Below are 71,797 nucleotides of genomic sequence, written 5' to 3' on the forward strand. Positions count from 1 at the left end.
CGCCCTGCCGCGGGCACAGCCGTTCCGCCTCCGCCGGCGGCGAGGAGCGGCCGCCCACGTCTCGCTGGCACCGGGGCAGCCCCGCGGCGCTCTCGGGGTGCTCCACGCTCCGCTCCGAGCTGCTGACGCCGGGCACGCTGACTCGTGCCGTGCCGTGCCGTGCCAAGCCGCTGCGACCGTGCCGCGCTGTGCCAACCCGAGCCGAGCCGAACCAAGCCAAGCCGTGCCGAGCCGAGCTGAGCCACACCGAGCCACACAGCCCCGCCTCTGTCCCCGCCCCAGCCGGTCCGGGCCCACCCCCGGCGGCGGGGCCGCTGCGCCGCCGAGCCGTGCGAGGCTTTAAGCGGCAGGTGCGGGGGAGCGGAGCACACGCGTGAGCGGCGGCTGCTGCGGCCCGGCGGTAGCGGCGGCGGGCGCCTTTCGGCTCGGCGGGAGCCGCGGCGGAGCGGAGCATGTCGGTGGCGACCGGGGGCAGCGAGGCGGCGGCAGCAGCGGGCGGAGGCGGCGGGAACCGCGTTTTCTTCCAGAGCCCCCGCGGTGGCGGCGGGAGCGGCGGCTCCTCCGGCAGCTCCTCCCGGGAGGACTCGGTGTCGGCAGCGGCGGCCGTGGTGCAGGTCCAGCAGCGGCGCCACCAGCAGGGGAAAGTGACGGTGAAATACGATCGGAAGGAGCTGCGGAAGCGGCTGGTGCTGGAGGAGTGGATCGTGGAGCAGCTGGGGCAGCTCTACGGCTGCGAGGTGCGGGGCCGGGGTCGCGGGGTCCCCGGCGCGGTTGCTGTCGCCTCAGTCCCCTCGCCCGCCGCTGCGTCCCTCGCCCCCGGCATCCTCCTTCTGCTCCGAGTCGCATTTCGGCGGTGGGCAGAGGAGCGCTGTCACCGCCACCTCCAAATGACATTCCCGGTCCACCGCCTCCACCCTGCCGCTGCCCCGCTCCTCAGTGGTGCCTCGGCTCGGGGAATGGTGAAAGGTGCCCCATGCCCTACAGAAAGGGTGTCCCCCGTGCCCTCCCGAGGTGAATAAGAGGGGACCGCCCTTTGGGGACGGGCGGTGGCTGCCGCTCGGCCGGGCACGGAAGGGTCCTTTTCCTCCGTGGGGGCTCCGGCGGCTGCGGCAGGTCCGGGAATGCCAGGAGGTTCGCCCGCGGCTGTGGGGGCCGGGAGCCGCTGTCCCCGCAGCCTTCCAGGGCAGGGCAGACCGGGGCTCCGAGGCGCCTTCCTCGGGCTGGGCGGGCGTCGGTCTCCGTTAGACGCGAGCTGGCCCAGCGCCGGAGCTCGGTGGGTCGGGGAGCAGAGCGGTGTGCTGGGCACAGGGAGAGCCGGACGGGGGAGCGGGACCTGCGCGGGGGATGTGCGGAGGCGGCTGGTGTAGAGGAGAGACTGCGGTGCGGGTACGGTCCCCTCTGGATCGTGGTTATCCCGACCTACAAGAGTGGGGTAGATACTGGCCAGGAAATTTCAGTGACCAATTCGGAGATCATTAGGACGAGAATCGAAAACGCTGAGGGCTTGTATGTACGTGATTTCTACGTATCAAATCTGTTTTTCTGTTATTCTGGGCAGAGAGCGAGTGTTGCCAGAATGAATTCTCTTCTGTAGAGGACAGATGAGCAGGGGAATGTTTCGAGATTGTTGAAAGAAATGGCAACTGTTGTCTTCCTTGTGGAGATAACGATGTTGTAAACCTAATCCCCAATGGATCGTATCTCCCTTCCACTTCGGGTGTTTACTCTTACCAAAACGTTAAGGCTAAACCGAAGTTCACACATACTTTTCCCATCAGTCGTCTAATTCACTTTTGTTAGAGACTTCTGAAGTGAGATTTGTTGAAACCAGATATAAATTTTGCAGCTAGCATGTCCAGGAGCCAACATCTCACTCCTGAGCATGCTGGAGCTAAGAAGACAAGAGCTTGACAGTCCTTGAGGTGTGGATGTCTTTGGTGGATGTGAAAATATAAATAACCTGGGTGGAATATCTTGCACACACATAATACAAATGCTTTAAAGAAACTCCTTTAATCTCAAAAGTGATTTATTGGCAAATTTGTTAGAACAACACATAAAAAATGTGCATGTGTCAAGTTAAACCTCTTTAACTGTTCACATCCATGAGCTGTGGGAAGGAAAGATACAAATGGAAACTCCAGTTAGAAATAATAAAAATAAGCAGTTCTTAGTCTTCATCTTGGTGTGACTTGCCTCTCCAGTCTCATGACTTGTTTGGCCACATAGCCTGTAGGCTGTGAGGGTTTTCTGAGGCCGGAAGTGTTTACAGTTGTTTGTGTGAACTGATGATTCTGTGCCTGTGCAGGCTGATAACGCAGTTAGTGTCTGGCCTGCTGGATCTGTCCTCTGGTTTGACTCTCACTGCTCAAAAACACCAGGCCTGTTTGGGCTGTGTGCTTTTGACAGACTGGTGAACTTGTTCTGTTCATAAGAAAGGATGTGGTATATAGGAGCAAAGCCCAATGGAATTGTTGCTGTTCTTCACAGTATTCAAATCACAGGCTTGTTGGACAAAAATCATTCATTCTTTTCCTTGTTATAGTTATTGCTTCCAACTAAAGTAGAAGGATGTATGCTTTAGAAGGTCTCTATTAAGGTGGAGACCATATATAGCTGAATAAAAATAACTTGTTAGATGGTTTGGTTTCTGAAGTGACTTTTAGGGGGAAAAGTGGTTTAGCATAACAGAATAAAATGCTTTTAGATTTGAAGGCCAAGGGCAAAATATTTAAGTCATTTTCTGCTCATCTTTGCTATTATGCATCAACTCTATCCAGAGTCAGCACAGATGATGGTAGTGAAAAGGTCAAGCTATTAATATACTATCAGAATAAAGTTGAAGATGTATGATGAGTGTAGTGATTAAAGACAATAGCAGTTTAATGCAAGATGCTTTGCTTGAATCTGCTTGAATTACTTCTAGGCTTAGAGATGTAGCTCTCAGGCTGAAATTTAATCACCTATGCAGACAGTTAATAACCCTGTCTGAGGGCAGGTTAGGAGGGGGTTGGGAATTGCTCACTTCAACTTCTATGGAAGATCCACAATAACTTCCCAATGCAATGACATTTACATTCTGTAATGATCTAAAATCTTCCAGATTGTCAGAAATAGTCATTGAATTTTTAATCCTGGAAGAGCTAACCAATGTCAGTGTTTCATTGTTATTCTGATTCAGAGCTCTATTTCTAAGGAGCAGTGCACTTCATTTCTGGGAAGAGCCAGAAATAAGTAGAGGGTGCTTGCAATGTGGTGCACTGAAAGTCTGTAAGAAGACTTGCATGTCTCTTTGTTAGACTGCATAAATGTAGTGCCTGCTCACTGTTTTCCATTTAAATAATGTTTGCTATTATGCTAAGATTCATCAGTAAGTGGATACTTACAGAAAGATTCCCTTTATTTAAAACAAAACATGTACTCAGTCTCTCAAGTACTTGCAAGTTAAGTCAGCTATAAGCCTGTCTTGGCATGGCGACAGTTTAGGAGATGAGGTTGGGAAATAACAAGACAGGTTTGTTTGTGTTCTTTTTCTAGTGGATCTTGTCTTTACTGGTACATTTTTAGTTTTAAAAATTGGATGCAAAGCAATATAATGGTGTTGGGAGTGTGATTTAGAAGGAGACTATTTTTAATGCAGACCTCAGTTATATGACACAGAGTTTGGCTTTAGAAAGGTTACTTTCACATGATGCAGACTCTAGGGATAAAAGACCCTTTACCTGAATGGTAAAGGTTATCAAGGTAGAAAACTTTAATAGGACCAGAGAGACTTAAGCAGGATTTGTTTGGCACCAGAACTTGCCAGGCTAATGTACTCAGGTCAGGTGCTGCAGGTGAAATTGGTCTGGCTGTCTGCTTCTGGGACTGCTTCATTAAAAAAAAAGAAATAAGTTTTATAACCTGTTTGTTCTGGTTCCTGTGAATGCTGAAACTGAGGTTATGGTTGCAGGTTAGTACATTGAAAATGCAATACTTTAGTTGCAGGACTTGAACTGGCTTCAGTGTTGACCTTTATTAGGTATCTTGGTACTAAAAATAGTTTCTTCACAGATGCTTTGTGTTTTGGGCTAAGTCCATTATTGGTTAAGAATTGCAAAATAATACTGCAAAGAGCGACTTACACCATCACTATTCAATCCCTGATGGCTTGCAACTTGTAGCTCAGCATGAAAGTGGTGACAGACCAGTTTTCCAAATGTATGATCTATGTTGTGTGCACCTGCCAAACTTGTATGACTTTGTATATGAAAAACAGAGACTACTGGACTTGTCCCCAGAAACCATTCAATTTTGCAGGTGAATTTCTGTGCTCTGGGGTCCTGTCTATCCAGAATTATAGCATTTGCTATAAATGGCACACTGATTTTTGCACAATAATGAAGAAAGGTTTTGCTTGTGCTATGGATTTGTTGCTGACTATTTTTTAATGTAGAAATTTACATGTGCAAATCAAATGAGCCCCTAGACTTTGCACTCTAAAAGCTAAATACAAGACTTGCCTTCTGAGATATTGCTGAGCTTAGCTGAGTAATCAACTATTTTATTAGAGTATGTCTAGTGATATATGGAAGTCAGTGCTTGGCTGGGCATATGATGTTGGTCTGGAAGTACCAGAGTGTTGTGTCCAAGCTTATTATTTTTCCATTCCAGGAATGGAAATATGCTGAGATTGTGTTTAAAAATTCACTGTACAATAAAATGCAGTTGGAAGAGCTGCCCATAAAGGCCCTTCAGGCATTTCCATTAAGAGTACAAATCCATGTCAGACTGAGAATTGTTTTGTGTTAGATTTTCTTCCATCTTCTGGTATAGATACTGCAATGACAAGAGTGGCATGAAGCACTGAAATGGGTAGGGATTTCATGTTGGCAATGGAGTATGGGAAGGAAAGGAGCAATTTAGCTCAGTCCTGTACAGATCAAGAGCTCCCTTTGCCTGGTTGCTCAGTGACTGCAGAGAGCACCCTCTTTGTCTTCCTGAAGCTGCTGGGATATGCTAACATTTCCCTCCACACACTCTGTCTTTTCCAAAACAGCCCGGTCAGCGTGCTGCTAAGGCTGCCATGTGGTGATGTGGACCTGATGGTATGATCAGGTACTACTTATGCCTCAGGCTCTAGTGAGGTAATGTTTGAAATTTATTATTCATTTCTCAGAAAGGCGTTTGGTAAGAAGATCCACTGAATAAAATGCTACAGAAGCAAACTTTTGCCTACAGTCTCACTCTTTGAATAAACTTCTAACTTGGACTAAGATCTCAGAAATGGTAATTGCATGTGGATTTCTTTCTCAATGGATTAGAAGTGGAGAGAAGCTGAGAAGAATCTGAGAACTAGAGAGAGTGTCGCTCCTTTAAAAAGATGCAAGTTAGTAGGAGGCATAATAAAGGATTTCTTTCTTTGGGAGATTGAGTGTTGCACTTCAGATGCATTGGAGTAAAGAACTTGTAGATCCACCAAGGTGCTTAGAAATTTATTTGAATTATTTATTTTGGACAGCTCTTACAGATCTCCATGTTGCACAGCACAAACTTTGGTGTACTCTCTTGAGAGCAAGAAATACTGGGCAACATACTTGTGTCAGTTGAAGAGTTTCTGTGATCAGAGATCTGTAAAGGACACAGGCAAGACAAGTGTAGCAAAGGCTTATTCTATCATGTAGCAACCACAGAAAGGTATTTGAATCCCAAGAGCAGAAAATGGGAAACCTAAGAAATGCACATTGTCTTAAAACAAACTTTGTAAAATGCATGCAGTTCTTTTTGGAGGAGTGGGCTTAAGGATCTGTGAGGGTAGCAAGCACCTGATTGTGATAAAGCCAGAGCCTTTTGTTTTTAAATGAACTTAAGATCTTGCCTTAAGTTCTAAATACCTACTCTAGCAGGAAGTGTACCACTGTTCAGCTACTGAACTTGCCTTCTTTTTGCATGCAACAGTGCAAAGGAATTCAAGGAGAGAAATTCATCACAGTCAGGTGCAAGGTTCTGCACATGGGTCAAAGCAGTCCTGACCACAAATGCAAGTGGGGTGGAGAACGGATTGAAAGCAACCCTCAGCAGAAAACTTGGGGGTGTTGGTTGACAAGAACCTCAACATGAGCTGGCAATGTGCACTTGCAGCCCTGAAAGCCAATTGCATCCCGGGCCACATTAAAAGCAGCATGGCCAGCAGGTCAAGGGAGACAGCTCTTCAGCATTTACTTCACTCTTGTGAAACCCCACCTGGAGTACTGCATCCAGCTCTGGGGCCTCCAGCATAAGAAGTACATGGACAGTTTGGAGTAAGTCCAGAGGAGGGCCACAAAGATGATCGGGGGCTGCAGCACCTCTCCTGTGAAGGCCAAGAGCTGGGAATGTTCAGCCTGGAGAAGAGAAGATTTCAGGGAAACTTAGAGAGGGCCTGAAAGATAGCTTGAGAGGGGCATGTAGTGAGAGGACAAGGAGGAATGGCCTTAAACTGACAGAGGACAGGCTTAGATGAGGTAATAAAGAATAAATTCTTCACTGTGATGGTGGTGAGGCACTAGAACAGGTTGCCTAGAGAAGTTGTGAACTTTGTATCCCTTGAAGTGTTGAGGTTGGATGTGGCTGGCCCAGTGGAAGATGTCCCTGCCGATGGTAGGGGGATTGGAACTAGATGAGCGTTAAGATCTCTTCCAACCCAAACCTTTCTATGATTGCAAGAAAATTATCTTTTCTACTGTTTGATCTTTGTTTAGTCTAGATGTCATTTCTGTGCTGGTCATGGTTCATTGTTGTATCTGAATCAGCAGCAATATTCTTGACTTCCAATTTAAAGCTTCACAACACAGATTATTGCTCAGCGGCTTTCCATAGCAATTTTTTGTCCTTTTCCTCTCTGTTCAAGATGGAACTGGTTTCTTTGTTGAAGCAGTAGGTGTGGTTGTTTTATAACAAGGTGAATAAATAATTGATTGCTTACATCACTTAAGATTTTATAATTGTACTTCTTATTAACAGTAGCTTCCAATCTTGTGGGTACAAAGACTCTTGTGCCTTTAGGCAAATTGTTTTACATAGAGCTGGTTCTTGATTATCCAGGGTAACAAAAGAGAGGAGGGGGTGGGTGAATATGGATCCAATGGAAAAACTGTGGATAAAAAAAGAAATGGTAAAGTCTGCTACAAATCATACAGTGAATGTACGGCTGAAGGGGAAGAGGGGGAACTGGTCCTTTTAACCATTCAGCAAATTTTGTTTATAACAAAAATTCATTATATTGCTTTTGGGCTTGAGTGTAGCTTGGATGTGTTTGTACTTGTAGCACAATTAAACTACAACATGGATGATCCATCCCCAGGTAGCTGAGAGCAGGTTATATTGTGCTTTGTTGAAGGTGCTGGGCTGACTTGAGCACTGTTGGTTCCTTGTGTTATGACAGTCTCTCCTTATTCTCCGTGCTTTGCATTAGCTGATCTAACCTGTGCTGTCAAAGCAAATGCCTGAAACAAAAATAACCCTGTTTAAATGAGGAAAATACCTATTTCATGGAATGTTTGACTCCTCTTATAAGGCATAGGGAATATTTCTAAATAGGTCTTGAATGTAAATAAAAAGATGTGAAGTTAAGTCTTACTTCAACCATAACAAGTAGTGTGATAGTTGACTCTCATGACCACCCTAAACTCATTCTCTTTTGATTCATACCTTGCAAAGACTGGCTGAGCATGTTGCATTCTCATATTTATCCCTTTACAACAGGTTATCAGCCACTTGAAAACACTGTAATGGGACTTAAAACCCAACCAAAAAAGCCTATGTGGTTTGTAGTGCATACTACTGAACATAATGTGTACATACTTTACATAATATTTTGACAGTGCAGGGGATACCAATGGGCGAAAAAAGCTATCCCATCTCTAGCCCGATTCAGTCTGAGTTATGGTTCCCTTGTCTCTTGTCACTACAGGTGATAAAGCAGCAGCAGCAATATCAATACATTCTTCCAGTCTTCTGTCTTGCCTGCAGTATTCAAAAGCCAAGCTCTCATTTTTCCCTGCCTTACATCTAACTCCAGAAACTTCTATTTGACAGCACAAATTGAGCAGGTTAGATGTGGCCATCTATCTTTGTCACCGCAACTTTTGGCTGCCTGTTGTAAAACATGAGCAGCTTCTTTTGCTGTTCTCCCATGTGACACATGGAATTATGGAAGTCAAGATTTCTAGAACTTATTAATGCTGGAGAAGGGGGTATAAAATCTTAATTGTATGCAGTCCCTACAGCAGCAGTACAGCTTTATTTCAAAGGATAGAATAAATTTAGCCTGTTAAAGATCTTCTTGGAACAAGGAATTGCTTGGGCAGAGGTACACACTGAAACAAATCAAATCTTCTTTGAAGTGATAAGTATTTAATTCTGAGGATCACATTTCATTAGCAGAACTGTTACCTCCCCTCCCCACCACTCCCTCCCACCCTGGAAGCATGATCTCTATTCTAGGAACCAGTTCAGCATGGCATCTTAAATTATTTTCAGGGAACACACAGATTGCAGCCCCAGAAGGCATCTTGTATATTTTCAATCCATGTGATTATTTATCAGTAGCATAGATCTAGTGGACCTAAATATAGAGAAAAATCATAACATGTTACTATAGGTCTTTAATTATTAGAACACTTGTAGATTTTTAATTCAGTGCAATACTGTTCAGCCTGTAAAGCAAAGGTAGTATAGAAGATAGCATTAATTAAGAGGCCTAATGGTAAGGAAGTGGATGGCTAGTGTGTGTAGTGATGCTAGTCTAGAGATGGCACTTCTAGTGGTGACTCAGAAGAGTTCACCATTCCAAATATGCTGCCAACAAGAGGATCAGACACACTTCAGTCCTCTGTGTTGGACTTCATGAAGTGCAAATGATGGCACAATCAATGCCTAATGAAAATCCTCTTACCAGACTGTCTTAATAGGATTACTTTCCAGAAGACAGAACTGGGAAGGATCTCCTAGGTCACATGGTCTGCCTTCTTATTTGCAGATAAGCTCTTTGCATTTGATGTAATTTTTTAATGGAGTAACTTGGCTATATGATGTTTCTTTCCACATTATTTTATGTATTTAAATATTACTTTTAAACCCTTTAGGTGCTAGGATCTTTCCCATCCTTTCCATAAAATATAGAAAGACATAAATGAAAGACCAATACTTGCTTGGAATGCGCTTGCTTGGACTTTCACTCTGGGGTGAAGTTTAAACAGATTGTAAATGTGCTTTACTGCCTGTTCTTACTCTGGGCATCATCAGACTCAAGTGATGACCACAGCTAAGGGGTAGAAGTATTAAGACAGTGATTCTCCTGTAGGTCACTTACTACCTTATAACAAAATCCATCTTTTGAGTACGTCTGCAGACTCTGGGAGAAATGTGCTTACTAATATTTCATGGAATTCATTTAGCACTCCTTAGGAAATATGTTAGTGGCTTAAGATCCTAACTTATTTTAGCACTTAAATGGTAAATTTTTTGAAGTAGATATCTAAATTAACTCTAGCATGATACAAGTGATTAGTTCTACTTTAGATGACTAGTATATAACATTTTGACATACTTTAAACAAAAAGAATAAGCCTCTACAGTTGGTTTACATTTTAAAAGATAGTACCTGAAGCATATAGTGCACTTTTTTTTTAGTCAGAAGAGAATTCCATATGTTCTGAAATAAACTATTGTCTTTTTATTTTTGTTATGCTATCATGCCATTTTAGGTTTATAGTAAAATTTTGTACTCCTGTTTTAGGTGTGTTGAGGTAAAACTGCATACATAGTCTTCTTTCTTAAAACATTAACAAAGCTTCCTAGAATTTGGATTATGTTGATATTGAAAACTGAATCTTTTCTGAGTGCAGAAACTGGTGAGGGGAAGGAGTGCTGGTGGTAATTAGCTAACTGGCAGCCAGAAACATTCCAGCTCTTACTTCAGCTCTTGCTGCAGTACTGCCTAGTCTGCTTAGCTAAAGATTTAATCAACTTGCTTATAGCTAGCCAACTACTTTTTGTTTATTAAACCCAAACTCTTAGGCAGAAAATTTGGTTTAGTGTCATGAAGTAATTGTGATAACCAGAGAATTCATTTATATGAGGAAGCAAATCTTTCACTGTATAATCTGGAGACTGTCTTGTTTCAGGCTGGGGGCAACAGAGGCTTCCAGGACTCGTTTCGTAAAAATCAACACCTAAACAACATCTCTGCCTTTTTTTTCCCAATATGTCTCTGAATGCTTTTTATCTTCTTTATTTTAGCTTCTTATCAGATTTCACCTTAAAATATGTAATGATTACATTGGAATTGTTAGCTCTTGCTCTTGGTTAGTAGTTTGAGGTGCATTTAATGTAGCAAGTGGAAAGAGGCAGCACTATGTGCCAAAATACTTTTCTGAGAATCTGACAGTAAGAAGAAGCACTGGAATCAAACAGGGGTCCTATATAGTCTTTAGCTTCCTTCTCTTTTTGTCATCCTTGGTGGGATAGTCACAGCAGGTTATGCCACCTCCTGGATCTGGAGTTGTTTGTGAATTCATTTTAAAGATCCCTCAGGCACTTTTCCATGTTTTGCAGTTCAGGGACTTGCCTGTGTAGCCAAGTGTTGTCTCTGGCCCCCAGGGAAGAGGAGTGTCTGCTTTAAAGCATGTTAGAACTCCTGCTGATATTTCTTGACACCAGTGGACCAGAGCCAAGATGCATTGACTGCCAGTCCCTGGCCTGCCTGCTGCTCCAAATGAGTATCTGGGGGGAGAGAGAGTCATCACTGTGTAGAGCACACTGCTATGCCCAGGCACCACTTGGAGGAGTGACTTTCTACAAAACATGAGAAACTCTCTGTATCTCTTGCATGCATACATTTCTTCAAAAAGATTACATTGCTTCTAGATTCTGCAGGATGTAAGCTCACTTGTTTTGATACCACTGAATAAAACATTCCTCCCCCTGCCCCCCCCCCCCTCCCCCCCGAAAACACAGAAAATAGACTTCTTGTCTCTTGTGTTAAATCTTAAAAGACCTAATACTTCTGGCTAAAGAAATAATAATGATTGAAAACTGTCTCCTGTTCCAATCAGTAACACTTTAATTGGCTGGTAAGACAAAAATGTGGTGAGAAGACTATGAGTGTGTCGGATGCTTGATGTACCCATAGTGTATGACTTTTATTGCAGAAGTCAATTTACACGCAGCTTCTCAGTGTAAAGAAAATCAATACCGGAGACTAACAGATTGTTTTTACAGGGCTGCTGAAACTGAGATGAGGAGAGCCATTTAGAAGGCCTCATTATATCACGTGCTCTTTCCTTGTGTTCTTTCAAACAATCTGATGGAGTAATTAATCCTTGAAGTGCCCCAAGAGGCAAACCTACTTGATTGCACTGCTGTTTAGCCTAAATTCCCAGACTGCAAAGGACCTGGTGTTGATCCCGTTTGATCAAAATTTTTACATGGAGCATATATTCCTTAGGTTTTTTTCCATCTTCTCTCTTAGAAGAAAGCAATCAATCTGTCGAATTTGACCTGGTGTGGCACGGTCCTAGTCGTTATTTCATTCTTGCTGTAGGCAGAATTATGTACAAATTGCAGGGAAGCAGTCAGCTGTGCCTGTTACTGCTTGGAGATGGAGAGTGACCTGCTCTTGTGAATCGCAGAAGGCAGGGATGTCCTGTGACTACTATGTGGAAAATCACTTCACTTGCATAGTCATCAAGGCAGCAACATTTAAGCCTGGTGGCTTAAGCTCTGTGCCTTTCAAGAGTGGCTAGGTAACAGTGATTTGGTGTACAACCTGTGTTTGCTAAACTATTTGCCAAACTATTTCTGCTTGATGTGAAAGTGGATGATGACAAAAAACCATGATGTGATGTTTTGTTTAACATAAGTAACATCCAGGCATAGACTTAGCATGTCCTATTTTTGTATTGAGAACACAAAGCATTTGTTCTGGAGACAGCGCTTGATTTTCAACAAATGTCTTGTTGAGATTGAATCTATGTTATGGGTATGGTTAGGAGGTGTTGAATGCTTCTCTTCCACTGCTCAGTATAGTCTGTGATCAATGCCTCTTCTTCATTTAGCAATTTCACACTCTAGTGATTCCTTTCGACTTCTGTAGAGATGCACAAATTAGACAACAATTCCTTAACCAGCATGTTCTGGCTGTATTTGGATAAGTTGTTTTGACAGTTCAGTTATAAAAACTGCAAAATAGTGGTGTCAGTACTGAAGAAGATTAAATGTAGTCTGTGACTGGGTATCAGTTTCTTCTCTATGCTTACTAGTGACACTGAAGCTGCAGAGTGCAAGGTTCTTTGAATAATGAGCACAGATTTAATTTTTTTTTAAAAAATTAACCAACAGAATTGGACAAATGGAATACCTGGTGTGCTCTACTATGACTAGCAGTTCCTTCTTGGAAAAACAGGCATTTTGGTATCATAAAGTCTTTTCCCTGTAATCACATCATCTCACCAATGATTTTTTTTCTGTACTATATAGATGATAGAGCTGCAGCCATTGTAGCAGGGGATTGACTTTAATTATTGAAGTTATGGGCACAATGAGGTGGAGAGTTCTCAAAATTCAGAATCCTGTGGCATTTGCCCTTGTATTTCGTGTGATACTTGGTCTTCATCATTTAGTAGCAATGGCATGAATCCCAGAGAACTGCTCTGCCTTGTGTCTTGCCCACACCCCCACCTGCTGGCTATAACCCCGTGTTCACTGCCCGTGGCTCTAGGGTAATTTATCCTCTTAGGATGCATACCACAAGGACACATCTCCTGCCTTGAGAACAGCTCTGAAATGTAAGTGCTTGAGAAGTTGGAGTAATTGGTAACTTTTTAAAAAATCCTTGTCCTAGCAAGTCATAGTTGTCCTAACTGTCATAAACACCATGCCTTTTACTAGTGGAGAACAAATACATCTCTCTCCTCTAGAGCTTGTTTCTGTGTCTCTGCAATAGGCAGCAGAAGGATTTCCACTGCCTCTGACTGGGAAGTGCTGGGTTATCAGGGCCAGGTGGGAAGAGATTAGGGAAGAAAGTGGAAAGTTGTTCCTGGAGAGGTAGAACTAAGGTAGAGATGGCAGTAAGCATGTATAAAGTGTATAATAGGCTGCCTGCCTCGTTTCCTCGTTTTTCCAGGTTATTTCTTTCACACTAGCATGTACTTTAGATCCAGGTGTGTAGGTGTTTGTCTCTTTGGCCAAATTCTGCTGGCTTGCTTGTGCTAGTTTGATAAATATAAGTAATGTTTCTTCTGGATTGCTTTCTTCCTGTGCCCTCAAGTCCCTGGTCAAACTTGTCCCCTGTGTCTTTCTCTACTAAAGACTCACAGAAATATTCACGGTAGTGAAAGAGAGAACTACAGAAGTCAGGGGTTGTAGGGACAAACAGGATTGACAGTAGCTTGCTCTAAGCTTGCTTCTCTTCCTCTAGATGTTGCTCTTTGGACAAATAGGAGCTGGAATTTAGGAAGACTTGTTTGAATATTGTTTGAAGCAGTGCCACTATTGGAGAGTCCATTGGAGGCAGGTTAGAGGGAGAAGTAATATGGTTGCTATCAATAACTGCTAATATTTTCTACAATTAGTGAGGATGTCGGTACATTTAACTCTGAAGACATAATGATGTACTGAAATGCTTCTAAAGCATTTGTCCAGTGGTTTTTGTAACTTGTACATCAGATCTGGGCAAATGTCTTCAGGTACACTTGTACAGTTATCCCATCACTCCAAGCCTATTGCCGACAGATGAAATGGTCTTTGTAGATGGCTCTTTCTCAGACAGTTCTGGGATGATAAGTGTTCAATAAGATAAGTTGTTCATGGCCATAAGGATTTTCTTATGGATCAGGTCTAAAGGTCTGAGGTGCTGGCTGCAGCAAAAATGAAATAATAGACAGGTTTGAATTTATGTTCTGCACTCTGTCCCTCTTAAAGGCATGTTATGAGGCAAATTTTTAAGAGAGGAGATTTTCCACTCATGAAAATCAGCTAAACACTTACTTAATTTTAGTATTCCACCTCTGATACAGATGGTTAGTGTTAGAAAATTGCAGCCTTCCACCATGATTGTTGAAGTGACCTGTTCACCCTGTCACATTATGGCATCTGCTTCTGTTACAGAATACCACTATTTTCTCATTCTTTTGACTCTTAATTTATTTTTTTTTATAAAAAGGCAAAACCTGAACAATATATGCAATTATTTCTGTAGCACTCAACAGGAGAATTAGGGATGTATTTTGGAAGCATTGTAACAGACTGGCTGGCTATGCCTTGAAAAAGCATATTTCTTCCTTTTTCATTTTCACAGCTGCAGTGTTAAGCATAAAAGCAGTGAAGTTAGGGTATGTCTGACTCTGTCCTCCCACACTGGCTCGTTTTTCATGTCATATGTTTGTTACTTTCAGGAGTCATCCATGTTTATGTGGGTTTTGGTTTTGGCTTTGATTTTCAAATGGTCAGTTAGCAAATCAACATTAAGAAAGTTGCATGAAAGCCTAGCCTGGGAGTTTCTTGCCCTGGAAGAGAAAATGCATTGACATATATATATAGACAAGGCAAAAGAAGGGAAGCCATCTGTGCGTTAGCAAAGACTGACTTGCAGGGTAGCTGTGTGCAGAGCAGTTGGCTCTCAGCTCTGCTGCTGTAGATGAGGAGTCTTTACTTGCTGTAGTCTAAGGAGAAGGGGAAGAATAATAGCAAGTGGAGGCTGTGTGTTACTGGAGAGGAACTAATATATGCAAATATATTCTTGTTTGGCATTACTCTGACATTGTGTTGGAGATATTGCAGGAAATGAGACATGGAGTGGAAGCTGGAAGAAAAGGAGTGTGACTTCTTGTCTCCTCTCTTCTGATATAGAAATTCTCCCCTCTCAAATCTTGTAATGCTCATTGTAGAAGAGCAGTGATGCTGGAGCTGACTTCTGATAAAAATACAGCTGCACGGCACTGGTATTGCTGGTGGGGTTGTCTGGCAGTGAGGGAAGAAAAAACCTGGGCACCCTTGGGAAAGGAGGATGGTTGTGGAATCATAGAATTGCTTAGGTTGGAAAAGACCTTTAAGATCATTAAGTCCTAACATTAACCTAGCACTGCCAAGTCTGCCAGTAAACCATGTCCCCATGTGCCACATCTACATGTCTTCTAAATCCCTATGGGTATAGTGACTCAACCAATTCCTTGGGCAGCGTGTTTCCATGAATGGCAACCCTTTCCATGAAGAAATTTTTCCTAATATTCAATCTAAACCTCCCCTGGCATGACTTGAGGCTGTTTGCTCTTGCCCAGTCAGTTGTTACTTGGAAAGAGAGACCAACACTTACTTTCAGATACTTGTAGGGAGCAATAAGGTCTCACTGAGCCTCCTTTTCTCCAGGCTAAACAACCCCAGCTCCCTCAGCTGCTCCTTGTAAGACTTGTGTTCCAGACTCTTCACCAGTTCTGTTGCCCTTCTCTGGACATGCTGCAGCACCTCAATGTCTTGTTGTGAGTGGCCCAAAACTGAACATAGGATTTGAAGTGTGAAGTGAAGGCCTCCGTACAAGGTGATGATCACTCCCTTGTCCTGCTGGCCACACTATTTCTACTACAGGCCAGGATGCCATTGGCCTTCTTGGCCACATGAGCTGGCTTGGGCTAAGCTGCTGTTGACCAGCACCCCCAGGTCCTCTTTTAATCAGCAGCTTTCCAGCCACTCTTCCACAAGCTCGTAGAGCTGCATGGGACTGTTGTGACCCAAGTGCAGAACCCAGTACTTGGCCTTATTGAGCCTTAGCCCAACAATCCTGCCTGCCCAGATCCCTCTGCAGACCCTCCAGCAGATCAACATTCCTTCCCAACTTAATGTCATCTGCAAACTGACTGAAGGTGCACTCAATCCCCTCATCCAGATCTTCAGTAAAGATATTGAGCAGGACTGATCCCAATCCTGACCCTGTGACTGGCTAATGGTCACCAGCAGTGGCAGCCCAGTCTGGCTCCCCAGAGCTGGGCAGGAGGTGTTCTTTGCATGAGCTCATCTGGGGATACTTCTACCAAAAATGACTGCACAACTGGTGTTTGGTGGAAGATCTGCTCTTCAGTGTTGGTTTATGCAGTGGTCTGGCAGTGCTGCATGGGGCTCACTGCAGCGTGCAGCCCTGGGCCTGGCTGCAGGTCACCCACCTGCCACTCCTGTTCCATGGGCATTGCCTGGGGCAGGGGATGGCAGCCAGGGCCTGGCCCACCCCCAGCCAGGAGCAGGCAGCCAGCCAAGCCAAGGGCACTGGGGCAGCCCCAGCCCTGGCATCTCCCTGTGGCTGGGCCGGGGGAAGGCTGGGATGTGGGTCTGGCTCAGCAGGGCCAGTGGCTGGGCAGGGCTGTGGCACCTGGCCCTGCTGGGACGTGGCTGGGCAGGGGCTCATGGCCCCAGGAGCTGACATGGGGGGCTGTGGGGATGGCCCTGCAGCCCAGGCTCTCGGTTTGGCTGCCTGGTCTGGCTTGCCTGTGGGCAGAACCTGTTTTAGGATATATTTTTATAGGAGCGTTTGGGGGCTGGGTGTTTCTTAAGGCTGTTGGGGGCAAATAGAGGAAGTTTGTCCTTGAAGGGAGAGCTCCAGGTCTGGATTGCAGACTGTAACACAGGGCTGTAGGTTGTGTTAACATGTGTGTCATGACTGAGAGTTTGAAGAGGTCATGAAGAGGTCTGAAGAACTGCAGACCCAGTTATGTTATCATAATCAAAGTGGCCATATGGACCCTGATGAGAAGGTGTGTGTGGCACCATTACTTTAGTTTTTATGTAAAGATTTGTTTTTTGAAGTGCCTTTGTTCAGCCATGAAACCCATTTAAATGTCAACTTCTGAAACCGCGTTTCTTATTTTAATTTCGTCACATCACAACAGTTTGATATGCTGAAAGATTTTGCTTGCTACAGTCTTTGTTGCTGAGGCTGAAATAGCTGTAAAAGGCAGAGCAGGAGACAGGAAGGGAGAAGAGGGACAGGCTAAGCCCAGAGTCCATTAATGCTGCTTGGAGGCCCTACAGTCCTGTCAGGGACTGGGGGCTGGCTGGAGGTATTAAAAGGAGAAAAGAAGATAGTACATGAGTACTATATCTGATCCACTGAAGCTGGCCATGCACTCTCCTCCCATCACTGTCATTTAAGTGCAGTGGTAGATAACACAGGATTAAAGGAAGTACAGGAGCTGATTACTTTTCTGGTTGTATCTTCGTAACATTTAGAACTACCTGACCTGTGAAGATTTCTGCAAAGATTCCTGTAGGTAAAAAAAAAAAGGACTAAATTTGCTGGATAATAGTTTCTTTGCAGCAGTGTCAGCTGGTCTTGACTGCTGCTGTGTTAATGGTGCCTTAGCCAGCAGGCTAATGGCAGCTTTGAAAACAAAAACTTACCCTGCTTCATCCTATTCATATCCAAAGAGATGTACATTTCCAATCCTAATGATCCATTTAACTGCCAAGATTAAACACAAGAAAAAAATTATATGCAATTAAAGAGGAAGAAGCATGTTAATGTAACATCGAGGCTGCGTGATTGAGGACAGTCAAGCAACTGGAAGACAGATCTTTAAAACTGAGGTAAGTTTTCATTTGGCTCTTAGAGAATTTTATTCTTCCTGTTTCCCAGATAAATATTTACATTGCTTTGATTCTGAAGCACAGTCTGAAGTGCTCAAAGGTTAATGAACAAAGCTTCAGCATTAAGGGCTAGCTAAGTATTTCCTCCATGTCAGAGATGGAAACAATCACTTTATGACACTCATACTTGATGGTAAGATACTACTGGAAGGTTGTTGGAATGATTCATTTGTTTAAACTGTATTTAATTTAGGACCACCTCCATTTACTGTTTGTAATTCCTGTTTCCTAAGAGTGGAGCTCCTCACTTGCTTTAGAAACCAAGTTCCTTGTGAATTGCAGACTTCTGCAGGATAGCAAGCTTGTAGTGCACAAGCATGCTTCAAGCATGCAAGACAGCCTTGCATGTAAAACAGCCAGATGCAGAGCAGGTGCACTGACCTGGGCTCCTGGACCCAGTGCACTTGTAAGCAGCATGGATCACTGTGTACTTGGCCACTTCAGTCCCATGTGCCTGTTGCTAGGACTGCTGGTGTCTTATTCCCACGGGGTTTTTTTTCTGCATTAAACTGAGCTGCTTTTTATTTCCCAGGGAATTGTGGGAACTTGTCTGTTCTTGAGGCATGTTTTGAAGGGGAAGGGAAGAAGATATTGTGGGAAAGCATCAAATAACTGAATTTGCTTTAGGGCTGAAATCAAAGGGCTATAATCATCAAAAGGTGGAAGAGAACTAGCCCACAAGAAAGCAGAAGTGAGGGTTTTGCCTGTAGCTCCAAATAGGCCAGGGTGGCTGAGAGTGGAGCACTGCATGCAAGGTGCACTGACTACTTATGTGAGTGAGTGGGAGCTCATTTGGAGCAGTGCATGAGTAAAGGCCAAAGCTGACTTGCAATAAAACAAAATGTTACAAGAAGGCCAGAATGGTTTCCTGTGAATGAAAAAGTTAAATGAGACAGCTACCATTGCCTTGGCTACTAGGGCAACCTGAAGATGCTTTGATTTAAAACTTTGGCCCAGTGCTCTTCTCACCTAAGCCAGATTGAATGTGTAGATAACATAAACCAGCAAGCTGCTCTTACTGAGAGACTGGTAATTTTTAACTGCAGCTTGTTTCTCTGTACATTTGGAATCTTGTAGATTGGAAGCTCAAGCAGCTATTATTTCTCCTTTGGCTCTATCTGCAGTGTTTCAGGGCTTCATATGAATATTCCCTACTTGAGTATATATATGGATTTTCAGTTATGAAAAGTAGGGTTTTTTTCTTTGTGTATACTTTCTGTTTGTTTGTTGAAACTTAAAAATTAACCTGTATTCCTTAGTGTATTTTAATAAATTGTTACCCAGATCTACAGCAGAAACCACAGTAGGAAATGAGTTCTGGTCTCTGTGTAGAAACAAGGTGAAACTGATGTCCTAATTTTTTCTAATTAACTACATAATTGTTTAATCCCTTTGGAAAATGGTAGTGTAAATGTGTGTACTTTGGTTTTGAATATTTTTGTTTTACAAAGTATCTTATGCCTTGGCTTGTCTTTATTCAGTGGTAGATGCCAAAGGCATTATATGAAGCATCTTCAGCATTTTTAAAGTGGAATAACTATAGAAGTACTCTTGGCACAGCTATCTCCTTCTTGCAGCTGAAGGTAATGGGGATTTTAAACAAAGGGATATTGGGAATGTTTGATTTCAGTGACTGGCAATGGGTTCTGCTACCTTCTTTTAACTCTGTGTTCCACAGGCCAGCTAGAAAGCTTGTGTTGGCCTCTTTTCTGGTCACAAAATCCTACCTGGTTGCCTGTATTTTGCTCTGCTGAAATGATGAGGCAAGGACTGCTACAGACATTCTATGTTCAGTGGATTTTACCCTGTGAACTCCTGTTATGGAAGGCAGGAGTTTATTATGAATGTAGGATTTATTAGTGTCCTGACATCTGTGCTTGGCACCGTGTGTGCAGAACTGAACCATTTGTGCTTTATCTAAAGTACCTGCCTGTGGGAGGAATATGGGTACAGTGTCTTTTACAGAGATCTTCTACAAGCTGTGAAGATGCATTTGAGGGGGTTGTTCCATCTTCTGTCTTCCAAGCCATCTGGGTTTAGAAGAATATGAGAAGGATTAAAAGTAGATATTTGGCAGCTTTGGGCAGTAATGAGAAAGTGGGGTCCTCAAACAGTGTCCAAATGTAGCTTCTTTAGAAACATCTCAACCTTTTTTCTCTTCTTTATCTTCAGAAAACAGTTCTCACTGCTCTAATCCTGTATGTTGTCTTTGAACCAGCAGATAGGGACCTCATAAATGGCCCAAGCTTTCTAAGCCCTCCACCAGAGGAGTCAGACATTTCCTAAGCTGTTGCTTTGACAGTGAAGTTCAGAAAACGGGGGCATGCAGGGGTGGAAAGTGTTTGCTGCACTGGAGGAATTCCTCGTGTTTAGACGTGCTCATTGTGGAGACATTCTGGAAATGATGAGGTGAACTTTAAACTCTGCTTGCATCGGCCATTTGAAGGATTAAGAAGACTGGCACCGAGTGAAGGTCAGTGGGAAGGAGCTGATGATACCACTTGTGCTGACTTGTAGGTCCCTGTGCCAGCCCCTGCCTTCTCTGAGCTAAGTTTCAAATGCTTTGATTTGGTTTGCTGAAGCAAAGCTTGCCTGTGGAGGCTGCATATGTGTGCAGCCCAGCTCTGCTTAGTTGGAACAAAAAGTCTATCCAGGAGCTTGGATTCAGGCCAATTACTGCATGAGAAAATTCTCATTCTCCTCCTGTATTTTCACATGCTCACTCAGCCCGACCAGCTCTTGGAAAAGAACTGGTGTTTCTTTAGAATTTGAGGGTGTCAGTCAGCTCATCCAAACTTTATAATTTGAAACCGGGTATTCTATTATTAGCTGTAGCCTGAAGTGGTTTTCAGAATCCACCTGTCATTTTGATTATGCTTACTCTTTATTTGTATTGTTTCCTTGTTCATTGATATGAGAAAATATTAAAGAAATGTGCATCCCTTGCAGCTTGTGGCTAATGTGGTATGCTAGCATGTTTTAGAATGCCTAAAAAGAGTTTTAAAGGAATCTGGTAGTGTAGGTTAGACAGAGTGATTACATGCAACCATGACTATGCATGGGAGTCGTCTACAGCTCAGGCTTTTGAGTTGAGAGGAGGGAAAAGAGAGTTTGGAGATACCTGAACACCGATTTACCACTACCAGGTATTTAAATGCTGAGCAGGAGCGGTTTCTCCCCCCCTCCTTTAAAATGGGCATAAACACTTTTTCCAAGCTCGGGACAGTTTTGCTGAACTCTCTCAAATACAAATCCTGAAAGCTGCTTCTCTGGCCTGTATGAGTTTGGATTGTAACTAGATCAGGGTTGGCTGCATTTTAAAGGCATAAAGTTTATTTTTTTCCATTATCAAGCTAAAATGATGTGTTAGAAATGTTTGGCAGAAAATTTTGTCTGTGTGTCTTCTGTCACGCTCTTATCACCCTAGCTTGAAATTGGCCGGAAAGATAATGGTACTATAACACAATGATACCTGTAGGATTAAACTGCTTATTTTCACAAAATTTCCACAACCTTTGAGTATCTTCACTAAGGTGAAGAGCTTCATGCTTTTTTAGTTGGCAGTGAATCCACACAGGTAAGTTGTTATAGCTTCAATTGTATTCTTGAAAAGGAAAAGGCTTTATTTGGGCACCTGAGAATCAAGACATGAATTGCAGGAAACCCACACTTCCTTAGCACTAGTACTTCCCAATCCATGTCATTGTTTCTGCTCTGTGTAACAGACAGGAGGAATTCAAACACAGATGTGATACACAGCCTTCTTTTGAGTAGTTTCTTTGTTGGATACTGACAGACTAATCATGGCAGATTTATCTTTCTTTGTCTGTTGTTTGTTTGTTTTGTATATGGAAGACTATTCACTCTAAAGTGTATGTTTTATTAAAGAAATTTACCTGCTAGCAACAAGTCCCACACTGATGTGAAACATTGTCAAGCCACCAGTTGTTCCCTGGATCTCCTTTGTTGATGTGCCACTTCATTGCTCTTTGGTGTGCCACAGTGTAAAAAAAGCAAACCACAAACAAATACCAGAACAAAATGATCCACCTGAAAATACACCACCTCACTTCCCCAAGCCCCATTGATCCTGGATGGTACTCTGGGAGCGCCAGCTTTTGTCTACAAGAAATCTTGTGGAAGTCAACTCTTTTGGGATGCATTGGATGTAGCTTGTGCTGAAAACTCCTTTGACAACTGAAATCTTTTAAAGTGGAAAACAACAGAAACCATGAGACAGTAGCAGCATGGAGCTTCCTCTTATCTTTTTTTCCCAGGGAGGGAAAGGGAGTGCCTGACTTTGATCTTATTACCTTCCTTCCACCTGATTCTCTGTGCATGTTCATGCAGTTTCATGTCTGGAGACTTGATTATCCTTTCTGGTGTTCCTGAAATATCTCCCATTTGAGAAAATCTGTAGGTGGAGATAGAAAACCCTGTGAGAATCTGGAGGAACAAAGATTATAGGAGTCTTCTTCATTCACATATTTGTGTCCAGGCTGATCTCTACAAGGGCTTCAAACCTTCAGACTTTGTATATTTATAAAAAAAGTAGCCAGTTAGAAATAACTTTATTGTTTATTTTACAGAGTATTATACTTTGAATTCAAGTTCATTTGAGCTGGAAATTCTGTATCAGACATAGACTGGCACACAGCTGGTACTTTAAAAATGCACAGGGGTGCTTCTGGATTCCTTTTGATGGCAGCAGTTGTGTAACCATGACTGTAAGGTCAGGCTCAATGTTTGCGGAAGGCGTGCAATGCTTATGCCTATCATTTTGTCCCTAGAATGGAAATGGGCTGCTGCAGGTATTTGGTTTATATGCAGATGTTTTGTAGGTGTGGCCCAAATTAAGAAGGAGCTCTACTGAAGGACTGCATTTTAGATTCCTTGGAATTAGTTCCTCAGCTATGCCCTGTAGGGTAATGATGCTATGTTTCTTACATGTACTTCACTGGCACTTGAAACTCTGGGTTTCAGAGTATATGCTAAGTACAGTGTCAGTGAGAACACTGCTGTCCTTTACACCTACCATTTTATCTTAAGTTGCAGTGTTTTATTGCTTGAAGTTTTCTTCTCCTGCATTTCCAATCCTATCTTTTATTTCAAAGGTGGAGTAATGTGAAAAGAATGCAAAATAGTCAGCTCTTTGTCTGAGATGTACTAGTGATAAAGAAGCTGAACTCTGAACTGTGTTTAAGAACTGGAGAAGATTGTTTTAGTTCCTTTTCTTGGAAGTAGAAAATAATTTTCTACGGAAAAGACTACTACACTATATTGAGTATATTAATTAAATCTGTCCAAGTTGAATGTTTGACTTGAGAAGGGTTGAGGTTATGGTTTGTTTGTTTGGGGTTTTGGTGGTTTTTGTTTGTTTGGGTTTTTTTTGGGTTTTTTGTTTGGTTTTTTGTGGGTATTTTTGTGGGTTTTTTTGGTCACTGAAATTACCATTTTTTGGTGTTCAAGGTAACCAGCTGGTAGTGTCCATATTCAGAACTTTTGGTGTGGTAGTAAAATAATTAGTCTTAAAATACAGTGTAACAGATGGAAAAGGCAAATTACATTAGTTGTGATTTATAATATGTGTCTCTTGGTCAAGCATTATGAGCAACACAATCAGACAGCCTTTAAGACAGTCTGTGCTTAGTCCCATGTCCTGACCCAACCTTTATCATGGTACACTGGTTAACTTTATCAAGGTCTGAAGGAAAGCACTGTGTCCAGATTTTCTGGGCTAGGATGATGCTCTGTGTTGCCTTCAGGATCAAAAATAGCAGCAGTGAACTTCAGCTACTCCTGTAACAGGAGGATGTAGGTCTTCCATGTAGTTATACTAGAGAGACCATTGGTAAGATTTATCTGCTGGGAGACAGACCTCTGTGCTGTAGTGCTTGATGCTCCCTTACCAGTCCCCTGTTGTTTACTGCTGAGGGATGGTTGCTCAACCATAGAATCATTGAATAGGTTGGAAGGTACCTTAGAGACCATCCAGTTCCAACCCCCCTGATGTGGGCAGGGTTGCTCAAAGTGCCATCCAGCCTAGCCTGAAATACTCCAGGAATGAGGCATGATACTATTTCTATGGGAGACATAGAAAGCCCGTGGCAGACATAGAAAGCCAGGTGAGAGAAATCCCAACTTGTGAGCCCTGGGCTTTGGTTAAAAAAAAAATTAAAAAATTTGTAGCTTAGTTTTAAAATATTGTCCAACATAAATGATTTTGACCAGATGACATTCTCATTCTGGAAGATGTCTGCTCCTGAGTTAGATATGACTCTTTACATGTGGAGTGGCTTAGTGTGTATGAATTTTAGTTGTCATGTGATGAATGTGTATATTAGATAGCAGGGAAGGTGAAGAATGGAGGAGGCTAACCTCCAAGTGTTTCCAAGAAGCAAGATAGTTAAAGGAAAGTGAGACTCAGGAATGAGCAGCTCAAGTGTGAATCCAGGTAAATTCCTTGAATGATTCCTTGAGTGTGTGCCAGAGGCTAGAAACTAGCTAGCATTGTCCAGAAGGATGACACATGTGTTAGTCTCACCTGATGGCTTGCTCAAGCTGTTCTGGCTCCTTGCTGTAAATGTATTGTATTGGCTGAGTTCCAGATCCAGAAATTTTGAGCCCATATTACAGAAATCATGAAGTAATTTAGAAAAACAAAGTTGGTCTGTCTCTTTACTCTTAATTGTTCTTGCCAGCAACTTTTGAATGATGCCCAAAACCTTATTAAAAATGCTTTGGCAGTTGTTACAGGTCCTTCTGGAGGACAAAGTTACCATTATTAGAGCCCTACTGTGAGAGGCACTTAGTCGTAAATGCAAATGAGATTTAGTACTGCCTGAAGAATGTCTAGTGATGGTGACTGCAATGCACCCAAGTGAGATGGTGTTCAATCCATCCAGAACTGTTGGTAGTCTGCAGCTCTCATCTAAGGTGGCTGGCCTCAAAATAGGATATTAAAGATGAGCACCATTTTGGACCCTGAAAACATTCTGGGAAGCAGAAGACTTAACTAATAATACTTTGTTTGTGAACACAAAGGTGGCTTTCTAGAAGGACACTTGCCTTTCATGAGCTTGCAGAGACAGAGGAATCAGCTCACTGGACATCATCTCAAGCCTGTGTAGTAAAGTTCCCAGTTTGTCTGTTAAGTAAAAAACTGCATTTTAACTTCTAATCACAGTATTTTTTCTGATGCACTTTCATGTGTTCTGGGGTCTGAAAGACAAGTTTAAGCTTTTAACCTCTACTCATGGGGATTTTCAGAAATTTGGGCTCAAAACCTTTTAACCCTAAGCACATTTTAGCCCTGGTAGCTAGGTGTGGTGCTGAAGCAGGATATGTGTTGTTTTGAGCCACTGTCTGGCCAGGGAGCAGTACACATGGGCATGGCCTGGGTTCCTTGTGGCCCTGTGAGCAAAGCAGCATGGAATTTTTAAAAAATGTTACAACACTTCGTTCTGGAGATGGCTCAGAACAAGGCCCCTACACAATGAGTAGACAAAGAGGCTACTGTAGCACAAACAGATGGATTTTAGCAGAACAAAATAAGATGTAGTACTGGTACGTACTACCAGTAACACATCCTCTAATCTGGCAAAGCTTGTGCTCTTTGCTGAACCAGACTTCAACTCTGTTTGGTTATTTGTTTGGAGCATCTGTCTTTGTTGTGAGGATCAAAGTACTATCTGGAGGTACATGTGAGGTAAAGTGTCTGAAATTGTTTCAGAGTTTATAGGACAGTGACATTTTTAGTGAAGAGAAGAATGTATTTTGAAATTTGACTTGTTAAGCACTCTTTTTAATAAGACTTATGCTGTGTTGGTTTTCCTGTTTGGAATTCAAAGGCTGAGGAGTTAATATTAAATTTCAATCCCAGCTCTCCTTATTTACTTGCTAAACATTTAAAATTTTAAATTTTTTTAAGATGCAAACCACAAGGTTTTTTGGTGTAGTGCAGATGATACTGGCTGTTTTCACATTTTTGTGGCATTTAATGAACTTGAGCATCTCTTAGCATGGTGCCTGGCATGCTCTGAATTTCAAGATTGGAGCCTTGCGAAAGTTACTAGTGTAACCTTGACTCTTTTGATGCCAGCTCTTCTAGGAGGAGAAACTTGCTGAGATTTAGCTTAAAAATTTTGGAACTAGCAGAGAGCTGTTTTGTGTCTCTTCATAATAGCTGGCCCTGACAGTTTAACAGAGCTTATTGACCATCTGCTTTGTCTAGTTTGCCACATGGCAGAGTAACAACTAAGCCAAAATACTGGCAGGACAGTGTATTAATTAAACAAGTTTCTTGTGAACACTATCAAGATACTAATTTGATTGATGTTGTACATTTAACTTGAAGAGTTTTGTCCTTTCTCTTGCTGCACTTGCTGGGTATTGAGCTGAAGACCACAGGATAGTTGGTGAGGAAGGAGATGTTTGACTGTGTGTTGGAGTCCCTATTTGTCTCCTTGCCCTCCATCTTCTGTTAACCCACTCTCAACAGATGGGATCCGGACAGTATTACAGTCTTGTTCCCCTGCTGCTACTTCTGACTGCTGTTCTTTGCCTCTCACAAAGCTGGCAAAGCAACAGCTGTTTCATAATTTTTCTGTTTGAAGGGAGAAACCATAGCAAGGGGGGCAAGGGGAGAGACTGAAAGACCAGTCATCTTGCTTGCGTAAGACTAGAGAGAAATATCATGCTTGTCTCTTTTTAGAGAGCCAGTAACTCCTCTGTGAACAGATTTCCTGTTCTCCAGTGTTTGTGTTCCTGGAAATGCAATGCATCTTTCTCCAAGGTGAGAGGAGAAGCTGAGAGCTTTAAGCAAATAGCACTGGTTCTGTCTGCATGTACCTGGCTGGAGGAACCTGACTGTGGGCTGCTTGTTAGTGTGACTAATTCTGCTCAAAGGCACAGCCCCTTGGGAAGGCAGATTTTAAATCCAGACTGTGCTGGTGGCAGAGATGTGTAACATGCTCTCTGAAAGGGGATGTGGTGAGACTTTGGCAATATCCAACAACTGTCTGCTTGATCAAGGGACATGCTGTAGGTAGCATCTCTGCATCTAGAAGATGAATCCTGTTGAGCTTGTTATAATGAACAGATGGCTTGTTAATATGTTCTGCTGTGCTATGGCAAGTCATGCTTCTTCAAGGCATTGCTAGCTACACTTTCATTGCAGAAATTTATGTACATTCTCTTTCTTCTGATAATTTTCTGTAATGATGGGTTCATGCATATGTGAAGGTAGGTGTATGTTTCTGGTCTGTTAACGCAGTCCTGAAGGGTTGGTGTTTATGTATGTGTGCGCTGTGTATATAGTGTGCTCTTGGATGGTGTAATGTGAAACAGTATTGCAATTCAGTGCAACATCAGTCTCAATGAAGCTACTGTTTGGCTCTATTTTTAATATACCTAAGCTGCTGGAAAGGCTTTGCAAAGTATGGAAAGAACTTCAGGAGCAAACTGAAAGACCGCTGTACTCATTTGGGCTCTGTCTGAAAAGCTGTGTGTAGTTGGCTGCAGACAAAGCCTCTGATAACACACCCGTGGTTTGGCCTCTGGAAACTCAGTGCTAACCAGAAACATTGCTCTGATTGTGTTCAGGACTCCCAGGAGCTGCAAGACTGCACCCAGGTAGTCCTGGTTAACGCCTTGCCCTACAGAACCAGGAAGCTATTTAAGAAATGAGATCTTGAGTATGTATTGAGTTCTCTCCTTTCTGGGAATCTTTGGTATTCCTGATAACTGAAAGTGGCGCCTTCTGGCATTTAAGGTATACTTGAGAAAATTACATTCCTCTAAAAGCTTTTTCTCCTCCTCACATATTTTTCTTTTTTGCTGTTTTTGGGGTTTTTTTTCCTTATTTCCCCTACGTGTTAATTAAGATACTTAACGGTAATCATTCACTCTTTTGTTAACTTGATAACATGAGGGTTATAGTCCCTCTACTAGGCCTCCAGCCCTGGAAATGGAGGGCTAGGCTTGATACAGCTTTAAAAAAGTAGTATTATCCTGGAGCTGTAGTTCACTCATAGGAAACAGTTTAAACCGTTTTCTTTAGCACATACAAGGGAGTGGTACTGCTAAGAAGAAAGGGTGGGGGGAATAAGTGCTCACCCTTCAGCAGCCTGTTGGAGTGCTCTCTCCTCAGTTCAGCCCAGTTGTAGTGTCTCTGGTTTTGCTATTGCCAGTCTGCAAAGTCATCTATTTTAGGGGCTCTCGTCAGCCCTGGACTTTCTTTGTTTGCCTACATCATCTTTCTGCTACAGTGATTTGTGAGGACTAGCAGCTGTTGCATGAGCATCTGGAATTTTTATGGTTGTGCTGGAAAATAAATGCCTGTTTGTGTATCAGAGGAGCAGAGGGACACCTCAGTGCTTTGGCCCCGTTCTGTTTTGGGCTAACACTGCCATGGTCATGTATCTCACTGCAGTTTTTCATTATCCAATATCCAAAGGTCTGTCACATGTTTGCTGCTGGTGAGAGAGTATGTTGTGGAAGATGATAGGCTCTTTAGCATTTAAAAAGCAAAGCTGTAAGTAAATTAGAAGCTTCAGGAATTACTTTGGTTTTCTACTTCTATACAAAGCCAAAACAACAAATATCTTGCCTTACATTATACTTTTCTCCTTCTGTATGTCTTAAATTACTTCTCAGGCTATGGCTATGGAACTAAAAAGCCTTTATTTCTTAAAAAAACATTAAAATCTATGTATATCATCATACTTACTTCTTTTGGAATGCCATATGGAAGAAAACCACATTTTTTTTCAGCCTGTGACAATTACCAAAAATGAGTATGATTAGAGATTGCTGACAATTCCTGACTTTGCATGTTTGTGTCTCTGAAAAATGGATGCAAATATTTTCACATGTATTTGACGTCTTCTTAAGAAAGATAAATCTTGAAGTGAAGTAGGAGAAGAGAACAAATTTTAAGCTGACTACAGCAAAGTGAGAGTTCAGTTGAAAAAGTGTGCTGTTTAGGGCTCAAGGGGGCTGAAATGGGAGTTCCTGGTGCTGTGGGCTTTCTTGGAAGGCAGTTAGGCTGATATCTGTTCTTAAAACAGTTGTTGCAGATCGTCTGCAGGCCCTGCCAAGGGACACTTGCTCAGTCTGCATTTTCAAGATGGCAACGCAATTTATAAGGTTTGCTGGCTGTTCAGAGTGCAATTCTTTGGCAGTCAGCAAAGGTTAGCTTCTCTGGGGTAAGTAAATGTGCCCATAGGGGCCTTTATAGTGAAATGGGTACAGGAATGTGGGAGGGGCTGGGCATCAGAAGGGTTTGCTGGAAGCTTTTGTTTTACCTGGGCTTTGGACTTGTTCACAATGAATTCTTCTCTTGCATTTGTGCTCCGGTGGCAAGGATGTGCTCTTGATGTGGAAATAGAGTGTCTCCTTACAACCCACTTTTGGAGACTCTCAGGAAAGTGTGAATGTGTATACTTGAAACCAAATGAATGGCAAGGCATTTTGACAGACTCCTGAGAGTTTTTAAATTGAGGTATCCTAAAATGGTAACTAAAACTTAAATTCCTTTCAAGCATGCTACATTTGGATATAATAAAAGGATTTTGGAAAGAGAGTGGTTCAAAGCTTGCTGGCAATTAGATATTGACTAAAACAAGATAAAAATGACACAGAACCCATGAGCGCAGATGTCAGGCTGTGAAATGTGTGAAGGAAGGGTGGTTCTGCATGATGGAAATCCCAGTTAACAAACCAGCTGGGAAGATAACACTTCAGTGCAAGAAAGAGATCTGAATGATTCCATTGAAAATCCCTATTTTGAAAAGAATTAATACAACATTACAATGGCATAGAATATAGTCTGAACTTACATGTTCAGCTTCACCTCCCAGCACTTAACTTGTTTTCTCTATCTTCCAGTGATACAAAATTTTCAGATGAGACATTTATTAGATTGTGAAGTGGTAATGAAATGGAGCTCTCTTTGTATGTTTGTTACTGGCTTGGCCTATTTTGTCTGAAGAGAAATGTTGGGCAAAGCTGGCTTTTTCTAACTTCATAGAAGCATCTGCATTGGATCATGATGACTCTTCTTTGGAGATAAGCCAAGAATTTCCCAGCCAGGAGAGGAAAGCACAAAGAGATGTTCTGCATGTTAAAGAGAAGTGGCCATGTTTCTGTTGTACTGGGCAGTTGCATCAATGTCACAGTCAAAACCATCTGATTTTTAAGGGCTGTCACAATTATTGCTGAAGTTGTCAAATGCATGGTAAAAGATGAGTAAATAATTTGTATCTGATTCTCAACTTCCATTTCCTAAATAAACTGATGGAAGTATTTAAATGGATGATGGGGCCATGAACCAAGCAACTCTTGCCAAACTGTTTTTTTGGCCATCTAGGGATCACTATAAGCTGTTTCATTCCAAGTCAGAGCCAATTTTGGTTACTCAGTGTTGGATGCTTTATTGCAGGGGCTCTGAGCAAGTGCTTCCTAAACAGCTGCTCATACAAGAACTACTGTGTATGGACAGACCAGAGTCAGCACTGCAAGTGTGTGACCCCTGACTAGTGTTTCAGTCACCCATTCAAGCAACAGATAAATACCAAACTAAAAATAGCAAGTCCAGGGCCCAGGATAAGTATTTTCAGTCACAGACATAACAGGCTCTTTTGAAACTTGTTAAAACACAGGATACCAAGGAACTGATTTGATTAAAAAACCCCTAAGTAGCGTGTGCGTGCATTTGTTTTAACTTTACAAAATTCCATTTAGCAGTTAATTAGAGGAAAAATTGCTCCTCTTGATTCTTTGCAAATTACTTCCTTAGCTTCCATATAATAAAGAATAAATAAATAAAAAAACCTGAGGGAGAAAAAATCCTGATCAGAAGTAGGGAAAAGAAAAGTAAAAGGATCTGTTATTTATCTTTCTTGGCCAAGGCACCTGCACAAGCTGCCAGTGCTGTTCGTGGAGTTGCAGACTGCATGCAAGACTGTATGAGTTACCTCCCTGCTGCTGATGGGAGAATGCAGCCATTGAATTATGGCAGGCAGCCCAGGCATCTAAATAAAGGGGCATGGTCTTCTGAAAGGGCACAGAAAGCCTTCCTTCCAGCAAGAAAACCTTGATGGGTGTGCTGGTGACCAAGAGTAGGCAGTGTGTCTGCTAGGCAAGCGTAGCCTCAGCTGAGTTCAAAGTGCAATAAAACTTAGTTTTTCTCCTAACACATTATTCTTTCAATAGCAGCTTTGTGGCCCTGCTAGCAAGTAGGTTGGAGAGCAGTGGAAAGAGAGGAACCAAGATTTCTTCTTCTGCAGAGGCACTCCAGAGTATTTGACTGAGGTCACCATGTCACCATTTTCATATGGTCTATATAAGCACAAAGGCAACTCTGACAGTAGTGGTCACATTGGTGCAGAAATGTAAAGTGAATTTTTATGCCTAGTTTGCCTGTACTGGTTAAAGAGAGCCCTTGATCTCTGAAAATCCCACTGCCACCAGTTCTGGGTGTAGATAGGTCTGAATCTACATTAAAACAGCTTGCAGAAATTCATCTGTTGCAAGCTGCTAATATTGTAAAGCTCTACCTATCAATGTTTTTTCAACTACTTGCTCTATTGTTTTTTGGGAAATGGTACCATGTTTTATTTGAAGCTTTGTGTTGCCATAACTGTGTGGCACTGAGGCAGTTTGGATGTGATGGGTAGCATCTATCTGTGATGCAGTGGAACAGAGTAGCAGGTGAGTGGTCCAGATTTTCCATTGCTCTAATTTGGAAAAGCCAGAGTTGCATAGCTTCTATATATTGAGTTGTTCTCAGAAACAGGCCCTGCCTACCCTTCCCTGAGTAACTTCAGTAGGGGTTTTGGCAGTGCTTGTACCTGTCTCACTGTGCTTTAGCTTCCCCTTTCTCCTCCTCCAGCTGACTTTTTGACACAGTTGGTTGTCTTATTTTTCCCCTCACTCCTTATACAGGTTAAAATGTTGTGGTAACCATGTTATGATATAGGACCTAACAGCTGACTTGAATTTAGTGCCTGTAACTGTAAGGAGTTTGGGGGGAACCATGGTGTGTTGCCATCATTTTTCTGCCCTCTAACCTTCTAATTGCAGGAAAGGCAAAACTGCAGAGGCATCTGCAAAGGCAGCAGCTGACTCTGTGTTGAATGTCAGTGCAGGAAGGCTTGTGTTCTGGGGGAGGGTGAAGATATTCAGGTAGGCTGGGTGGGGAGACTTGTGCTCTGAATGTGGATGTCCTTTCCCTGTCCTCTTTCACAAAGACTTGCCCATAAAGGGAGCTTTCACAGGAGTTGCATTGAGGGATTGATGTTCTTATCTCTGCCCAAAACTCTGATCCCTTCTTGCTGATAGAGGGACCCCACCTGGAATAAGGGCACAAGAGACTTGTGTCCTTCTGTATCACCTGAATGCCAGGATTGTGCTGTTTCCATTTTTGTGTAGTTGGATGTGATTTTACAGTAAAAACTTTGGGGTGCATTTGCTGCTTTAGAGGGGCTGGTTCTTTGAATGGAACTTTTTATTGGAATAGCATCTGTCTGTTTCCTCTGCTCTACTGTCACTTGAGAGCCAAGAGGAGAGGCTGATCTATGATAGTGCCAGCTTGAGACAAACAATGGTTTACAGTGACTGAGGCAAGAAAAAAAGCCCACTTGGCTAATGAGATGGAAGAACTTGGCTTGAGTGGATGATCCTCCCCTGACTATTAAAAATATTAGTTGTTAATTGCTTTAATGAGGTTCTCAACTAGAATGTGTTTTGTGTGTACTATTTAACATTTGTGTGTACTATTACTATTTTAACATTGCCATGTTAATTTATTTTTCACTTCCACTTGAAGTCTGAAGTTGCAGCTGTACCTAACTGCTGGCATGTACATGGGCATTAAGATGCCTTTATACTTAAGGGATTCCCAGAAATTTTCAAATGTTTTACACCATGTTTTTTATCTGTAATTGTTTCTAAGTAAGGAAGTTTGAGCTGTTCTTGACTATTGTTAAGTAACATTAACATACAGGATTAGTGTTCCAGTTTGCTTAGGGTGATATCCTTATATAGGGTTTGTCCTGCTTGAGATCATTCTGATCTGAATTCCTTCCTCCTTCCCACCACCCAAACTCAAACCCCAATCTGTGACCCTCATGGCTTACTCTTTCTAGGCCAATTGCAAAAGTACTGATTGACAAGTCATGTCAGGTAACATATCTCACAGAGGGAGCATGTCCCTGTTGTTTAACTCTAAATCTCTAAATTTGTCATTATGTCGACTGATTATATCAAAACTGTGTCCCTCTTTTTTCTATAAGGAACATACTGCTCAAACTGGTCTCCTAACTGTATGACAGGAAAAGATGATGGTTATGGAGGGGGCCAAGAATTCCTATCAGTGTTCTTTCAGGGAAGGCTGACTAGGCTGTGGGGTAGCCATGCTTTTCCAGTTACCCAAGGAGCATGGTGGTATCCTTTTGACATATAATCCTATCCTTTTTCTTCTAGTGTGTCTCTGGCTGGGAGCAACACACACCTAACTTTCATACTGGCCTGGATCTGGGATGCTGTTAGGTTATGCTTTAGATCTTGGAGCTTGAGAGTACTCCTTGTTCCCTGGGTTCAGACATGAATTTCCAACAGATTTCCTGGTTGAGATTTCCTTGTAATATTATGTGTACATCCTAATATAAGCTTGGGGCTCTTTCCCACTTATCTACTAACCAACATAGGGTAAATTGGCAGATGCAGACAAGGCTTTTTACAAGCAGTTTCTTTCTTCTCCAAGCCAGGTGGTTGTGGGTAAGCTTTGGTCTGGAAATCTAATTGCTGTGTTAATAAACTATGGCACTTGAATATAAATGCTCTGCCAACAGGGTTTGTTCTCTTGGTCTGAAAGCTGCCCTGATGCAGCTATGTTTTTTGGACCATGCAGTTTGTGCACACTGGCTGAGCAAGCTGTGGTCCAGCAGTGCCTGCCTGTGTAAACAGTATCACTGTGTGTTTAAGTGTCTGTCCATCTCCTCACCTTTTCTGCAGCTTTGTTTCATCCTCTATATTGCTAGACTTTGCAAATTCCTAGGTAAGCTCCCCTTCTGCTTCACAGCAAGGTTTGTAGTTCTCCATGCAGAGCTCTGTAAGCATTGTTCTTGGCATTACTCTTGATTTAACAAGTGGCAAACACACTTAAAATGTTCAACTTGTCCAAATTGAAATAATCTGAGCTAAGGAGGTTCACAGTATGTGCCTGCCTCAGCTGGAATATCTTGAAAGCTTTTTAGGTAAGATTTCAGTTATTTCTGAGGTTGAGATTAAAATCAGGAAGAAAAAAAAGTGGTTTTCCATATTGCTTGAGGACTTTCAACAGCCAAGTTGAAACTCTGGTATGTGTAATCTTGGAAATTTTGGAGGGACCAGATTTGCTGTGTGTCAGAGATGCCTGTGGCCAGTTTATCAAAGTGTTCTCAGTTTAATCAACCAACTCCCCTCCTCTTTCACTTGTGCTTGTCATGTGCCTGAACTTGTTAAAGTTTGGCAATAAGCTTAAAGATTGGCATATGTGAACAAGCTTGCTCTGTGGGTAACTAGAAGGGGCTGGGCTCTTGTAGTTTCATCTTGGCAGGGAGCCCTCATCACGGTGCCTGGGAGCTGAGTTGCTCCTTTTTCTGCTTCCAGCAGTCCTTTCTCTGGCCCTCAGTTGCAGAGAAGGGGTACAAAGGATGGATGTAGAAGCAAATACCTGATAAGATAGGAGCAGAGGTGGTAGGATTTTGCAGGAAGCGAGATGTTAAAGTAAAAGCTGAGGGCTAAATTTTTAAGAACAGGAGCAGAGGGCAATGTGTACTGTAATAAAATTAGATTTGTTCCTCAGACCAAGAACTGTATTTAGGGCTCAGAAGACCTTTCCGTGCTTTACCAGCAGCTCCAGGGGCCCTTGTGTTTGCAAACTGTTACCTCCCTCTAGCGGTGTGTGCACAAGGTTGTGAGCTGCTGGCTCCTGGGTGAGGGTGTGCCAGATCTGCACCATATCTGTAAAACACCGTGGTCTTGACTTTTATCCAGCCCTTGATACCATGTTATGTAGATGGAGATGCATTTGGTGCACCAGTGAGATACTGGGCAGCTTGCATAAGCCATTCTGTTGCCAGGAGTGCACTTTGTGTCCTTCCTTTGTTGTGTATTTAACTGGATCCACGTGATGTCAGGCTTGAGGACAGGCTCAGCACAGAGAAGGTTTCTGTTAAAGAGCCACACTGCCACAGATAAATTGATTATTCATAAACAGTAGGATTATTGACTCAAAATGAGTGGAGAAATCTGGTAACTTTGCTGTGAATATCTCTGCTCTTTTATTCAATAAACAAGAGTGATAGAGGAAGATAGACTTGCTGTTGGTAGAAGAGGCTGCTGCTCTGGTTAGAACAGAGTTGGGTAAAACACAGTTTTTTCTACCTCTTAGCTGGAGCCAAGACTGAATGGCATGTGCTCAGGAGCATGGGGCCTCTCTCTCTGTGGTGCCTTTGAGATTTCATGTTCAATGACTGGTTGCAAATGGGATAAGTGCCTGATGGGGGAGAAAATAATATGTAACTGCATGCTAAAGATTGTATCATACTGGGAGCAGCATCCTAAATGTGTTCACTGATTATCAGCAGTACAAACTAATATTCACTGTTGCATGAACTACTTCACCTGGACCAAAAAAAAAAAAAGAGCTGATTTTCTTTTATATCATGTTCAACATTAGATCATCATGTCTGCTATGGCATTACTGCTCTTAATATTCTTGGATTGGAGAAAACATGCTGTCATTAAGTAATTGGGTTTTAGCACTGAGGATTCTTCTTCTTACTACAAATTTCATGAACCCTGGCACTTTTGAGTACCCCCTTGCAACAGACAGAGCAGTCTTTTTGTCTTGCAAATAGCTTTATTTTAGTTGTGTATTTTGACTCTACACTTAACTAGGATTGGCTTTAAACAAAAAAAAGAGCTTTCTTTAATTCTGGATTAATAATTTTTGATCACTTAAACTATTTTTTTTTGTTTTCACTTCTGTCCACTTTTGCCCTCATGCTTAAGTCCCCCAAAACAACTGAATGCTTTGAAATAAGAAGCAGATAAGTTTTTCTTTTGAGTTTTCTAAGAATTACTATTTGGTCATATTCATTTACCTCGACTAAGTGCAATCCATTCATAATCCCACCAGGTTGCATATGCAACCAATGATTTCTAGTCCTGGTAATTTGTGGGGTTTTTTATTTATCATCCTGAGACTTGCACCCCTGTCTTGCAGTGCCATCCATGCCTGCAGATGAACTGGTTTAGAGCTGCCTTTATTAGATGCCCAGAAGATGCCTGTTCTAAAATAAATAAATATTTTAATGTATTGAATGGATATTTCCAGAAAAACTGGTTCTATTTTCTACTTTGATTTTAATCACTCACTGGCAATCTTCCAGGATTCTGAGAGAAATCCCTGATTAGTACAATCTGAAACTTTCATATGTCTGAATTGTAAGGTCATCTTCCCTTCCTTTTCCTTCATTTTTCTCTTGTTATCCTTTCCTGCTGTTTCCTAGCTCACTATACAAATGATGACTTTAACTTTTTTTGCTGTGTTTAACTTCTCCTTTCTTTCCCAGATTTAAAATCTAAAGTAAAAATCAAACAAGCCTATTTAATTATTTCCCAACACTGCAAATGTGATGATGCCCAGTGAATGACAGTGAGGGTGTGGGATAATGGATTAATTTGCCAGTTGGATTTATAGTGGGAAGTTATCCATAGGGCAACCATTGCCCTTTAAATTTTAAAGCCTCCAATAAATGTTTAATTAGTAGATACTTGGAATGATGTCAGACCTGCTTTTGCTGTATTGGAGGTGCTCTCCTCAGGGTCAGCAGACTGGAGTGTGCAAATGTTCTTCAAGATGCCCCTGCAAAATCCAGCCCTTTGGCTTAAGCTGCTGTGGGAGCTGGTTTTGAAGACCTTTTTCTAGTCTCACTAATGGATGTTCACCTGTTTCTGTTTAGTTCACCACTGCCAGCTGGAGAGGTTGTCTTAAACAGCTACAGCTATTTACTACTTAATGCACGTCTGTGCCCAAGGTCTTTTGCCAGTAGCCTGCAAAGAATTCAGGCAATCTAAAGAGTAATGGGGCTGCCTTTCAATGCAAGGTTAAATTTAAGTTTTATTAAATATCATGCAAGCTGTCTTTGATATTTTCTGACTTTTGAATGATTAAGCAGAAATCAGCTCATGGTCTGCCTACATTGTCAATGCAGACTGCAGAGGATGCTTAAAAGGAGAGTGTCCATCCTCCTCTCCCTCAAGAGTCTCAGTGGATAGATGTTTGCACCCAGAACCCCCACACCCCTATTTTAGCTTTTCTGGAGGCTGCTCCCTGTCAGCATGCTGCTAGTGGTTCCTTGCCCCCCCATCTGCTATTTGCATCACTTTGTCTCCCTCTTACTGGAGCAGAACTGGTGGCAGTGTTTGTTCTTTTGCACAGCCTCATGACAGTTACAAGACCCTTAAAATACCATCCTTTGGCTATGCACAGACCCTTTCAGGCTTGGCCCAGCCCAATCTGTATCTAGTTGCTGAATTGTAATTGCAGCAACCAGACTAATGTCACCAATAAAATCTGTCAAACAGAAGGCATGACTTTGTTTCTCCTCCCTCTGTCATTACAGCTGTTATGGAGTGGTCAGGCTCCTGATCTAAGGGCATGTTTCTCATGCTTTACATAAAACTCTTCAGATCGTGCAGCTGCAGTAGTTCAAATGCAGAAAAGGTGTTTTGATTGCTTGTTCATTCAGCCAAAAATAAGAGCAAGAGTTACCTTTTTGGGCTTCCCCCTCCCTTTGTGTTATGTATCAGAGTTCAAATCTGCTGTGAAGTGAAGAAGATACACATAATATTTTACAGAAAATGTAACTTAATTGAATGCCATTGTGTCAGATACAATTATAGTTCCTTGTTTCAGAAACATTTGTAATTTATTTTGTATTATCACTTTTTGTGATGTACAGGATCTGTGTTACCTCTTATACTGAAATTTCAGTGAACTGCTGGTGCAGTTGCCCTCTGAATTGATGGCACTGTGAACCTTGAAGATGTAGGAGAAAGTTGATTTGAAAAAGAGGGAAGAAGCAAGGATTTCTTCCATTTGACTGGTACCATTCAGAGTAAAACTAACCTTTTGGAAGCACTCAACTTCGATGAAGTGTGATCACAAAAAAGCATTATATACCTGCTAGGCAATTTCCCCTCACTGCTGCTTTTCAACATTGTTTCAGTTTGCTGGAATGCTGCTCCAAGGGACGAGAGTTCAAAATGTGTATCTGACAAAATACTCAATGTGCTGAACAGCGCTTCTGAATGCAAACATATGCACAATTGCTATTTACACAGTTCAGTGGATGTGTATTTTGATAAGTTTACAATATTAGCAGTAACTCCAGCCACCCTGTCTTAACAGTATTTAGGCTGAGCTGCTTAGATAAAATGTTCAGGAGATTTGCTACCTATGTGGGGAATTTCTGGTTCTTGGTGTGATATGCAAATTAGTATAGAGTTGGGATTATAAACTACTAAGTAACTGTACCACTGTTATGGATTATTCCTTATCCTTTCCAATTCTGATGGCTTTTACTGAATATATAGCCTGTAGAAGACTTCTCTTCATCTTGCTTTAATTGCTAGTGAATCTGTTGCATTGGGTTAAAAACTCCCATATTGCCAGATTGTGTTACAGTAATTGGTATCTTTACTTCATCTCAGCAAATGTCCACGCTTTCTGACCAGGCTGTCTGGGGAAAGGGTGTGCCTTGTGCATTCTTGTTCATTGAGTCCAGCTGCCTGCATGACTGCCCTATGGTGTCCCTGCAGACTTTCCTTCAGAGATGAGGAATGAGAAATTTAATCATCCAACTTCTGTCCTTCCTCCTCACACTCAAAAAGATGTTGAATAGTTGGCATTTTAGGTGGAGTTTAATACAGCCAGTTTTTTGCCACTTTGGTGCTTAACTTCTCTTAGATTAACTTGAACTAACTTACCTTCATTGCTGATGTTTAGACTGCCTTTTACCCAGTAGAATGATTTTGGTATTACCTGCAGCAGTTGTTATTGGAGCTGTTAAATTATTTCACAATTGTTGAAACTTCTACAACTTGCTAGAACCAGCACATTTTTGTAAAAATGCTTCTTTAGAGGATCTTGAGAACTGTTGGTGGGATACAAGAAGGCAGCAGCTACTGCTGTGATCTTTTTGCTTCATCCTGACTCTTAAATCCACCCTCTGCTTTGGAGACCTTCAGGTCCCTGTTTCCATTAGGTAGGTGCCAAAGTGATGCCACATCAGTGAGTCAATTGATGGCAGTGCACTTGTGGGTGAGGAGAGTCTTGCACTGCCCATGTGTTGGCTTAGATGGAGGAGGGGCAACAGAGGAGCTGTGTGCCATGGCACTGAGGCCACTGTCAAGGCTGGACTTGGTGTGGGAGAGTGGCTGATTCCAGAGTTTTTATGTGCAGCAGGGAGTTGCATAACAATTTTGATGAGAAAATGTATAAAATGGCCAGCAGAATGTTTTTTGCATAACTGAAAATGCAATATGTGGTGATATCTGGGGATAATGAATTCTCATTGAGATTCTAGAGCTCAGAGGGCCTTCAAAATGTATGGACTGCTGCTCTGGCTCAGGGAACAAGGCATCTGATGTGTTGGTGATGCAAAGAGAGAAGTGTGTGGGTGGAGGAGGTTTAAGAAAAATTCTCTAAAGTACTTTATGCCTTAGACTTTGTGCTTTACTGCAGGTACTGAAAATATGAGTTCTTCTGATGGTGCATGTATGTCATCCTTGTAAGCCAACTTTATGCAAGGGAGATCTTCCACAGTGTTACCAAGAAAAGCAGTCCAATCAAAAATGCTTTCAAAACAATTTTGTGGCTTGCTGTGGTTGTTATCTACTTCCTCTTCCTTCTACTTTTTCTTCTACATCCTCTTGCCCAGTACTGTGAGAGTAGCATGACTTGTCCTGCTGGCCATGAGTTAGTAACATATCATGGCTGAGAGCAAAGGATTTCTTAAGAACTGTCACCTTCTGTGAGGCTGGGACTTGGCTGATGCTGGCCTAGGAGCAAGGAATGAAGCCACCATCCCCTACTGATTTCCTTGTCTGGCTCCAGGAAGATGGGTTTGTGTGTTATCACTAGGCTGCTTTGGGGTTAGTTAAAAGATAGCTCTATGGACTAAATGGGTCTTTTTGCATTTCAGGAAGAAGAAATGCCAGAGGTAGAAATTGACATTGATGACCTCCTTGATGCAGCCAATGAAGAGGAGAGAGCTCTCAAATTACAGGTAATGTTATTTTATAATTTTAAATTGGAAGGTGGCTGAAGTAATGCATCTGGATCGATATCTTATGTTTGATTGAATCCACTGTAAATGTAGAATTAGAATGGAGAGATTCCTAGATCCAGTCTAGCATAGTCTACCAGACTGTTCAAAATTAATCAAATCCTTTTAGATAAAAGTGTTTTCGAAGATAGATGATAACAATAGTAAATAAAAGTTCAAAGATCCCAGTAATAGAGGGAAATATGCTAAGCCAAATTAGCCTCATTCTAATTTGTATAAGTATATAAAATAAAGAACAGAAAACATAGGAAAATGAAGAACAGCACATGGAAAAAGCTATATGACTGAGAGTCAGTTATGATGACCAGTAGTTTCTGTGATTCACTTCAGCAGGAAAAATGTGTATACAGACCAGAAATCTTCCCTTGTGCTTAGACTACTGGCAATTGTTTCTTTCTATACCAGAAAGAAATTGGAACCCATCAAAAAGTTGAAAGAAAGGGTAAGATGGTCAGGAACAGGAATTAGTTGGGAAATTCTAAAGCTATCTGCCAAAATTAAACAGTTTAAACCAGCTCTCTAAACTTTTGAATCTTGTGTGAGGTAGGAATTAATGAATGGAAGAATGAGGGGGGGAAAGAAAAGAATTATCATTGCCTTAATATAAATCTCTCTCTAAATCAATATATAAAACCAATAGGAAATATCTCCATTTATAATGTTTTCAGATGCACTAAGAAAAGTGTTCTAGAGTCGTGGCTTGCCCTCAGCTTGCTCCTGAGAGGTGACTAATGTGGTGCTTTGATGCAGCACATCTCATTTTCGTGCCTCTAAGCACCCATTTCTCAGTGCCCGCTGGCCAGCCACAGAGACTGGGGCATGGCCCCAGGCTGTTTGCTCAGCGTTCATAAATAGCTTTGCTGCTTCTGCCTGAACTAGCTGCAGCAGCCCCCTGCTAGGAGTGCCCTGCTAGGAATTACTAACGTCTCTATTTCTGCATTGCAAAGACTCTCATGTCCTCACAGAAAGCTGCCTTTCACATGTCTGTTCCTGGCAGAAATGTTCTGGGATTCTCCTCCTCTTCTCAGTTTTCCTTGGAGACAGGGGTTTTGTAACTTTCTACCTGGAGAAAAAAGCCATTATTTCTCTCCTGGTACAAATCATTCTGATCCATATAGGGAGCAAAGGTGACTTGTATAACTTTGGGTTTTCACTAACATCTTCATTCAGTGATTTCTGTTCTTGCTTATTTTCTTTCTCCCCTCCCTTGCCAGGTTTTATACCATGACTTGTTTATGTTCACTATTACTCTGTATGGATACTGACACTTTCATATTTTGCTTCTAGGAAACTCTTGTAGATTGCTACAAACCAACAGAGGTAAAAGACTTTTTTAAAATGCTATTAACCTGTGGAAACTGTAGTTATGTTCAAGCTAAAGTAACTTTATTTTTATTCTTATGATAAAGTAATTAGATTAATATTAATGGCTAGCTGATAGACTTGGAGCTTTTTATCCTAAAAATGTTTGTGCCTGTCACTTAGCTACAGTAGGAATGTGATTGTACCCTGTGGAGGAGCTGCTGGTCATTCCAGCTGAACTATCAATATTGTTTGCTGTAATGTCCTTCTGACTATACTGACTTATAAAGCTGCTATGCTACAATAAAACTAAATATAATTATCATCAGATGACTAAATTATTTGCATGTTGGACTGTGCTCTTCACTGTGAAATCATTTAATTTTATCTAGGACAGGAACATTTATTCTGAGAACCTTTATACAGATATGCAGCTTGGCTAATTGTTTGTGTGAATGGACTTGAATAAAATTGTGAGATAACCTGTACTAGCAGGATTTAGTTACTCAACTTTTAACTTGTGTACCTATTGATGTGTCTAGTGCCTGCTTTTCATACAGTAATGTGTGCTTACTAGGAAGAGTAAATATTATAAAGAAACCCCTTCGACTCACTGTAAAAATCAAAAGTCTAGGTGATGGGTCACTTAGTTTCATAAACATAGTCAATTCTTTCCCAGAAGTGGCTGCTGCACAGTGTTTTATAGATGGGTTGGCTTACAGGATTCCTCTTTTCACAGACCTTTCAGCTGTGCGTGACTAGAAGCCAGGTGTTTGGTTTTGAAATAAGGCTTCAAATAGGTTGGTTCTTCTGTAATATCTGTGGCTGTAGCCACATAAACTGGTGGGGCTTAAGGATAGTCAGACTATCAGGAAGAACTGCTGGTATGGTTGAATAGGCACTTCACAGTCCATGAGATATTTTCTTCAAGGATTTTCCATTTTTATTGACTCCTATGGTAGATTGGGAAGAATCTCCAGAATTGCTATTATGGTTGCTGGTACAAACATTTTGACAGTGGGGAATTGACCCAGAAAGACTCAGCTGATAACACTTGTAGAGTTTGTTGTGTGTTTGTTGTCTCGGTTGCCCTACAGCAGATAACACACATCTTCCTTTATGGAGATGCCATAATGCCAAGTCTTCAGCTTCTCCAGCCTTCTCTAAGCAAGTGCCATTGAACCTTGGTGCTTCTTCTTAAGATAGGTGTGAAGATGGATGCAGCATATGGAGCCTGGTGTAGTAAGAGAAAGCTGAAGTCATGGCTAGGTTGGAGGAACGGGTTGCCAAGGGCTTACCAGTCAGTCAAGTGCTGACCTCTTATCTCTGTGCTATCTGAAGGCAGAGGAAGAAGGCAGAGATCCAATAATCACTCTTCTTCCTTCTTCGCTAAACATGCCATGTGAATGATTTTTTTAGCTGTGAAGTTTGACACAATGCAAGGACAAATTTCAGAGAGCTGATAAGGATACATGACAGATGGCAGTGAGTGTTCCACTGGAAACCTTGGTTCTAGAACTACAGGGAAGATTTGTGCCATACTGGTAAATTGAGTTGGTGTGGCAGTTCTCAGGAAACAACATTCTGGACACATCCTTGTCTGCCCTTGAGGCACCTGGATCAAGGTGAGATTTTAGTACTGAACTGGTGACCTGTGTCTTCAGTCCTTTGTGAATGGGATGGAGGCAGCTCCCTTATCTGTGAGAATTTTCATCTTCCTTGACAATCTATAGAGATAGTCAAGTTGAGAGGGTACTTAATCCACTCACTCTACAACCAGCTGAAAGGAGGTTGTAGGCAGATGGTGTTGGCCTTTTCTCCCAGGAACTAGTGATAGGAGAAGAGGACATAGCCTCAAGCTATGGCAGGGGAGTTTAGATTAGACATTAGGAAAAAATTCTTCACAAAAGGGTTGGTAGATGTGGGAATGGGCTGCCAAGAGATGGTGGAGTCACCACCATGGAGTGTTCTAGGAAAGGTACTTTGTGCCATGGTTTAGTTGACAAGGTGTGTTTGGTCGTAGTTTGGACTCAATCTCAGAGGCCTTTTCCAACTTAATTGATTCTGTGAGGTTAGTTTCCAAAATGAGTCACATCCCAGGACTGTTTTACAATAGCAACTTTTCTTCATCTATGGCATGTTGAGCTCAGTAATACTGCATGGCTGCTAGCTTAGGCCACTTAAAAATAATGATTTTTGTCCTGCCATGTGTGGTCTAAAGAGCCTTTTAGTTGACTTAAACTTGCTATATAAGGATCCACACCTTGACTAGAAAATCTGCAATCTTTTTTTATATTTACAGACAATTCAAAACTCTTGAGGTAGTTGGCTTGTGAAAGGATTTTTAGAGGATTTGTGGAGAATGGATATGAGCTAATGGAATTTCTCCTGACCAATGAAATACAGTCTGTCAAGTGCACTAGGGGTTTTATCATAAAGAGTTATACAATTTGCAAAAGGTAGTGATACCTAACTGGGGGAAAAGTTGTGTAAAATGATGTCCCTGCTATTCAGAACATAAAGAAAAATAGTATAGGCAAAAAGCTTGACTCAAAGCTCTTACCCAGCTGTGAAAAAAACCCTCTAAACCTGAAAATGTATATCTTAAGTCAGTTTTGCTCAGTATCTTCCATTTAGACTAAAGGTTAAGGAAAGACTGAGGAATGTTTATATGTATCCTGGATTGACTTTTCATGAGGAAGCTGAGTTATCCAGGTCATTTAAAACATGGAAAGAGTTCCCAACTTCTTTAATAATTTGGCCAAAGATAGTAGCTGACAGTAACTAATGAGGAACTGTTACAAAACCTTTCTTCTAATGGAAATTTCACTAGACTGTTGAATGTACTTTAAAGTATTAAAAGCTTTTCTTAGGTAGCAGTTATAGCTGTTTTAATTTGTATGGAAATATGCTTAATGTGGGACCTTTATATAAAGAATCATTAAGTACACAAAGGATTTAGTATCTGCTAAATCAGTGCCGTAATCAAATTTTGGATCTGAACTTTTGTAATTGAAGAGGAGCAGGGAGCAGCATCCTCATCCTGCATCATCTGTGTGCCAGTCAGTTCTTCATACAGTCCCACATGTCACTTGTGGAAAATCTCACTCTGACCTTTGTTGAGTTGCTGTCTCAGCTCTGTCTGATGTTCTCTGTCATCACCTGATGGTGGAGAATCTTAATATGTTCACAGTGAATATAACAGATTTAAATATAATCTGCAATCTTGATGATCTTTAGATACTTCACAATAGATTCTTATTTAGGACAGGAAGACAGTTGTGATTGTGAAATCCATGAGGTTTTTTCAAGACACATATTTTGAAGAAGGCTGACTAAATCTGTATTGCTGTTATTTCTGCTATTGGTAACAGCAAGGCCACTTATTCAGACTGGGCATTGGAGAAAATTTGAAGTATTTATGGCTGATGTGAATCAGAGCTTCCAGTAGTGGGAAAGTCAAAGTGATGACAGGAAAAATGACAAGGAAACTCTTAAACTGCTATGGGAAAGAAATCCAATGAGTGGGCAATTTTTATGCTCACTGGCTCCAAAAGATGCAGCTGAGCAACACAAGGTCTGCAGATAATGAGTGTTTGAAGAGAACTGAATAAATTAGATTTGCAGTTTATTTACTTCTTTTCTTATAGAAATATACAAAGCTTGAGATGAATGAGCTGGAGATCTCTCCCACTCAGGCAGGATTAAATCTATTTTGTTAGTACAATTCTTCACTTAGTGCAAAATGGGAGAAAAAGGAGATGAAATTTCATCATAAAAGGAAGTTGCATAGCTGGAAGCTTCTAGTAATAATTTTTAATATGGTTTGCAAACAAACTATGTTGAATTGTTGTGCATATTTTCTGGAGAACTTTGGCAGAGATTTTATTATTGACTACTCTATTACTCCAGTGGTTGGACTATTTCAGCAGCTTCTAACACTTTTGAAAAAGGTAGAGATGCATTTGCTTAACTGTATGTTTCCCCAAGTTTAATTCCTAGTTGGAGCAAATGACAGGCTTGTGATGCAACTTTTTAGAGTTGTCTAGGCACTGTGGTTTTAAAGATAAAAGCTGTTTTGTGTATGTATTGACATAGTGTATGTTTTTAGTATACAGGCATGAATAGAAAGCTCAATGCTTCTGAAACAGAACCCCATAACCCCAAACCATAAGGTTTGAAGGACCTTATGTTTATTTTGCTCCTAATATGTTATCAATTATTTCCAGTTAATGTTACTGTTTGTTTTTTCTATTGCAAGGCAGCAATATGTAGAATACCCACAAGAAGCAATAGTCACTGCAGATGTGTCCTAAAGCCTCAATGCAGTGTGCTGCCTTACATCTGGGCAAGCCAGGGCAGATGATGGGTGGTAAATTATTAAATCACAGCAAATGTATTTTATGTCCATATTACTTGAAATGAAATAAGAGAATTTGTAGAGAAAAAAGGTTAGAAAACATGATTGTTTAAAAGCAATGCAGGCAGATGCATTTCAAGTAAAACATGATTTCTTGTTCATCCATTTGACCACTGAATTCAGTGAACTAAAACTTTTTATGTGCCTGCTGAGATCTGCCCTATATTGTACTACAGCATTGGAGGGAATTAAGGTTGCATGTTTTCATTTCTGCAAGTAATCATGAACACAACTTATACCCACAGCAATATCAGAAGGGAAGAGCAAGGGGTGATTTGACAAGAATAAGCTGTGCTTGTTTACATGCTGCTGAATTGGAGGCTCACTGGGCTGCCAGTCTCAACTGTAGCTAAGCTTTGTGGTATGTAGTTAGTGCCTCATGCAGAGCTCACCAAAAAGTGCTGCAAAAATGTCGTCCTCTGGACACTGATGGTGCTGTGGCCTCACGGGAGAGGGCATGTTGAGGGCATCATTCAGTGAGGCTACAGAGATGCTGCATTGCTTCTTGCTAATAGAAGGCATCTTCTGGCCCTTTTCTCCCAAAGCAGGGAGAACAGTTCCTTTTTCTCTGTACAATTGGCTTTGGGGGGCGTTGAGCCTGTGTGGAAGAGAAGGTGTTTGGCAGTAAGATGGGTTATTATTAAGGTTCTTTCCCAAATAGCTGTGGGATTGCTCTCCAGGCTGACTTTAGTTTTTACATCCAACTAATAAAGCCATCTCCAAGAAATAGCCTTGGGCAAACAGTTAATCTTGGTTTTTGACCTGGCTACAGGGAAGTAAAGCTGTAAAGGAAAGCTGACTTAGGGTTCATTTCATGCTCTAGTGAAGCAGGAGAACTAGAACTCTAAATTTTAGTTTAAAAACTAGTCCCACTACATGTGTACTGTTTGAGGAAGAGAAATCTGGAGAGGCAGAGTCTAATTAGTCTCCAGAATTAATTGGAAGACTTGAATAGGAAGCCTGGAATTCATTGTCTGTCAAATGACCTTATTAAAACAATGAGTCACACCATGAAAGCAGAGAGGTGAAGTGATTTCCTCCCCTTTCCTGAATTATCATTTCACCTTTGTTTTTTTGCCTTTATTATTTTTTTGCCTAAGGCTGAATATAGATGAGTTCTAATGAACTATAGATTTAGTCTGTCTCTCATTAAAATTTGCCTTTAGAATTAGAAAGATATCTTCTAGAAACAATGATTTAGTATTACAAATTAAAAAGACTCTCAATACTTTTAATAAGGGTGCCTCCTTGCAGAAAATCTGTAAAAAAGAATTTAAACTAAGTCTGCATACGTTTTTGCTCTTTCTAAAGACTTTATTTTTCATTTTATTTACCAAGGCACAAAGTGCTGGTGTGAGATTTTTCTTTATTACAAGTGCATGTAGCCTGTGTAAACCTTCAAGGAATAATGAATAAGTTTTTGAATCCTTAACTGAATTATTCTTGTTTTTTAACTCCATGAGGTAAATCAGTATATATAGGTAGATAATTCAAGCTGCATTACAGAAGTGCTTTTAACATAGATTAGTACATGATCAGCTTTCAAATGTCTGATGCTAAATTTCAGCATATCTTGTTAGGGGGGATTTCGGTAAAATGCTCTGTGTAAAATGATTTTTGTGTACAAGGTAGAGATAGATGAAGATATTAAGTTTTGACTCAAATGGCCACAAGGAACAACACTGCAATTTTTGAGCAATGGCATAAGAAAACAAAATGGGTATTGCTGACATAAACCTGAAGTGGTTAGTTATAAAGTGAAGGTTTACTGAAATGCTGTGAAGTCTGCTTTCCTGCCTCCATGAGGGAAAATGTGCATCTTTTCTAGAATGCTGATTTTCCTTCATGGAGAAGGAAAAGCAAAGCAAGAAAGGCACAAATACCAGAGCACAACTGTGTTGATGACAGCCAGCTCCATGTGAGTGTCAGATGCAAAGTGATGCTTAAATCAGAAATGTGCTGAACCAGTGCTGTGGCTTGGGTGTCTGTGGAAGTGCACAACAGTGCTACTGCATTATGCAGAATGTCTGCCACATGCAAAATGCTCTTATTGGGTTTTACTCTTTGGTACTGCAGACCCTAATTTCAAGGAAAAAAAGTTTCTGGGGATAAAGCCTTTAATATTATTATATGTCCTTCAAATGAATGCCTTCTCTGCCTTAAGAATAGTTGCAGTTGCTGAAGATCTCCTTTAGAGGGTTGACCCTACAGTTTGGTTTATTTTGGCAGCATTAAGTTTCTGGATGGTGTTAAACTTACCTGAAAACTTCAAGCAAATATTTTGTTTTGTAAAAGAAGGTGCTTTTGATAACTCTTCAAAGTTAAGGGGGGGGGGGGGATTCCTCTCTTTTGCTATAATGTCGTATTAAAAAGCAACTGACCCTTGGCTGCATTTGATATCTAAGGGAAACTTGCTCCAGACTCTATTGAGCTGTGGGAGAATGGGGAGAGGAATGGCAGGGTGGGATATCCCTAATGACTGCAGAGTGCCATAGGTGTTCCTGTCCACTCTGCAGATGTCCTTTCCTATAAGGCTCTTACTTCAGTGAAGCTGCTGGAGATTTTCCAGATGCAGTAGCTTCTTGCAGAGTATTTGTGGCTTGAACAGACAATTAAAAAGTTTTTCTAAGGGAAGAACTGCACTTCAGCCCATTCTTCTCCAAAGCTGTCCTAATCTGATGGGAGTACAGTTTGTTGGTTTTATTTAAATGGAAAGGCTTGTGCTGAGAGGAGATACAAATGACACTAATCCCAAGTAAAAATCTTCTAAGACTGCTTTATTTCTCTAATGATTGTACTGCAGGGCTTTATATAAGTTTGATAGTAAAAAATCCTGAAGTGTGTTTGTGTGTTTCAAGCAGCACCATGCTATATAGTTTTGCATTATCTAACAGATCCTTACAATGATGATAGGATGACACAGAAATAATGCCAAGTTTGTTGAAAGCTGTGAATTTTTAGGGTAAGCATGTCTTCTTCCTTCTGATTTTTCAGTGGAGAAGTACTAGACTGTGACAAGTTTAAACTTGATATTGTTGCAGTGGTTTGTGCCTTTGTGAAGTAAGACAGCCTCAAGAGGATGGAGGGAGAGGATTTGGGGGTCATAAGAAACCTGTTTTTCTGATCATGTGATTAGGCTGTCTGTCCAGATGGGAAGCATGATATTGATATGCATAGATGTATTCCTGAAGTGGCCTTTGCTTAGTTCAGAATGGAAACCCCACTGTTGTGTAGCTGCTCTGCCTTTGCTGCTGTTCTTTGCAGCCACAGTTAGGGTGGATGCAACAATAATTGTGGTGCAACAGTACATGCAGTTCACTATAGATGTGCATAATCTGTCAGGAAAGGAAATTGGTTTGTTGGGACCATGGTGCCACCAGAAAAACCTGACATATTTCTTAATTTAAAATACACATTTATGCAGATGTTCCTTACACAAAATGTAGCACCTTGTAATACATGTTTCAGTGTGACCTTTTTTGGAAGGTACTGTTGTCATTTAAGTGGTGACTTTGTTCACTGGAATTTTTAACTTCAAGCATTCATCCAGGAAATCATGCTTTTAGTTGTTTCATAGAATCATAGAATGGTTTGGGTTGGAAGGGACCTTAAAGATCACCTAGTTTGAGTGCCAAGGGCTGGGGACACCATCCACTACTACAGGGCTCAAAGCCCTGTCCAACCTGGCTTTTCATATCAACCTAACTGAATAATTACATTCCATGTTTACAGCTAGCTGAGAAGAACCTTTTTGTAGGTTCATACACAGTGCTGTGGATAAACATTATTTTCCCAATGTGACAGTAAGGAGGTCATTTAGCTTTTAATGCACCTGCAAGAAATTGTATACCAGAAGAATTTCAGAGAATGATGCAAATCTGTAAGCTTCTCACACAGTTCTCACACAGTTTAAAAAGAGGAAATCTGCTGAAACTGAGGAAAATATCACTGTGTATAAAGGCCTAGTCCGTTAATTAGTTTGTTGGGTTTTTTTTTTTGGGGGGGGGGGGCATTTGTTTTTTTGTTTTCAAAGTAGTGTCATTGACTTAGTTTGCAACTAGTTCAACCCATGATAAACCAGTGGTGCTACCTCTGGCTCCTTGTTCCTGCCTTGCCTTGGGCTGACACAAGTGTTAGTGTGGGCTGAGTGGTGGGCCAGGTCAGAGAGCTGAGCCAGCTTGGAAAGTAGCAGGGCAAGAGGAAAAACACCTGAGTTTTTTAGCCAGATCAGCTTTCTTGTACAGCTCACTATGCAGCCAACCAAAATACTAGCTCCAGCATGGAGAGTGGCAAGAGAAACACCTCTTTGGCAAGAGTGCTGCTTTCTGTGCAGGCTTAAGCTGTGCAAGGCTGCTTTGACTGTTTGCATTGTATCCAGCCACAGGTTTTGCTTCATTCAGTAGTTGGTATAAGGCCCTGTGCAGTAAAAGCCTGAAAGATGGGTTATAACTGAGCCAGCATAATCACAAGGAAAAGCTCATTGTTCACACTTCTGCTGGATGGAAAGGATGTGTATAAGGTTCCTGGTGATCAGGTCAGAGAAATTCCAGCTTAGCAGTAGAAGCTTAAATAAAAATATATCATTTGTGTATTTTTAAAAAAACTTGATTATAGTATTGTGGGATCATTAAAATTGCTTATGTTTTCTGTTTTTTTCCTAGGAATTTATCAAAGAGCTGCTAACTCGGATAAGAGGAATGAGGAAACTCAGTCCCCCTCAAAAGAAGAGTATATAAATAACTCAAAGTAATAGCACTCTGTAAAAGACATGGCAAGGGAAAAGGGACTTTGAATACAAGACCTTTATTAAAATAATTGTCTTTCTCCACAACTTTTTTGATTTTATTCAGTTTTGACTCAAGGAATTTTTTTGGTGTGTTTTAAGGGTTCTTTTTAAAGTGTCAATTATTTTTTATCAAAAATATCAACAATTTGGATGCTGCTCAACTTTCACCTGGAGGATTTCTGAAGCAAGTGAAGAATCCAAGAGTTAGAGATGAGGGGCAGCAAGCCTGTGTGGTGAACCAGAAGATCTTGTAAATTTACAGAGCTAGGAGACTTCTCCTTGCAACTAGTTGGATAACGTTTCTTAAGTTGGTTGTACATTTAACTCATGGATGTCAAGTTTCTTGTGCTTGTCTGTACATAAATTTTAAAGTGGGTTGTGAATACTGTTTCACATGGATGGAAGGAGAAGTTTGTTATAGTAAATTATTTAAATGGTGGTTATTGCAAATTTGCTACCAAAAGGTACCAATTTAGATTACTAAAATGAATGCTGCCATTTTTCTAAATACCCTTAAAGCAGCCCAGTGAAGAATCTCATCATATCTCCTTGTTTAGACTGCAGCATATGAAAATTGGGAATTTTAAGGGCTCAATTTGTAGAATTAAAAGTTATTTGATTGACTTTGATGCTTTGCCAGGATCGCTTCCTCTCCACCTCATGGTGTCTTGGAGCTGTGCTGACCTATACTGAAAATGGGCCTGGAGTGATATCTAGAGAAATGTCCATGAGCATTTAAAAGCTGGTTCATGCTGGAGGGAAGGCAGTGATACCAAAATGAATTGCAAGTACTGTATTGCATTTAATGATGTGGTCTTAATCAAATGCAGATTCCTCTCCTATAAAGGTAGGCAAAGAGTAATACAGCCTTTGTTTATGGCTCTGCCCTGAGAAGTGGGAGACTTCTTAACTTGGGCTCTCTTACTTGTAAGAGCAAGAGCAGAGATCCCTGCTCCCTTCTGGAAAATGTCCTAACTAGAATGTTTGACAAGCTACCATTTACTGGTAGGTGACATTAGTCAGGCATTTTATATCAAGGGTGCTCTGAACATATTTTATTTTTCAAAAGAAGTACATGTTTGTGAATTTTATGTATACTGGCAAGCTTTTTTAATGTATTTAATTTTGTAATGTTTACTGATGATTTTATTTACCAGATATTTACTCAAATAAATGGAACAACTTGTGACTTGTTACATGTACACTTTACAAGACTACTGTTGCTGAGTAGGTTTGTAAATGGAACTGCTTGTCAAAAAGAGAAGCCTGTAAGCTGGTAAGTACATGGGAACTCAGCTGTATTGACTCTAACTGGCTTTTAATGTGCCCAGTATCACTCACACTCCTGTAACCTGGTGCACATTTGAAAGTCTCCTCCAGATGAGGCTTTCCTTCCCTGTGCCTTAGGGAATTTAACAAAGGGTGGGGGAAAAAAGCTTAGAAGTTCTTTCAGATAAATGCTGACAAATTCAGATTTTTTTTTGTCCACCAGAGATGGACTGTAGGGGAAGGCTTACTTCAGTGGTTCTCAGTTTCCTAGTGAAGGTGTGGCAGAAGGGGATCTTTCAGAAGGAGACACTCTACCTTTCTTCCTCTAGGCACCTTTTTGGATCCTCAAGAATTTCCAGCACTCCTGAGAAAATACTCACCTGCAGCATTTTAAATTTAAATCTTGTATCATGCTGAAGTTGCAATTTATCTCTGGTTTGGACTTGCTGGCAGTTCTCATGTCCTCTATTGAAATGGAGTCTGAAACAAGCCACAGTTGGAACAATAAGGGTTCTAGTAATTTTCACATTCACTGATGCATTTTGTGACTTCATTGACAATTTCAAATATCACTTTTTTTTCCTTTATAATAACCGTGTGCCAAATCAGATGTCAATTAATGGCAACTATACCAGATCTCTTATTACCTCCAGCAAAAAATGCTATCCACAAATATTTTTTCTTTCATGTTGTTTGGCTAAAAGCTGTCCACCCAACTGTACTCATGACACATTTATGTCTTTTATCCTATTCATCTTGCACTGAGTAGCTGTGGAAAGTAGCAGTGTACCCTTTCTAAAACTAATAGGTTTGGTGGTGCACTTAGAAATGGTGAAGGCTGGGACAGTCCTTACTGTTGATGGGCAAAGTCACTTCTGAGAAGAGTTTCCTCCAGCACCACAGGTTTTGCTGTCTTAGAACTGTCAGGGAGCAAAACCAAGCTCTAAATAGCTTTTGTTTGCAGCTGGCCTGATTTTCCTGGGGACTTGTGGGGTCTTATTCTTACTAATTTTTACTTAATGGAGCTACTCTTGGCCTTGGTGTTACTGAGGGGGGAATTGACCCATTCACTAAAGATTTAATTGTGCTTTATGTCTTTATACTGCGTGGGTGTTCTTGGCTCTGGGGAAATATTCAAGGAGCATATAAATAGCACTCTGTTACTGAAACAACTTGAAATTAAATCTTACAGCTCAGTCTCTTTACTGTCTTGGCTGGACAGCTTTCATGAGAAGGGCCAAGTTGCTGCAATGAGAGTTTCCTCTGGGCTTTTTAAGTGGCTAATGAAAGAAACTGAAGTTCCTTCTTATAAATACATAGTGAAGCTGAGGTTTTTGTTTTGGAATTGAAGTGCCCTTGCAGTGTTAAAAAATTGCCTTCAAGAGCATGTGTTTCTGGAATCTGCTTCATGACATAATTAGCTTTTGCATGTTTTACAGCAGGACCTGACAGTTGGCTTAGAAAGAAAAGCAAAGTGCTTGTATAATTATACTGAGTGTGCCTCAGGAGGCTGCAGTGACAGGGTGCTGTTTTCCTGTGGCACAGAAGAAAGGACATGAGCCATTTGCCTGCCAGTCTTATTTTTGTTCCTTCCCCCCAACAATGGGGTTTACTCCTGAAGTTGCCATTCATGCAGGGAACATCATGCAGAATGTGGAAGGGAGACTTTTTCTATTCTCAGAGAATATGGTCAAGAGAAGCAGGAGCAAAATATCTGTCCTGTTTGTGCACTTGAAGCTCTTTGACACAGAGTCTTAGTAAGAATTCTTAGTACTTTATGCTGGTAGGTAAAATAGCATAAGTGAAATTGAAATTACTCAGCAATTTATTTCTAAATGGTTTTTCAGATTCAAGACAGTCTTAATGTCAACATGCAGCTCCAGGGTACAAAAAAATTTCTAGCTACATCAACAAAAAACCTATTTGAGTGGAAGCTAGAAGAAAATGCAGGTCTTATTCTGAACAAACAGTATTTTGAACTGAAAACTCTGAAGTGCTGTAACAAAAGGAAAAATTGCTTCTTGGCTGCATAAGATTTGTCACTGTATACTGCACAGATTGTATTCAGGTACTGAGTAACTGCATGCAATACTTTTTCAAAAGGTGTTGAGATTTGGGGAGGAAGCCAGAAAAGAAATCAGATGTTGGGAAGTCCAGGAAAAAACATCACTAAGAAAATGTCCTGTTAGGAAAACAGAAGAGTCTTGTGTTACTGCATATATTTCTGTATGGAAAGAAAATGAGAGATGTCAATGCTTTCATGTATTGGAGAAAAGCATGAAGAGGAGAAATGTCTGGAAGATAAAGGAAGGAAACTTGAAGTGTTGAAGAAAATAGAGCATCCTGATGGTGATGAGCCCTTTGAGCTTGCTACTGTGGGAATAGGTGAGATTGACATCTATAAGTATCTCCAAATGGAAATTGGATGCTTTTCTAGATAAGATGTCATTGGACAGTTACTCAGTTTCAGTTAAGGTAATCAAAGGCCTTAAAACTCTAGACTTCTGCTTTGTGGGGTTTTGCTTGTTTGGTGTTTTTTTTTTTTCTATGATCGTTTTAGGTTTTGTTTTGGGATTTTTGTTTTGTTTTGGTTTTTGGTTGGTTCTAGATTTTATGTTAAAGCAGAGGAAACTAATAGGAAACTGATTTCTATGTATTATGGCAATGTAATGACATGCTTATGTAGTGATTAAATCAGATTACTAATACTAGCTACACATTTTATATATAACTCAACTACTTTTTATTTGACGTTCATGGTACTACTTTTATTTTTTCTGGAAGTAAGAAAATAGGAATTGTGAATGTAATTAAAGTTGCTGTTGAAAGCCAGAGAGAAATTGAAATGGAGAAAATGTGACAAGTGCTTAGTGCAGCAAATTTTATTTTTGCCACTGGAGGATTCCGTCATCAATGTGTAAATAGAGTGTTTCTGAAGTTTTGAAATTGCTATTTGTAATAATCAAACCTAGAGCTGATGGGGTTTTATTGTTTTGTGGTTTTTTTGGTGGAAGTAATTGCCAAATTCTATGAACTTACACTGTTTACAGACTTTACGGTTTTCCAACAAAAACTGACATCAGTTTTTTAATGAAAGTGAGCTATTTAAAAAGTTATCCTAAAAATGTATATAAGACTGAAAAAATCTTTTGGAGGTGCAGCTAACAGCTTTTGTTTGGTAGTATTGAATTGGTCTTATTGAATTGGTATTTTAGTTAAACTTTTTATCTTCCAAGATCAAAATCAAAAATATCCTGTGGTAGCCCTTAGCAGAGGTTTCAGTCTGCCTAACTGTATATTACTGGGTTGGACTTGAAGCCCATAATTACTTGGCAAAAAATGTAGCAGCTGATCCTCCTCAAGGACAGAGTCTTGTTTTACCACCCCTTCTAGGGCCAAAGGGGATGAGAGCACAAGAGGCTTTCCTGCCTTCCTAAAGGAGGATCCTACATTCAGTGTCAGCAAGGCTTTGGCTCTTGCAACAGTTTTGTGCCCAGTTTCTGCACTAACCCGACAAACTGCATGTTTTCTGTTGTGTCTTTCCAGACTTAATTTCAAGCCTGCCAAAGCAATAGTTACTAAGTCAGTTTTGGGACCCTTTGTCTCCTGTACCTCATGATGTGTTTGCCAACAGTCTGCATTATTTTTCCCCATTCCTTCAAGTTTGACAGCTCAATTATTTCTCTTAGGAGAAAGACTTACTACTATATGGAAATGTGTCATGGTGCTATTTCTGCCACAGTGTTTCTGCTGTCAGTACCAAATCAATCCAAAATACTAGAAAGAATGCTGTAAATTTTAGTGTCTTCTGATTTATGGTCTCATACTGCTGGAGTTTACTCACTTTTTGCATTATTTCTTTATTTCCTTGAGTAAGTTTTCATCAGAGTGTGTATGCAACTCAGCCACAGACAGTAGGAAGAGAACAAAGCTCCTAGGAGTAATCAGTTTCTCTTACATTCTGAGAAAGAAATATAAATGTGGTATTTATTTTTTTCCCCCAAATATCTGGAAGATGCATTTGCAGTGCACAGAAATGTTCTTGCTTAGAAACTTCAGGGTATAGTGTAAGTGATGAAACTAGGGCTGAATGGTGCAGACACACAAACTCACCAAATGGACACATTCCTTGTGTCCTTTAGGAAAAGAAAAAATAAAACCAGATTCATGTCTCCTGAGCTCAGTGCTTGTCAGAGAATAACCTACTTCTCTTAGGCTGTGCTGGGCTTTGTGCTGGTCCAGGCAGGGACCCTGTGGTGATGAGTACTGGTCCTTGAAGAGTACTGCAGATATGAGCACATTTCTGTAATTGCAGACGGGCTAAATTGCTTAATCCTGAATCCAGTGTTTGGGCTGTTAAGAAGCCAGTGTTTCAGGCAGTGTTGGTAGGACGTGTCATCTCCCTTTTTCATTTTGCATTTTGCAGACTTGTGATGTGCACAGTCTCTGCTGCCACTGCCACTAAGGAATACTGCAGTTTTTCAGGCATTAAATCAGGAAAGAGCATGTTTTCATTTGGGAAGTGCAGTAGTTTGTTACCAGCCCACACATACCAATGACTTTGTTCCTCTGATGTAGGTACCTAAAAAACATGCCTTTCAAATGGGTATGGCTGTAAATACACTGTTACCAACTGGCAGTGTCTGGTTCTGTGAGAAAATGAAGCTGTTCAATGTTCCTTTTTATAAACTAATTTAATTTATGCCTCCTAAACTTCAGTTAACCTTTTAATATATGTTTCATAGTCATAAGAAAAGCTTTAGCACCTTTGGAGATTTTTTCTGGGGCTGGTTTAGACTTAGAACCAGGTACAAAATGATCTGATATTGGAAAAAGGCTATAACTAGTTTGTAAGATTCCCTTCTTTAGAGTTGTCTCAAAGGTGTTTCTGTTTCCATATCAACAATGTACCACAGTAGTGCTTGTTTTATAATGGTAAATCCTTAGAATTTTAATAATTTGCCTCATGTGTTGGCTCTTTCTTTTGTCCTCTGATGTGCCTTGGCCAAGAGCTGATATTTAAAGTATTGATTATTTCTTCATCTATGAAGTTGTATGTTCAGCTTAGCACTTAATCAGTCTGAGGCTGGGTTTTTTGTGCTTGGCACAAGGACAACGTGTTTAAAAATATGTCAACTTCTCAAAAATAAAAGTTTTAATGGCAGGGTTGAGTGAACTGATAATTTTCCTCTCTTGGTTACCTTTGAAATCTGGAAAACCTGAGCGCTTCCTGAAATTTGCATGATTTTTTCTGTTCTAATCTTGTTAGATGTTTCCTAATTAATTTAGTACTTGTATTTCTTACAGTTTTTATTTATAGTAACATTTAGTATCTGCTCTAACAACTTTTCACCCTCCCTCAAAATCTTCCTCTTCTGCTCTCATCCTTTTGCAACAGAAATTCAGGTATGTCAAAATTATGCCACATCTGCAGCACCAGCAAAGATAACTAGACAGGGATTCAAGAGAGATAAAATAAATCAGACTGACCCACAGTATTGCTGTGTTTTCTTTGCTGGAGAAAGTTAGGCTATCATGCCCAGCCCACTCCTGAATTTCACATCTCCTTCTCACACAAAGCAGACTCTTCCCTAGGAGAGTGTGTTTATTTTAGTTGTTTTAGCACCCAAATTGAAGCACTTAAAACTCTGAGATTTGGTTCAAAAATCTCAGATGGAACTAATTTTTGAGGTTGGCTTTAAAAAAAAATCAGTTTGGGGTTGTCCTTTGTATCCAACCACTGGGTCTTATTAATTAGAAATGGTGGAGCAACTGTCAAATATGCAGGGGGGCAGGGGCCCCAGATCAAGCAGCAGGCAAGGAATATGCTGCCCTTTCACTTCTTTCAAAGCTCCCTCACTGTCTGAACCTTGCTCATCTCAAGTGCTCAGGAATTATAAGACAACTAAAACAGGCACTCTGAGGCTGGAGTCCTGAATCTTTTATAATGCTTTGATTGTTCCTTGAGTTGCTTTCTCAGGGACCACTTGCAATTTGTTCGTACTGTTGATGGGGAACTGAAACTTCCTTTCCCAGCTCCAGCAATTTCAGGAGCAGAAATTCTCAGAAAGATGCTGGGCTTGTGATAAAAAGCATTAAAGTCAGAGACAATCAGGGAAATAACATCTGTAGGTGCTGGAGTTGATATTACTCTTGATCTGCTACAGTGCCCTTTTGGATGCATCTCATGTAGCCCATGGAGCTCCCCCTGTGCTGGTAGAAGCTCAAGCCTGCTTGTGCATAAAACCCTACGAGGCAGACAAGCTAGGTAAAATTAAAATATCCTGGTGTTGCTTGGCATTAGATGGTTTACTCTTTATCCATTTTAGTGGTTTTCTCTTTATCCATTTCAATGCAGGCTACTCATTTCATTAGCTGGAAAGCAACCTGCCTTTAAAGTAGGTTGGTGATGGGGGCTTTTATATATACTTCATCCCTGCTTTACTGCAGTACACAGGGACCCTGGTGGAAAAAAAGCAGTTCTTCAGTGAGTACTAGAAACAACCAGCTCTCTCTTTTTGGTATAAATAGTTGAGGACAGAGAGAAGCAAGCTCATTTTTAATATGTGTTTAGATTGAAAGTGAGTTGCAGTGGAGCCTAGCTAACACCCCAAGCAATTATACTTCCAAATTTTGCCCTTTGGGGAGAGAAGAAGGCTGTCAAATGCTGGGCTCCCTACAAATCAAAAAAGTCTTTTGAGTTCTCTTCATTTTTAAAAGGGTCACTTACTGAGAGCAAACAACTCTAATAAATGAATAGGAGTTGCTCAAAACTTGGCAGAAGGTTTCAGAGCTGTGTAATGGCATTTGGGAGATGGGTACACAGCTTTCTATGCCATGTTTGAGGGGAGCTCCATGGGGCAGCAAACTGAAATGGCAACATTTTCATTATATCCTTTTTCTGTAAATGACAGAAATTTAGGTGTGGGGTTCAGTTATCCACAGATCTTTTCCTCATGATCTGGGAGTGCAGTAGTGCTGAGGGAAACAGATAACCAGCAGTTAATTTCTGTATACATCTTTGGACAGGGACTATTTTACCAGATTTGTGTGAGTGCTGTTGGGAGTTATTCAAATGAAACTGGAACCCTCCCCCTCTTAGGGTGGAGCAAGGAATTGAAAGAGTTCCCAGAGAAAGACCCGGTCTGCATGGAAGAGCAGGTGACCCCACTGGTTTATGTGGTGTCAGACCACTTGAAGCTGAGCCAGAGGCCAGTGCCACAGCAGCATATGAAAGACTTGAAGTTATTTACTTAGACGTATGTAAATATAAGCAAATGACTGAGCTCTTGTTTTTAAAGACCACAAAATACTTTCCTCCCTATTTGTTGGCATTAATTAAACATAATTTAGTTCTTTACTTCATCTGTTATTCTGGTGCCCACTGACCTGGGTCAAGGCTGAGATTTCTGCCCCATCCATTCTGTTCCAACCTAAAAATCTCTGTCTGCCATTTTGTCATCTGTCTCCTGTGTTGCAGATCTTGGAGAAATGTTTCCCACAAGAGGATATAAGACAGCATTTTGCATTTACCCACTGCCATGAAACTGGATGTTAATTCCTACTACTTGGATGATCCCTACATGGATCATGACAGTGTGCTATCCATCACCACTTAGGGAAAGAGAAAAACTCCAGTGAGCACAGCCTGCCTGCTGGCTCCAGCTGGGACTCAGATAAAACACACAGACTCTCACAAGCTCTCACTTAAAGTGGTGTCAGCAAGGCCCCTGGCTGAAAGCCTGGTCATGGATGATGCTCCCACCTGCAGATGTCAGGTGAGCCTGTCAGCAGCAGTGCCAGGAGCAAGGAGCAGCACTTCCTCTCCTCCTCCTCCTCACAAAGCTCTGGACAGTCAATGTGCCAAAAGCTTTGTGTAAGACAGTCTGCTGACATTAGTCTCGGGTATCTAATGTCAGATCACGTTGTCAAATCAGGTTGTGATCAATCTCTTTGAAGGAAGGAAAGGAAATCCCGGCGCCCCTCGTAAACTTCAGTGGTAGTGCTTCTCAGGACAGACATCTAATGGTATTTCAGTATTTTTCCTTCCTTATTCCCTGATTTCTAGTTCCCTAAAGGAGTGGAGTCGGTTCTTTCAGCAGCTGATACGTCAAAAGCATTCAGGGGGAAACTACAGGAAGCTGGCAGTGACTTGGAAAAATGAAGCAAATCTGCAGGGAATCTCTTGGCTGATTCAGTGGCTTTCTAACATCTTTCCCTTCCAGCTGGACCTGCCTCCTGGTAGCAAAGGCCCTGTCTAGGCTGAACACATCAGAGACAGCACACTGACCTCTTTAATTTCTGAGGATTAATGAGGTTTTACTGCTTAAGGTAAACACCTAAATTAATGCTGAGAAGCTTTGCTCACATTTCTCTATCTTTTTCCATCTTCCATCACCTCTCAGTTATGACTCACTGGCAAGAGTCATAAATAATGTAGTGTTTTTAAAATAACTCTGAAAAAATTGAACTGTGCAGTATAAGATCACTTGTGAAGAAGGAGCTGTGGCAGATGTAACAAGTGGGAATCCTGCTGAGGCACTGTTGTTGTTTGGATATATTTCAAAGGTTTAAATAGGATTAAGGTATTTATTATTATTAATGGGAAAATAATCTTTATCCTTCCAGAACATTAGAGATATGATGGTTTTTTATGCCATAGAGGAATACTCTATGGGCAAGTACAAGGTTCTTGTAGTCTAAACAGTCAAGCTTGAAGCTTACCCAGACTGAGGATTTTCTCTTACTAGCAGCACACACTGCTCATTCTGCTGCAACCTTGTTAAGGCCAAAGGCTGAAGCATTCATAATAACTACTGACTGAAGTGCCTTGATTTATTGGTGTTCCACATGGGGCACCTTAAATTGGCCTTTATTTTTAGAATAATACTCTTTCACACCTGGAGCACCATAAATTTGAGGCTCCCAGCTTGCTGGTCATTCTTGAAAACCTTTGGAATATTGATGGATGAACAAATAGCACATGCCTAGGTAAGATGATCTGTGACTGCTTGTTGCTATAGCATTAAGAGAGGAAAAAAATAAAGATAGCCTTTATAGTTAAATAAACTGCCATATTTTGACAGGATAATGCTAGCATCTGATTTTTAGGGCAAGCCAAAGGCTTTTTCCCTCATAAAAATCTTGGATTAAATTTGAAAAAAACCCCACCCTCTCAAATGACCTTCTGTTACCCCAAGAACTCTTAAAATTTCAGAAGGTACCCTTATGTAAAATACTCCTTTTACACTGACCACTGCTTCCTCCTTTGTCCCTGGCATGTGTGCAGCACTTTCTGCTATTTGAAGTGGGGAGAGGTGTTTTGGTGTGGTTGCCTGCCTCAATTCAGGACACATGAATATTTTTTGCTGCTGAGGATGGTCTTCCTGGTGTATGGAGAAGAGCAAGGTCATCTGGAGCAGCCTAAGGAAGAGAATAAATCAATGAACCAAGCAAAGGCAGTTGCTGGTAACTAGCTAAGAATAAAGAGTCAGGCTCATGTGTGCAATATTCACTGTCAGCAAACAGAGCTTGAAATCCTCAAGCCAAATGGTGAATTTCTGAGCTCAGGATGGGCTTGGAGGAAGTGGAGTTGTAATTGGATCTTGGGATGCTGTGGTCTGAGTGAAGGTCAGCTTCAAACAGTGTTTGCTGACAAGTGCAATAGATGAGTTGCTGTGTGAGCTGGCTTTAATGGACTTGAATGAAATAAGAAACGTTGGACCCTGATGTGTTGTTAAAGGGTTTTGTGTATGAAGCCATTATCTCTTGGTTTTTTAGCCCCACTGGTTTTGCCTGGGAGATGGCAGAAAACCTTGTGGAGCTCTTTCTGACCCAGCTGGTGGGTAAGGAGAGACCTGAGTGCCTGACTGCAAGGTTTCCAGCCCAGCGAGTAGCCTGAAAAGACCTGGATTATTCAAACACGCTATTAAAACCCTATAGATACTCGGGGAAGGAAGTAGCACATGTGAGGTTTCTTCAGTGCTTAGTCTGGCCTTGGATTCATGTATTGCTCTTCAGTTTAACTGGCTGCTGTGGTTAGGTAATGCTGCCTTGACATACTTGCTTTCAGATGGTAGTAGCATGCACTGGACCAGGGCTTGATCCAGGTCAGTAGAAAAGTAAAATAAAATATTCCTGACCTGTTACAGACAAAGTCCCAGACTGCTCCTTGCTGTGCTTGCCCCCATGGGACACTCCACTGTTTGTCCCTTTAGCCTTCAGGCTCTGGTGGCCATCCTTGCCATCCTTCACGCATGACCTGACCCCTCCTGCTTTGGCAGCTCTTCTTTGCCCACAGGAGGGGTGACTGAACTGCCTCCTGCCTCACCCCCCTCCTGTCCCCAGGGCTCTGTTCAGCTCTAGTATCTCAGTGCTGTGCAGCACTGCGAGGTCTCTGTCCGAGCTGAGGGCTGGTGCTCCCAGCCAAGCAGCTGCACAGCATCCTCCTGTGAGCAATTACAGGGATCTCCCAGTCTATTACTGCTCTGCTGCACCTGGGTGCTGTGCTGGGGATTTCCCGTTTGGCAGGGAGGAACTCCCAATACAAATGAGCTTGGGCTGCAATAAAGAAAAAAAAATGCAGTTGATAAAGGATATTATCTCCTGAAACTGTAATTTAGGCTTGCTCTTGTGCCAGCAGTCTTCTGTGTGGCCTTATGACAGTTGTTTCTGTGCGACAACACCTCCCCCTCGCACTAATGGTCCAGGGCTGGCTTTGTCACAGGGATATTGCCAGGATAAATGCAGCTGAGGCCACAAAGCATTGTGGTGCCATGAAACACTTCACTGGCTTGATCGATTGCGTGCCATAAACAGGATGTCTGTCACCTAACCCTCATCACAGGACACCTCACTCTCACCTTGATGAAGCAGATTTTCTGAGCTTGCCTGGAAATTGTGTTGATATTGTAAAGCAGAAAGCAAAGGCAGCCCCAAAGTCCGGCGCATAGAGACAAGGAAGGTTATTTTTAACAGTGTGGGAAGTGCTGTACTCACAGGGCTAATGCTGCCCACGGGACGTGCCTTGCATTTTGCTTAACAGAAGCAGAGCCCTCTCGAGTTACGGAGCTGAAGGGGAATAGCAAGCTGGTGTGCTAATAATTCCCATGTTACTATTTTTAAAGTTCTGCCTGCGTTGTCTGGAGCACTGTTACCCAGCAGTGCCTCCCAATGCCAGGTTATTTCAGGCAAAGCTGGTGTTTGAACTTAAATCTGTACTAATTTACTTGCTTTTTGTTTGCTTCCCTTCTCCTCGTTACGGTTTATGCACTTGTAAATTAAAAAAAAAAAAAAAAAAATAGAGAGAGAGAAGCTTGTAGCCAGAAACTAGAATTTGACAAAATTCAAGTTTCTTGTCTTGTTCAAATACTCAGAGCTGTATTTACAGAGTCCCAGCACCCTTCACCTTAGTTGTGGGGACACAAAATGACTTCCATGAGTTTTTTTGTCTTGATGGCTCGATGCTTTCCTGGTCAGCTTATCTGTGAACACACCACTGGACACATCCAGACAAGCTGATGGGTCAAATAATCAGAGGTACAAAGCTGCTTGCTGCATGCCTGTCCTGGTCCCCAGTGGAGGCTTGCAGGGAGGCTTCCCCTCTTGCTGTGGGGCTTGGTGGAGCCTCTGCTCTGCTGGCAAAGCTCTCTGGGAAATCTGGATCCCTTGCAAAGGCTCTGGTGATATGAACCGATAACTGTGAGGATGCCCCTGAAAGGGGAGCTGCTGGAGGAGCAAGCAAGGCTGTTATTAGCAATAAAAGCTGAAATATTTGTGAGAGTGCCTCTGAAAGAAAGTGCTTTTTCTATGAGGGGGGGGAATAGCCAAAGTGCAGCTTGTCTTCTGTGGTAACGCTGTTTCTTACCCCTTCCATGCACAAGGAGATTCCAGCACATCCCTTTTCTGTCAGCCTGTTGCTGCTGTGATTAAGCATCACTTACCTGGGGGTGGAAGGACTGCTGACTTCTGCAGTGTTCCTATAGTGGCAAGCAGCCTTCCCAGGTTTGTGGAGCAAATGGGGAAGGGGGAGAGCTGAAGGGGAAAGGAGGCAGCTCGTTTTTGGGGTCTCAGGGGCAGGAGGTGGGAGCAGAGAAGTCCTTACATGTTGAGCAGTCTTGCTGTAGCCTCTGAATCCCCTTGCTGTAGTCTCCCATCTGCCAGCACACAAAGGTGTAATATAAAGGTTATACCACTGCACCAATCCAGGCTTCATTTTTATTCCACAGGGGGTTAAATTATTTATGTTCAGCACAGCAACAACTGAACCTGCTGTTAGAAGGTACCTTGCAAGACCTTTTTAAATATTTAATACTTACTAACAGAATGAAGCAGGAATAGCTAAAGTGTTGAGGATGCACTCAATTTTTAAACAGTGAAAACAAATTAGGCAACATTTCCGAAGACAAGTGTGCAAAGGCCATTTGCTTCATACCAAGTGGTCTGCACAGTGACAGGAGACCATCTGGCTGATCTGGATTTTTATGTGGGGCTGACTGCACAGTTAAATGGACAGTGCTCTTAGAATGATGATCCTGTAGATTCAGCTGCTTGGCAGCACCTGGGTCTATCTCTTGGGTAGCCACAATGGGAGCCAGGCACTTTCCTTTCTAAAGATGCATCTGCTGTGGGCAAATCTCGCTGTGGTATGTCCTTGTAGACCTACGCTGGAGCTCTCGCTCTGCCAGCTTCCCTCTATTTTCCCTTCTGCGTGGGTGGATGTTGCCAAAGCGAACGGATAGCGATCGTGCTTCCCCCAGGCACAGAAAATAGAAAACATTCTCTGGCAGCTTTCTTGATTTCTTATTCCAAATTTGTGTTTATCTTATCAATATTCATGGTGCTCTGTATGTTCTCAAGGTATCTCATAGGCCAGTGTGAGACTAGGTAGATTCAGGAAAGCTCTGTTCTCAGTAGGGCTTGTGGAGCAACTGGACTTGCCCAAGACAATGCAGGAAGTACAGGGCAGGGGGCTTTGCCTCCAAGTTTGCTGGATATGTTATTGTTTCTGGCTGCTGCCACAGGAGCTTGGCACAGTGTCCCTCCCACTGTTGCTGGTGGCATCCAGAAACAGCAAGGGGCAGCTGTCGGTGTGGCTTTACAGCACCTGGGTGGGAGGAGTGGGTATGGCTTCCTGACCTCAATCTTCCAAGAAAGGCCAATGGCTTTTGTGGAATGTAAAATAGTGATCTTGGGTCCCTGCAGGGAAGGAGGAAAAAAACCAAACGAACTCAACACCCAGCTGAGGCCTGGATGCAGGAACAGCCCTGTTTAGAGCATCTCCCCTCTGTCCACTGAAGCCAAAGGGCAGGAATAGCTCTGCCAGAGTCAAGAAAGGTTGGCTCTGTGGGTGGACTGAGGACATCTCTGCACCTGGGTCTGGACTGTGAAACACAGGCTGCCAGCCATAAGGATCAGGGATGAGGTTAGCACAGAGGACAAAGGGGAGAGCAAATGTGTCCTAGGGAAACGCTGCGCTTGAGCTTTGCCTCTCCCCACAGCAGGAGGGAAGACAATGTGTGACACAGGGATTGCTCTGGAATAAAATTATATGAACAAGAGCTTGTGTCAAGCCAGAAGAGCTGTTCTGAGAAGAAATATGAAGATAGGAACTGATTGTGTGAGAGAGGTGCAGGGGAGAAGCAGGTGAGCAGCAGGAAACAGCTTGAGATGAAATGAAAAAAAGTGGAACAGAGTACAAGCAAGTGACATCAGATGTAATAAAAATCTTGGCATGGACTAGAAAGCATAAAGTGAGGTGTGGCTCAGGGAAAAGAAGATATAAATATTAGAAATAAATTCTAAATGTCCAGGGCTGGAGAAACAGTGGAAGATAATGCAATAGTATTAAAGAGAGCAAGCACTAGCACTCATTTGCTAGGATAAAGTACTGTACTGTTGTCCTAGGGTGACGTTATGATGCTTGTATCCCCATTCATGTGTTCTGTTAATATTGGATATTATGTTCTGTACCTTTAAGACCGGCTCTGAAGAGGGAAAGTTTTGTTTTGGTTTTCTTATCAGCCTGGCGGGACACGGAGACTGCGGCTTTTGCTTTTGCTGCTTTTGCTTTTTGCTTTTGCTCTCTCGCTCTTGCTCGCTTTGCTTCTGCTTGCTTTTGCTCTTTAGCTAATTCAGCTAAACTGTCCAATTTCTTCCTGGACGGTTTCTCCTTTCCTTTTTCTGATCACTTCGAACCTGCTCCGGACTGGGACCTGAGAAACACCAAGATCCTGCACCTTCTGGCCTGCAGCAGCAGCCCCAGCGCCAGAGGGACTGAGACCAGAGTGACCACCCCCAGAGAGACTTTCTGAATTTGTCATCTTTTTCAGAGTGGTGTCATCCGGTATTGTTCATTTTGTGTGCTGGGGGGTGCTGTGCTTGTTAAATAAACAGGTTCTTTCCACTCCTCTCCGAGAAATCCTTCCCGAACCGGTTGGGGGGAGGGGCTGTGTGGGTTTGCTAACTGAGGAGCCCTAATTTGGAGATTCTCCTCCAAATTTGCCCTAAACCTCGACAACTGTATTTATTTGAGTAATACAAATACACTTCAGGGTTGCTTAAAAGGATTATATGGCCAGAGCATAGTGAGTGCTGGCTGCAATAGCTGACAGTAAATAATTACAAGTGGGAGGGCTAGAGTTACTAATTATTGACATTTGCTGACCCTGCTCATTACAAGATGCTCATTTTGGTTACTGGACCATATGACTGGGCTGTAATTTTTCATACCAGCTGTCTGCCCCAGGCTGGATGTGTCTGAAAAACAGCATTTCAAGACAACTGGGACATTTCAAGACAACTGGGATGAGACTTGGGATCACGAAGAAGATGGAAATGGAGACATACAATAGGAGTATAAAGGCATGCCCTGTGTGCCTAAGGATGAAATCAAGAAGACAAAAGCCCAGCTGGAGCAAAGACTTGAGGCAGGCTTTTAAGGGTAATAAAGAAGGAATCCTGCAGGTATGGTAGCTGCTAAAAGAAATTGAGGGTAAATATGGATGTGCTGACAGAGAGAGGAGGCAGCCGTGTTCATCACAGAAAATGGTGAAGTGCTCAAGTACTTGAAAAATAGTTACAAAGAATGCAGGACCCAAATCTCTCCCAGTATTTCAAGTGGTGATGCCCACAGACTGCACTATGGGGTGCTTGGGTTGGAGCCAAGGTAAAAGGAGATGGATACTGCATACTAAAGATACCCAGAGGGGTTTTGAAGGTCTTTGGGGCTGAGATAGACAAAGCTGAGACTGACTTGATGTGGCTTTACTGATAGCCCTGCTGTGAATGGGGACTGGACTGCCTTCCAGCCAGCATCTCCTTGGTTCCTCTGAAGGAACCAAGAGCATGTTGTGGAGAGCATTCCTGTGACTATGCTGGTAAAAGCATTTGATTTGAGAAGATTTAAGGTCACTGTATTTTAGATTTGAAAGGCAAAAGAGGTAAGGATTTGAGTCATGGTAGAAGACCCAAAACACTGTCCAGCAAAGCAGCCTTTATTTTTTAGTCTGTGATGACAACCTGAAGTTTTCCCCTTTGACTCTTAATCTGCTTTCTGGAAGTGTGTGCCATGGGCAAAATATTCCCTCTTCCCTGGTGCTGCAGATGGTAAAAGAGGCAAACCAGTCTGGCTCTCAGGTGTACTTTTCTGCAAGTGGCAGCAGTCAGCTTCATATCTAAACTCTGGCAGGGTTTGTATGTATTTTTCCCCATTTGACATCTGAATGTTTCTGACATGATTGGAGATCTTATAGGATGACAGTCTTGAAAAACACTGGAGGAAGCAAATAATTTTTTCTCCAGAGCAGGGATTAAGTCATACCTCATGCAGAAAAATAAAGGTGAAACCAAAGTAACTGTGAAGTAAAACCCAACAATTCTGTGTAGTAAATAAATGGAAGAGCCCTGTGGAAAAAATAATAAACCCTGTACAGTGAACAAGAATATGTGATAGAAGTAATGTCTTTTTTTCTCAGCTTTCAATTACCCACATTGTGGCTGGTGCCTGGCAGTCAGGTTTAAGCAGGAAAGATTTCTGCAGCAGTCTTACACAACAGACTCTAGTTTGCCTTGAAACCAGGAGAACAGCATCTTGATAAAAACAACACTGGTGTATTTGTAGACCCCCTTTTAACACAGGCCTTTGGCACGTGAGGAATGGGTGTAGGCAAACAGGAAATGTACCAGTATATCTCCTGTCTGTAGGGCAGTAGTTACCAACATAGTTACAGGAATTCAGAGATGTGGTTTCAGTTTAGTAGGTCAGAGAGACAGAGCCCAAACAAGCTGAATCTCAGCACAGAGTAGAGGATATTCACTTGCTGCCTCCTGGAATATCACTCTTGGCCAACCCACAGAAGAGAAAATCCTTACGCAGGTTTAAAGTCAGGAGCCAGGGCAGAAGAAAGTGTGCAGTTCTCGGTTTGGAGAAAAAATCACCAGAGAAGCTTGTGGAGTCTGTGCAGTTCAGCAGATTTCTGTGTGACCTGGAAAAGGGGTCAGCTGTGAGCTGCCAACATTTGCTGATGGCATTAAATTGTTCAAATTAGTAAGAAGCAGAACCAGCTGTGAAGACATGTAGAAGAACCTTGTAATAGTGGGTGACTGAGCAAAAAAAAAAAATTGCATATGACATTCAGAATAAATGAATGTTCAGGGATGCATGTAAGAGCAAAACAGTTATGACTCCACATATAAAATGATAGCCCTGATAAGAGCTGAGGGAGCAGGGAGCTGTAAATCAGGAACTTGATCTGGGATTACATCAAACACCTGACGCACTGGTAGTGATCAGTACTCTGTGATGGTTAAATAAAACTGACATGCAAAATGTTGGTAGTTATTAACATGTTAGGGAACAAAACAGAACATACTAGTTTTGGTAAAACAGCACTTTCTGCTCTGACTTCACTAGATTGGTTTCCCAGATGATGAGTGTTCACAGCCTTTGTGCCATTCTCTTGTCTCAGAGAGAGAATGGGGAGGGCTAATAAAGGAGAAGTTTCTTCTCCTAGTATGTAACGTGAATTTCCCTCTGACATCAAGGACTTGTTCCTCTGTCAAAAGAAGCCAATTTTGCAATGTGTCGAGGAACAACATGAGCCCTCCAACAACTGCTGTGGGGAGAACCCCATAGCTCCATCCTATTTTCGTTCATCTCACCCCAAAGGTTGCATGAAGGATCCCTGTTAAATGCAGTAAGTACAACGCGAGTGCAAACTGATATTGTGGTGAGGTTACAGCTCAGGATTATCTTTAAAAAGTGGGAATCTTCAATAAGATGCAGTAAGGAGTTCTTGGAAGAAAAAAAGTTGAATAGCATTATTGAAAGGAATACTTGGAGGTCATTTAATCTAACCAATTTCTAAAACCAGCATTTACCTCTGTGGGGGGATAGAATGTAAGAGAATAGAGAAAGTGCAGAAGGCAATCTCACCCCTGATGAGTTGCAGCTGTGCTAATTACCAAAGATTAGGAGCAGCCCTGCCCTTAATAGGCCACAGCTGTGTCTAATAAGGATGAGTGCTATAACAGCTGGTCAAGAGGCAAGCTGCAGTCTTTTGGCTGTGCTGTGAGGAGCTGCCCATGAGAAATCACCGACAAGGTATGGAACTGTTGCAAAAAGATGACAACAAACCTCAACATGAAAATAAGTTGGTCAGGGGCTCTTTGTGATGCAGTGACTGTTGAGGAGTTTCAGTGGTCAGCCATGGGCTAGTCCCAGTGCAATGAATCCTGCATGGATCACTGTGTCTTGGCCAGGAGTGTGAAGAAGTAATGAATCTTGTAAAGTCAGTTTTGGTTTTTTTTCCCTCATATCTATTCACATTATCTGTTTCTCACTGGGGCTGTGACGTTGGTAGTTTATGCAGGATGTTGATATAAAAAGTTGCCAGCCTGGGCTGGGAGGGTTAATGGCAAATATGTGCTACAAGCAGAGCACTTCAGGCACTTGAGCCGGTCCTGAGAGACAAGTGATTGGGTAAGGCTGACACCTAAGTGCACTGCACGAGGAAGGCTGAGGAAAATTAGCAGCTTTTCCTGTCCATGAGAGCTAGTCCTTGCCCAGCTGTTGAGGGGCAGGAGGACACTGACTGATTGCCTTGTGTGTTTTCTCTGGTTGCTCTGAGAGTACCTTCCCCAATAGACATAACCTCTGGGCCTTGCTGTCTCCCAGAAAAGCTGGTGTGTGGGCTTTAGGTGAAGCTTCTTACTGGGTTGGAAAAGCCAACTCTTGCTCCCTATGGGTCACTTATTTTCAGCCTCCCTTACTGCTGTGTTGACCACTGCTTCCAAGGTAGGTTTGTATTGGGAGTGAGGGTCAGCATGTGTGGGGACTGGTGGTGTCCAAAGGCAGTAGACACATGATTGTACCTTAAATACCTCTTTTGACTTTTGTGTGGTTTGCTGAACAGGATGAAGAAGCACAAATGAAATCAAGTACCTTGGTTGTGTCCCTTCCTAGTCTCCTAGCTCAGATGTATTCCAGCAGCTTCTTGCGGGTGAGCTTGTGTGGCAAAATGAAGGCTGTGGATGAGCTGAGGCTGAGAGCTGTGGCAGGACAGTGTCCCAAAAGCTGGGCACAGCACAGGGGGAAGTGAGCTGCCTGCTGCTGCCCTGCTCTGATCTCTGCTGTGGCCCAAACAAGGGCTCCTGGGCTGGCTTTAATCTATGCAAGCTTTCTGCCACTTGCTCACAGAATGAAAAATTAATATGCTTATGCACTGACTAAATTATGCTGTACACTAATTCCTGAAGAAAATGTTGATAAGAGTGCTCTGAGAAAGGCTTTTTAATATCCTTTCCAAGTGACTAAAGGAATTCCAATTAGACCTTACATGTCATTTTCATTTCCCTTGTCATTGCTGCCTAATTCTGAAAAATGCTTCCACCTCTCCTGCTTTCATGTATCATCTGCTTTTCTTATTTGTCCACCCATAATCCTGGTGGGTGACATGACAGCTATTTCCATGGCAAGAGCATTACAAATTCTAATAATATCTTTAACTGAAGTAACACTTTTATCCCTGGTGGAGCTGTGCAAAATGAAGTTTTATATACATCATTTCATCGCTTCATATGGTTTTCTAATCTTGCATTGTGCAGTTCCTGGTTACCACATTTCATGTAACTTGCTGGAAAAAAACCCACAACACTCCTTTTTTACTTTGTGGTTTTAATCTAAAAAAAAAAATCCTTTTGGCTTGGAAGTATGATTTATTTAGGTTCTGGATTGGAAACAAAGCTTTTCAGCATTTAAAAATGTTAAGAAAGTGTCCCTATGTGCTAAAACAGGTTTATTTTGGTTTGTGTAACAGAAAGAAAAAACCCATCCAACCCTTCTGAGTTTTAGCTAGACAACTTTGTATTTGGTTACTTCTATCCCATGCATCTTTACTCTGAAAATTAAAGACACATTTTTATGCTGCAGATTTTACTAATAATAATTGTTTTATCTGCCATGGAAGCGCAGCTTTGTTTTGCAGGGGGTGTGGCCAGTGCTGAGCCCTGAGCTGCAGCGCTGCTGTGCAGTAGGGGCTGGGGGGCTGTGGAGGGACCACAATGCCCAGGCATGGGGATAGAGAGGGTCTGTGTAGGCTGCATGTTAATGACTCAAACTGCAGCTTTTCCAAGGCACTAGGCTCAACTTCTCTCAGGATGGAGGACAATGAACAAGAGATTTTCCTGGCCGAGTCTCACTGTTTTAGTTCAGCACAGATGTGGGGGGAAGGTTCCTGCTGAACACTAGTGCTAGTTTGGTGGGTTTTTTTGCAGTACCTGGGATTTCTTTGTCCTTGCTAATTAAAAACATGTGTGTGAAATGAAGGAATAATGAAAAATAGCCCATTACTTCTTTGGGTGTTGGCTTAGGACAAAAATGGTATTTCCTAGAATTCTCTAATAGTTCTGCTCTGTGACTGAATATGTGTTGTTTAAATTGGATAACTACGGCTGCAGCCTCCTCTTGAG

At 41.7% G+C, this 71,797-nt stretch overlaps 1 protein-coding gene across 1 annotated transcript; it reads left to right on the forward strand.

The window, feature by feature from the left end:
• The first annotated feature begins 256 nt into the window (after positions 1 to 256).
• On the forward strand, positions 257 to 51,756 carry PPP1R14C (protein phosphatase 1 regulatory inhibitor subunit 14C). The gene is made up of 4 exons (XM_054629491.2): positions 257 to 737; positions 39,909 to 39,992; positions 41,340 to 41,372; positions 50,436 to 51,756. The coding sequence occupies exons 1-4, from the start codon at positions 453 to 455 to the stop codon at positions 50,508 to 50,510; spliced, it is 477 nt and encodes a 158-aa protein (XP_054485466.1). The 5' UTR covers positions 257 to 452; the 3' UTR covers positions 50,511 to 51,756.
• The last annotated feature ends 20,041 nt before the right edge of the window (positions 51,757 to 71,797 follow it).

The sequence above is a fragment of the Agelaius phoeniceus genome, chromosome 3 (genome assembly GCF_051311805.1).
Source record: "Agelaius phoeniceus isolate bAgePho1 chromosome 3, bAgePho1.hap1, whole genome shotgun sequence".
Lineage (NCBI taxonomy): Eukaryota > Metazoa > Chordata > Aves > Passeriformes > Icteridae > Agelaius > Agelaius phoeniceus.

What these genes read in the sequence shown, in the direction of transcription:
- PPP1R14C (XM_054629491.2), top strand. Translation starts at nt 453, where the DNA reads ATGTCGGTGGCGACCGGGGGCAGCGAGGCGGCGGCAGCAGCGGGCGGA. An exon ending in AGAGAGCTCTCAAATTACAG is followed by an intron (nt 39,993 to 41,339) that starts GTAATGTTATTT and finishes TTTTGCTTCTAG; the next exon opens with GAAACTCTTGTAGATTGCTA. An exon ending in ATTGCTACAAACCAACAGAG is followed by an intron (nt 41,373 to 50,435) that starts GTAAAAGACTTT and finishes TTTTTTTCCTAG; the next exon opens with GAATTTATCAAAGAGCTGCT.